Here is a 72089-nt window from a genome sequence, read left to right as displayed (position 1 = left end):
CTTTTTTCAGTTCGTTATTCTAAAATTTTCGTACATAACCGCTCGTTGCCGTATAAACTAACGGGAGATATTAAAATAATATCACATGTGCAGGAAACCAAATTAACGCTGTTGCGCATGTATTAATGTATCTTTATTTTTGTTTTGTGGATTTTTGACAGGTTAATCCCGATAGCTATACCTTTTAAAACAGCACAATGTGTGTGTCTGCTTTTACTTGGACGTTCTAGTTATTTGAACCTCCAGTGATATTTTATAAGAGATTTCCGCTTTCCCGCCTTCAGCTCTTGCTAGGAAACGTGCTGGGTGCTGCATATATTATTACCTCTCGTGAACAGATATCATACTCAACTTGCTATTAATTTTACTTGGTTGATTTCTATGCTTCAAAAGGAATCAAATATATTTTTAAGTCCATTTGGATAATGAGTGTAACTCGACACTTCTATATATTTTGGTTGCCAATCTAGTAAAATTTATATAATTATACTTACAGGAGCATTTTAAACAAGCGTTAAAAACAAAATAAATGTTAGAGAATGCGATTTATGTCTACGCTTCTCTCAGTATCTTTCAGAAATAAAATGACAAATTATAATTTCAAATTGTGCCATAGCATTTATTTGTAGAACAGACACAAAAATAATACATATTCACAAAAGAAGTCAATGAGTGTCTTATTTCAGCAGTACAATGTATGAGTGTTAGATATTTTTGTTGTCGTTGGGCACCATGGGACTTCGTTCAATGTTTCTAAGTAAATGAGTTACACTGAAGCCAGTGCTTGGAATGTACAGGTTGTTAAACACTTCATTTTCTCTCATGAATAACCTCAATCAAGCCAAATCTTCAATTGTTGTGCTCGGTTGTGTTTCCAAAGGGTCTTCCTACAGATTTCACTTACATGTACTATGTTTTTGTATATGTAGTTATGCAACTGTCAAATATTTGAAAACATTTGATACTAAGCAGGACATTATCCTATGACAAATAGGCTGGTTCCTTATTCCTTATTTAAAAAGGAATAAGCAATAAGGATCCTACCTTCTCGTCGACATTATCCTATAAATATCACAAGAAATTTTCATGTGTTATTAATGGAAACAACGAATAACTACTGTATAAATGGTTTTCAATTAAAGTGAATGCGTTGGTTAGATTGTTTTGTATACAATAAATCACTCTTTCATTGGACATATATCATTAAATGTGACTCATTTATACACTGAATGTTCTCAAGTTGGTCAATAAAAGAGTAATTATACGGTGTTTCCAAAAGGCCATTAATCTAAGATAGACACGACAAGATCCAACTTTAACTAGAGCACGCTGTATTAATCTGACTGACCAATATTACATTTAGTCGTCTTCTTAACAGATAAATGTAATGCGATGTTCTTGGGGTACAACAGAAACGCAGACAGTAGCATGTTAGTGCATGTTCCAAGACATTTTAGACTACATAAACCCGCCAGACTCACGGTCACAATACAATACATAAACGTCAGTAAGAAGTTGTTAACAAGGCGCCAATTTTGTTTAAGGGCTTCCTTCCAGCAGACAGCATTCACTGTTCTTTTTCTCAGTAGCCGTGGCGAGTCCCAACAATGAATACAGGTTTCCCAAATTCCAAAAGTTTAGCAGACATATTGTTATACAAAATCAAATAGATATTGTACTAAGTCTAAAAGTTTGTATAACGAAGAAAGTGAGCGGAAGGGAAATGTATTGATATAAACAACACGCAAAACCACCTAAACGAAAAAACTAGCGCGTCAATATCACGAAAACTATTTTTTGTCGTGCCGGCGCGCTAATTTGCCGTTTTGGTGTGTTGGTGTAAATGCGCCAAACAAGACAGAAGAATAAAAACGTTTTCTCGTTCCGGCGTGTTAGCCTGTTTAAAAGATGACAACACGACAGAACGACAATTAGATCGCCAATACGACAAATTACGGTATTTGTCATACTGGCGTGTTATTTGTTCTTCTGGCGTGTTGGCACCCTTCTAACGCGCCAACACCCCAACACGATAAATTTGCCCATCGATACAACAAATACCGTTTTTTGTTGTATATGCGCGCTAGTTTGTCGTTTAAGTGTGTTGTTGCTCTTCAAACGCGCCAATATGCCAGAAAGAAATAGCTGAAATAGCTGCCATACTTATGTGCTGTTATCGCGTTCTTTGACTTAATGTGACTATTTGGATCGGAAGGGACTCTATGACCGAGTGGTTAAGGTCGCTTAATTCGTATCACTTGCCTTCACCGCTGCGGGATCGAAACCCCGCTTTGGGTGTTTGAATTTTTCACGAGAAAAAGACATCCAGCTGGCTAACGTAAGGTCGGAGGACCTGTTTACTGCAAGAGGAGGCGCAATGTGGTCTTCCTCCACCTTCAAAATCTAGAAATCCGACATATGACCTAAAATCTAAAGTGTGTCGGTGTGACGTAAGAACAAACAACATACGTTTTGACCATAGAGTTCATTTAATTTCATTTAATTTTAGTCTGTCTGAGTTCCGCCAAAGGTTGCGTGAGTGGTGTTGCTCACGTCATTTCATGTCATGGATTGACGTAATCGAAATCTTTTTCTTAATGACGTTCTGTGCTTACAAATGAAGTTCTTGTAGATTTTATTATACAAACTTATATATCACTACAGATTCATATAACATATAAACCAACACAATATGAAAATTATTTGTAATTGACAATTACCCCGGTACATTATAGGGTATTATACGCAGTTCGCTGCATCAGCTGTAGATCTGTATTCATTCTCATGTCCATAGTATTCTATCCGGTTTAAGCAGGCTTATATATATTTTTAAACAAGTATCAGAGGGAGACATCAGTTAGACGTAAACTATCCATACAAAGGGAAAAAACTGTTATTTATTGTACCTTAATGATTCTATTATAGTGACTTGTATTTGTCTAACTTGCACTGCATGATGATCATACCCTCCAAACAATGCTTTATTCTCTTAAAGTGATCTCTGCAGATTGTCAAAATTGCTCTTTTATAATTTAGCAATACAATAGCAACCATCTTCTATATCGTTATTATATATACATATAGATATTGGAAGCTACAGGCATGCAGTTTAGCATATAGCTATTGTATTCCTTGATGTTTGTTTAAATAAGGTTCTTTGAAAAATTCTTGTGGAAGGGACGTTTCCTGCTGTGATTTAAAACATTTGATACATGCTGAAGATCTGTCTTTTTCCGTCGAAGCATACTCATCCTGTAAAAATTAGAAAATACTTTTTGGTATCATTTCTTCAGTAGTTTATTCAAATAAAACGGTGGATTATATGTCAATAGTTCACTCTCAAAAACGGTACGATTACCATAATATAATTTCAAACTTTAAAAAGTAGTTCTGTGGTCTTTCTTTTGTGTTTGTATACATCAACATAAGGTGAGACCCTTTGATTGATTAAGAAAGCTTTCTATTCTTACCCATAAATCGTGTACTTCAGTAGCGCATGTGGCATCGTTATCATTGGTCTTTTCGTACAGGAACTTCTTGGTGCATGGTTTCCAGTAAAAGGCATAGTGGATTCCGCAACCGACGGCAGCCGACGACACGCATCCCAGAAACAAAACAACACTCAACATCCGAATGTGTTTCTTGTCTAAACATTATCAGAAACAAACAGCAGTTTAGTTTGTCTTCTTTGGGACATTCTGTACTTCAGATTATTGATTGTTTAATGTACAAGCCTAAAAGCAGCAAACTACTGAAAATCCATCTTCAACAAATAAGACTAAATAGTCCGCTAAAACAATTGTCTTAATATATTTACCGTTAAACGGGAAAGGCTCGGGTATACGACAATGGGTTCGATTTACCGGGTAATATAATTTTGATACTCGCAGTTATTTGAGGCTATGAACCCGTAATGACATTCGGCAATACTCGTTCGATTTCGTATTCTCCTAATGCTACTTCGGCATTTTTCGCCTGCTCAGACATACAAACAATCAGGCGGAGAATGCCAAAGTCGTATCTAATAGTGTATTTGCTTAAAGCCAAATCTTGGGTCCCGTGCGATTGGAAAAAAGATTAATGGCGACACATACCAATCTGTTCCGTAATGTATGAAGTTCATTCTAAGCTATGTCGCCAGTGTGAATTCTGCGACTGGACTGAGTTATGACGTCATCAAAATGGCGGCCATTTTTTAAAAACTAAATATATCATCAGCTTCAAATGATTGATAGAGTTGTTTGTTTTGTTGCTGAAAGTGAAGTTTGTTGTAGTGTACATCGTACATATGCATAATTATTTAGCATTATGTTATTCTAAATAAAAGGAACGACAATTATACAATATTAAAGATATATTATGCTCAAATTTCATATTTGAATATATGAACAATTATCGCAGACCATTTATGGAATTATAAAATAACCATGTTTGTGAGTATGAAAGGTTATGTGTGAGGTTTAAATACTACATACTAATTAATGTAATGAAATGAACATATAACGCTACTAAAACTCTGGAAGTTTGTTTGAAACAAATGGTTGTTACTTTACAGACATTTAATTGTGATTGCAGTATACACAGTTAGTTTATATCTTTAGCCAAGGTAAAAATGTTTAATGAGGATTTTCTTGATTTAGATCAATATGCAATGATGAAATATTTATGTAAAAGGTGGGCATAGTACATCTTTAAAGGGACGTGAAATAAAGGAAAAGCTTTGATGAAGTAATTTCTATGCTGCATTGTTATAAAATGTAAATAAAAAATAGAAAACTGTTAATAATTATCTAATAGTAATAGTCTTACATTACTGAAATAGTAGATTAGACAAGCATATAACCAAAAGCAAAATTGCCTCGCAGGGATTTGTACTCACGACCCTTCAAAATTGAATATTAATTTACTGTAATATAATTCTAGATTTATCTTTCTGAATGAGTGAACTCTTGTTCTTTTTATTGTCTTGCTATTTAACACAGCTGGACATTACTATAGAATGAAAAAAAAAACTATAATTATATCTTATTTATTTTTCATATTTATAAGTTACTGTCTACTTTTTGTTGCTGTTGTTGTGACATTCATATATCGCTACTGACCCTTTCAAATTGATGTGTCGTCAATAAATCCTTTATCCATGAAATATCACTCTTCCGTAAAATATACACAGCATTCAGTGAAAACTGACATGATGTCTGTGGAGCATTTCACAGTCGTTTCAAAAATGTTTAAGCTGCTGTATGAAACACGTCAATAAATTTGCTTCTAACAAACTTTTTTACAATGTTTTATCATCTGTTTGTTTATATCTTCCCCGTATTGATTTTAATTATTACTGTTTTATACCTGTAAATATGTATCAAAATGTCTGATCACAACACCACTAAGCTCAAGCAGCACAAGTTTGCACGGTATGGAAACTATCTACAGGTATGATATATTAAATATACGGTGGTAACATCTGCGCTAGCGCTTATGCAACAGTCTTTTCTACCATTCGAGAATGCATCTTATATGATGATGGTGATTTCTCTGACATAGACTGACTTTGCATTTTGGTAAAGAGATCGTGATACAGCCGCGTCAGTAGGGACACAATGGACCGCGCTAAGACCAGATACGAAACGATTATTATTGCTTAAGCAATTGAGTCAAATGTGACTGAAAATAAACAAACACCCCTAGTACTAACTAGAAGTGTTATAATGATTCTTTTAAGAAACAAGATCACCGAAATGCGGATAAATATACGCATTAAGTATGACATGTGACCCCTAAGTGTGACCTTGACCATGAAGCAAGCCATCCGAAACATGCGCTCTGCATTTCGTCTTGATATGGTGAAAATCTGTGTCAAGTGTCTTTAAAATCCTTCAAGCAGTTCAAGAGTTACTGAGCGGACACGAAACAAGAGTCATTTGACATCTGATCCCTCAAAGTGACCGTGACCTTGAAGTGTATCATTCAAAATATGCGCTATGCCCGTCTTCTCGATGTGGTGAACATGTGTGTAAGTTTCTTTGAAATCCTTCAAGGGGTTCATGAGTTACAGAGCGGACACGAAATTGCTTACGGACGGACAGAGGGACAGACGGACACCGGCGTCATAATATAATACATCCCTCCGGGCGTATAAAAGGCTTGTTTGTTTTCTGTTAAGACAGGCAATCGCAAATATTAGTTGTTGAAAGAGGTCATTGCTCTGTGGGTGAAAACGTTCAAACGGCAATCAAAAGGTCTTACAATATTTCAAATACATGTACGTCTAAATTCGGCAACAGACACGAAATATTCCAAACTATTGTCGGTGAAACGAATACATAGCAATTCAGTTTTTGGACGGAAAGGTTAACATACAAGAGCTTTTTTTACAGCCAAATTCTTAATTAAGGGAATAATGATACTCATCCCTCAGACTGGTACTTACAGGACCAGTTACAGTTACTGCTTATTACCAAGATCTTACTGGGAAGTCAAAACCTAATACATTGCATGTTATCTGTGTGCGTTGATTCTGGGTCTTCCTCGGAAAGCAAGAATGACAATTTAAACATGTCAAGGACAGTCACGTTCCCAACTCGTCAAAGAATCTTAAGTGCTCGACCCTTACATGTGCGCATACATCCACAAACCTACTGCAATTATTCGTGGTTATAACTAATAACATTTACATGTTGCATCCTGTGTATTATACATTAAACAACTACAATACTTCTTACACGGGTTATATATTCATGTAGACTACTCTTACATGTAGCCAATTAGAATATGATAGCTAATAATAATAGTATACGGCAACTGTTTTCTAATTAGGTTGCCTATACAAAATGTATTCCAAGAAACTTTGTGAATAGTCGCCATATGTTCTTTGCCGTTGACAACTGTAATTTCAAGAAAGACACTATTGATAGCAAGAATTTTGTCGTAGAACGGTTACGAAAATTCTCCAAAATTGTCAAATGTTGTGCCAGACCTTGACAATTGATAAAATTATCAAAGAACTTTCAAGAGTCCTCAGAATGCCAGACGATGGCAAATGTTTCATCACACAGTCAAGATACCCATAATGAAAAGTTTCCTTCTCACAAACTGGGCTAAAATGATTGACATATGAAGGTAACAATCCAAACTATGGACTGTGGAAAGGTTATTGTTTAAAACTCCATTATTGTTCAAGAAAGTTTTGAGATCCTATGGAAACTATTAATCCTAGCGTTTGAAAGGTTCAGTCAAACTAAAGCATATCTATCGGGAAGGAAACGTAGGAATTCTAAATATAACACTTGATTAAGGAAGGAATTCTAATCATTGCACTTAATTAAGTGCGAATGTTTAAAGTCAATGTGGAGTTCAACGCAATACGAATGGTGGACCAGCAAATTGGTACAGTGTTCATGTGTGGCAGAGTCATAAAGCACAAATAAACAGCTACAACACTATTGGAATATGATGAAATTCGTATATTTTGATGGTATAGCATATAGTATACCAGACAAATATATTCAACAAGAAAATAATCGGTTTAAACAAAGTGGGTGGAGTAATATATATATATTTTATTATTTCTCATTATTTAATTGTTTATATACTTCAATATTGTTATTACATTGACAACAAATATTCTAGGATGGAAAACCAACGATAATGATATGAAGTTTTGCTGTGTAACATAAATAAATAATGAATTACGCAAAGTTATATTTTCAAATTTGGCCGCCATTTTGATGACGTCATAGATCGGTCCAGTCGCGGAACTCTGACTGGCGACATGTCTTTTTGTGACATTCAGACATGGTCTAACAGTTTGGTATATGTCGCTATTAATCTTTATTCCGATCGCACGGGATCCCCGTTCTGAATACACTATAAGGGATTACGTAATCGTACAGAAATTGCCAAAGGAGCCCCGCCATGAGAAAACCAACATAGTGCTTTTGCGACCAACATGGATCCAGACCAGCCTGCGCATCCACGCAGTCTGGTCAGGATCCATGCTGTTCGCGTTCAAAGCCTATTGCAATTCGAGGAACCGTTAGCGAACAGCATGGGATGCGCAGCTGGTCTGGATCCATGCTGGTCGCGAGTGCGCTATGTTGGTTTTCTCATGGCGCGGCTCAAATGTGATTTCGGGTCCCATTACCTTACATATGATTACATTTATATTAACGCTACTCCTGTACACTGGAGTGAAACAAATGATACTGGAGGAAAGTTAGCTTTTGCTTTTACTTTATATTTCAATAGAAAATCGAACTGTTAAGCATTCTCGATCTATTAAGAATTTAAACATGTCGACAAAGTAAGACACTGAAGTATACTCACTGAAGGTTTCGCCATAGTTTACAGTCATGTACTGGCTTTTGGGACTTGCTGTCCGGCCAAGGGCTTGCTGGACTCTAAGAATTATAGTGTCCGCTTTCTTTTGCAGATACCAGACGCTGTTATACACAGACAGATCACTCGATAGACGCTTTACTTTATCCATTTCTAACACAATACACTTAGCATAGCACTTTTGTTCCTTCCTTCCCTATCAATGCAATAGAATTATTTATTTATTTTCATTTAGTTGTGTAGTAGTCTATGTCCTAGCCATATGGAGTAACGTGTCAGTCGAGTATTTTAATATAAATGTGTTTATTACGTTGTTACAACGAATGCAATTATAAATAAAAATCACTTCAGTCGTTTGAGAATATAAGACTGTGATTTTATTGATTATATTAAAACAATTATGTTCGTCAGACATATTTGTGTAATTATTGTCAAAGTTTACCTAGACACAATTATAAATCCATTTTAGAGTTTTGGTGTTTATTCTAACCGCTTGTACTTATAGCTGTTTATGTTGTCATGGTAATTCCTTGCCATGGTACCATAGGACTTTTAAACATAATGTTAATGCTACTTCTGACGTCACAAATACTTTAATTTCATGTCTTTCATTTTGCCGCTGTTAGATTAGATTCTGGAAGTTAGAATAGCCTCTGCCAAATATGTTATTCTCGTTAGATAAAGTTGTTATTATTATTCATTTTATCTATTATGATGGTGCATTCGACAGTTGTGCATACCTAGTATTAACTATTAACTATTCCAGGTTTATATTACTTTTCCATTCGAAGGGCAAAGATAAAAAAATAAACGACATTAAAATATGGTAGAAAGTGCCTGATTCGTAGCCGATAAGAAAGCATGTATCAAGTTTATATAATAATGTGTTTTAAAAGAATAATGAAACGCATTTACCCTTGACTGTAGGTCTATATTCCATCCAAACAGTAACTCTTGTATAAATAACTATGTTCCTTTTCTGTTTTTCTACAAAATTTATGTAGCAAGTTTGCCAATTAATTATTTGTTATACATAAACTTTAGATGTAATAATCGTCAATAAGTTGAGGGTTTACTCATAGTCATTTAAAGGTATGACGACAGAAGTATCTTGCCAAAAAAGTAACATTACTTTCGTAAGAAACACTAAGTCTATGCTATCCATACAGAATATCGTCGAAAGTCGTTAGTGGGGTAATGAATGAAACCTTCAGCGCGTGTTGTCAATACTAAGGTTCAGTTAACGTATTGAACCCCTAATAGTAATGTTTAAAAATGGCATTTGTTTGGTATATTCTTAAAGTTGACCATGTTTCGCACTATGTTGCAAATTTTAAACAAATTTTACCGTGCCATATTTTTTTGTAAATTTTGTATAATTTATGGTATTTCCTCAAGCTCAAGTAGAGACAAACTTCAATGTGACGGCCACTATCTAAAACGTTTGCAAGGAATTCATTACAGCATTAATTTTGATAAAAGAAACATAAAACTAATGTTAAACAATTATAAAATACAAAATAAAACTGTAAATATCATTTTTTTTCTTGGGTGCCTCAAGTAAACAGATTTAATAAAACAGAATTCTAACTCCAGCATTGAAAAATTAAGGTCGAATCCTGTCAGGGTCTGTTTTGAATTTTGCTCACTTCATTCAAATAAAAATAGAAATGGCTTATAAAATGAAAATTTTCCACTTTTGTACAATACATCCGGAATAAGTCTTGAAAGAAGTAAAAACTTACTAGAAAAAAGGAAAATATGGAGAAAACAAATGTTGGTCCCAGTGGGGTATGAACCTACGCCCCCTGAAAATTGCAGCCAAAGTAAGCTTATGGTATGAATACTCTTCAAAAAGGAGGTACTCTAATAAGGGTCCAATACCTTAAGTGGGTTCTAACGATCCTGCCATTACTTAAATTTATCCTACCACTACCTCTTTATTTCGCTAAAACTGTTTGCCGAGTAAAATAAGCTTTACATCTCGTTTTTTGTAAAGGAATGCATAACTGAATTCGTAATTGAATTCTTTATTATGAAATAAAATCTAATACGGAATTCCAATAATAAAGCCCTTAAAAATCATTGCCGCACAAAGTCTGGATCTGGCAGTCATTTTGTTTGCACTCGCACCTTTCTAATAGCTTATTGTATAGCGCAGCATGCTTTCAAGCAAAATTTGATATATTGTCTTTCTGAAATAAGGCTTACTGGAAAGTTTATCCTGGAGTGGATACACTTTTCTGCGACTTACCAGATAAACTTAAGTTTTAGAAAGACAGTAACCTAACATTCTTTATATTCTATGAAATGATAATTTTTCCGGCATTAGTTAGTTTTGTACTCTACCGTACTGTTAAGTGTTAGTTAAGTGTTAGAAATGTATCCCGCAAACTGACTTATGAACCATCCCTCATTCAAATATTTCAGAACTGCCAGATGATATTTGGTCTTGGATCATTATTCTCGACATTTACGGAGAATAATTACATGTTATTATGGTACACATAACATGAGTCACAGTTGCAGATATATATCCATGAAAATAGCATACATGTTGGAAGTTTTACGTAAAACAAAATTAATTTTACAACCGTTATGCACTAAAAGTATATCATTTCTTTGTCAAAGTAGAAAAATTACTAATTCAAACCCTTAACCTACGACAACTTCAGATCTGATATACCTATTATTAGAGAACACAGCTTTTTCTTACTGCTATTATTTATAATATCGCAATTTGAAAAGAAGAGTTTCGAAAAGCGGGGCAATAAACGCCCCCAGTTCAAGATCAGAATAGTGCGTGCGTGCGGGGGAGGGCGATGAAATACTAAGAAAGTGATGTTTGGGAGGGTGATGGGGCGAGTTAATGTGTGTGTGTTTGGATGATGAGTTATGTGGAGTGGTTTTGGCATGCATATTATTCACATGTTTAAAATCCTACTCCGTCCTTTTGATTTTTTTGCTTGCTTGCTGTTGAGATATGTATGCTTTGCATGTATAGATATTTTAGAAAGAAAAGGGAGAGAAATACAGGTAGGTGATTTTGTAACCTGCACGATTTAACCTCAAATAGTAAAGGGAAGGCGCATTTTACTCTTACACATGTTTCTCCGACATCTAAATGTCTGCTTGAACGTTTCGGTTTGCAAGGAAGATTATGAAAAAGAAAAAAAATATGAAGAAAAATGCGAAAAAGTATAAGTATAAAATATGTACAGCTTGACAGTTTAATTTGCGCCCAGTGTTACTTTAGACAATGGCGCGCGAACTTGGTGGGGAATAGTGTATGGCTATGGCAAAATGCAGCCACTGAATTTTTGATGAAGGAAATAAGCTGTCATTCCATATATACTGTCACTGTATGAGGCAGACTTGTTTTCTTTATCAATATTTCTCTCTTATTTGTGTGGTGATTGTGCTGAAAATGGAGATGAATATACTTTGCATCTTTCTTTGTTCTATATTATTTTATCTTCACTGACACTGGAAGGCAGATATTAATTAAGAAATAATTTAAAGAAAACAAACGTGTTTAAATACTACTTATACACGGCGTAATAATTTCACGAGGGCGGATTCTTGTCAGATTGGATCTCACGAGGTGCGCAAGCGCCGAATGTGATCCTACCTTGCAAAACCCACGAGAGCCGAATACAAAATCCCAGATCTAGCTACTGTTATAATGACCCTTATTATTTACCTCCGCCTTTTTGTTTGTTGTTTTGTTATTGAACGAAATCTTCAATGTTTACCGATGTAAAAATGGAACTAAGTGAAGTTTGTATGTGCCGTGTCAGGTCATGCATATTAATGAAAGTTAATTAATAAACTCTAAACTCGTCAGACTTACAGCCGTTCACCTGTAAAGTACATCTACTCTAGAAATCTATTATTGTATATCGAACAATAGGAGATACTGCGGGATTTTGGATTATAAGCCTGTACAACGAAAAGGCAAAGAAGTAAACGAGATGGTAAAAATAAGGTAATTCCTAAACAAAATGGTATGAAAATAAAAAAATGATCTCATATACCCTAAGAAATGTAATCAGTACAAAAATACAAGCGAAACTGTATAATGCATTACTCTGAACTGTAGATCTCTTGTAATCATGCAAGATGATTTTGTTTGCCAATACCTCAGGGATGAGAAAATAGATCACGGTCTTTTGACTAAAACTTTGTACTTGGACGAGAAATTACATCAGTTTGAAACTTCTGATTTGAAACAGAATGGTTAAGTTATAGCATTACTAATAGAAAAAATAAAACAGTGGTGGTGTTGCAATCACTTGGAGAAACACGATCAATATGTGAAGAGTAACTCACGCTTTGAATGTGGTATTCAAGAATTTCATTGTATACTTAATGGGCGTATATAGGCCCACGGCACTTTCGACTGGCAACCAGTTCGTTGTTGATTTTGTATTCATCGAAAACATCTTCTCCCATTATGAAAATGTACTTGTAATGGGCAATTTAAATTTGCATATTCAGTGCCGACAGTGCTATTACTGACTTCAAAAACTCCCTAGCAACAGTGGACCTAGAACAACATGTTAATTTTAGTACTCATACAGGAAGACATAGCTTGGATCTAGTCATAACTAGGTCACTTAATGGTGTTCTTGTAGGGAAATAATAGCCTGGACCATTTTTCTGATCACTGTGTTGTTAAGGTTTTCCTAGATGTTAAATGAGACTTTTTCTAGTAGGATCGTATCATAAAGAAACTTAAAAAATCGGAATGAATCAGAATTTTCCAGTGACCTTTGCGCAATAAAAGTTGATTCAGATAATATACACAAGTTTGGGAATGAGTTTCAATTGGAAATAGGTGATGCTCTGAATAAACACGCTTCTCTAAAAGAAAACTTATTCAGAGAGAATCCAAACCGTGGTTCAATGAAAATTGCAACATCTAAAACAAGTACAAGTTCGAAAGTCTGAGCGTACATGGAAGCGCTGCGGTAAAACGGATCAGTTTGAGTCTTTTTAAGGTAGTTCTGCGCGTTTGAAAAACCGGAAATGATGGCGTAACGTCATTTATGCGGAAAATGTAGAATAAAGCCTTGATTCAGCGTACGGAAATGAAAACAATTTTATGAATTAATCGAAACTTGTGAGTAAATTTATTACAGTGACACTGTTGCTATATTTGTAATGTCAAAATGTGATATTGAACATATGGCACGTCGAAAAAATCAAAATAATGTCTTAAAATTAACGTGAAATGTCCGGTTCCCTTTAATCATGGACAAATATTTCAAAAATAAGCACACGGACTTATACATTTTATTTCACTAAATTATAGGCCATGTGTTTATTTACAACTGTGAGAAGTTTTATCAAAATCTACATTGTAGAAAAAATTATATTCGCGAAAATGTTATGAAAGTTATGATTTTCCCATAGACTCCCATTATGAAATATTGCGTGAGGTCCAAATTGTTCAAATCAGTCTAGCAAAAAATCAAGCACACGACCCTATCCTTTTTATTTGCTGAATTTTCTAGGTATATTCTGAAGTTTTGAAACGTCAAAAGAGAAACACAGTTAAGACTTTGCATGGATTAGTGTCTGAACAAACTGGTACCAGATCTGAAAACTGATTCCCTCAAGATAATACACTGTGAAAAACTGAAAAACTTTCTGACTTTTTCATGGCAAAAATCTCAAAAATATGTCCGTCCCTGAGTGAATACCAAAATTTCAACTCTCAAGTAAGGAATGTACAAAATTTGGACAACTTTGCTGACCTGACACAAGATACAGTGAAAAAAAAACATTAGTGAATTAAACACTACGTCTTTAGAGTTGAATATTTTGCCAACACGTATTCTCAAATCACATCGATGAATAGATGATCTTCTCTCTAGTATCACTAAATTGGTGAAATTCTCATTGCAACAAGCTTTTTTCCGTGAAATACAAAAAAGAAATTGTTGTTAAACGTCTGCTTAAAAAACGCAGGTCTTGAACTAGAGCCATCCTATTATCGTCCTGTGAGTAACTTATCATTTCTGTCAAATCTTAGAAAGCCGTTCTTTACATAGTAAAAGAGCATGTACATCAAAACTGTCTTGTCTGCATGTAGGAAATATCGCTCCTGTGAAACTGCGCAAATTCGGTTGATACGTGATCTTATAAGTGTTATGGACAGAGAGAAAGCCACAACCCTTATTGCAATTTGCTTAAGTGCCTTATATGACACTGTCGGCCACGACATTCGGTTAGATGTCCTACAAGCACAGTACGGTGTCTGTGAAACAGCTCTGCAATGGATAGATTTCTGCTTAAGGCCTCGTACTTGTAACGTTGATGTCAACAAAGCATATTCAACAGACAGCCGGCTTGAAAGCAGTGTGCCCCAAGGCAGTTGCACTGGTCCTTGGCTCTATCTCACCTAAGCTGGAACTCTTTCTGATGACATTCCCAAGTCCATATCAGTCTACGGTTTTGCTGATGATCATATAGCAATAAAAGCTTTCATCCAACATCTGCTTCCGTAGAAATATAAGCGACCGGAGACCTCGAACGATTCGCAGTTACAATTAATTGTTGGTTGAATAGAAACAAACTGAAAATCAACACTTCAAATACTGAATTTATTATGTTTGGCAGTGACTCAATTGAACAAATGTATTACAAATTCGATTAACATTGCTGGTGATGACATCAAACATTTTTATGAAACTTTGAACTTGAAAGATCATGTAAACCACAAATGTCTAACGGCCATGTTGAATCACCTATAAATTAAGAACATCCAAAATATTTAACCAAAGCAGCCACTGAAATTTTAGTTTTAGTCTTGTCTCCTGGATTAGGATTACTGCAAAGTCATACCGTATGGTATAGCTGACAGTGAAATGCAAAAGACTCAACGTATTCAACTTGTCCTTAACAGAATGAACATTGATAGTTCTAAACAAGCATTGTACGACTTAACATTGGTTGCCGATGAAAGCAACGATTGTTTTCAAGATTCTTTCCTTCAGGTATAGCTGTCACACTGGCTGATAATTTTTATTTTTGTATTTAACAGAACTATTTACAGAAGATAATAGATAAGGGTAGATTTCTCGGATATACAGAGCACTAAAAACACAGCCTTGGAGCCACGCATTTGCAAAGTAGGCCCACAACAAAAAGAAGTATAAGAGTATATTCCTGGTAGGCAAGGTTTGAAATCGTCAGAAAATCCTGAATGTCGTTATGTTGTTCCAAACAACAAGTGCAAAACACTTAATGACATGTACTATCGGTCCAAAACTGTCGAATGAACTGCCGTTAGCGTTACGCAAAAGTGAATCACTTGAAACATTAAAAAATATCTTAAAACACAGTAGAGAAACTTCCGGTCATTGCTTCAAACGTATTGATAATTGTTTTCTGTGTGATAAGTAATAGTTATAGTATGTGCGAGAGTGTGTTACCAGGATATATCAGAGCTAGGGGTACATCAAGGGTATTTTTCTCTGCACATATCGTCGAGGCCGGTAGGCCGAGACAGATATGTGCAGAGAAAAATACCGAGATGTATCCCTAGCTCTGATATATCCTCGTAACACACGAGCATTACATATTATAACTGTTTTATCGCATAGTTTTAAGTTTAAAATTTATATATTATTTTCATTTAAATTTGTTAATTATTATTTTTACTCTTTTGATTCCCTTTCTGCGCCTCGCTGACTGAAACACTAAAACTTCTGTTTTAGAAAATGTGTTCCCCAGATTAAAGTATCCAACAGATTACTGCATTGGTTTTTAATCTTTGCATTTCATTGGCCAAACATATTGTAAAACTTGTTGTTCTGTTTGTAAAAAAAATCAAATTGAGAAATCTCAGAATTTCATATATTTCATGTATTTCTGAATTTGGCGATAACTATCGAGTTTTTGAAATATTCTAGTTTATTTATTCTTTTACTTTATAAATGTATATAGGTGTTTATGATAATTCTTTCTCTGTGAACTGTAAATTGGAGCTAAAATCATCTTTTCTTTGAAAGGAAAAAAAATATACTCCCTCGATAGGACCTCAATAGAGAAAAAGTGTTGCGATATATATCGGAACAGTTTTACTGTGCTGATATATATCGCAACAGTTTTTTTCTAATGAAACTCTTCAGAGATTTCTGTGTTGATATATATCGTAACAGTTTTGTAAAATATCAGCACAGATTTTGTAGTATAATGTGTGTTACCATGTTTAACATACTGCAAAGATCAAAGGAAAACTGCCGCACTATGCGATATCAGTAGGTGTTATGTGTTTATACAGACGGTAATATGACACAAATCATAACAACAACGATACATAAATCACATTTACTAGAGAACAGACTGTATCTCATAAAAACACAAGCAATTGATACAAACACAGAAACAATGTAAACATTTTGTGACGACTAGTTTCTTACGCATTGAATATACATGTATGCAAGGATTGGTATGATTTCATTTATATTATATACACCGGAAATACAGGCAACATGACAATTGGTATGGCAAATGTTCATTTGTATCACGTGACAGAAAAAGCACGACACGACCTTAGGGTGTATAAGAGTAAATTCATTAAACATTTAACGAAGAGCCAAAGTTACGATAATGTCTCTGGCTGTCTCGACGACTCCCTCGTGCAGTTAGTGAGAACGCTACTTAGATGACGTAATCCGTCTGGTGAAACGAATGACAGGAAATAAGATTCAAATGTCAATTACATCGAAGTATTTATAAACATTGATAAAACGAATTTGTTAACAAATCGAATAAAAACATGAACTAATATAAATAAAAGAAATGAAATTATTTGTTCATACGAAATGAACGACATAATATGATCGGCAAGTTAAGCGTCAATCGCTAGTTTGCCAGTCATATTCTGTCGTTCATTCCGCATGTACTCTGAAAAGAAAATTTCATTTCTTAAACGAGATTCATTCTTTAAGGACTTTTATGCAAAAAGGAAATAAGTTATTCTTTATGTAGAAGAAACGTAACACGATACAAATATATAATGCCTAAAATAAATCCAGAAAACGACACATTAACTGTTACTTTACTGTTTCCTGTTTATAACCAGCAATATGTACCACGACCAGATTTGTTTTCGTATTAAACAATGAAGACATGCGTCACATAGCGTCAAATGTCATAGCTTCGACTTGGAAAATAAAACCATACAAACAGACAAACATTTAGCGGGTGTCGTAAAAGATGTACATGGTGACCCTTGATATCGTGTTAGAATCGAATTAATATATTTCAAACAGTGATCTTTTCTTTGATAAACTCATTTTGTGTAGATCAGATGCGTATTGGTTTAAACTGTATTTATGTAGGGATAATACACGTTTTTTGTGTATTAAAATACACAAAACAAACGTGTATTGTCTCTATTCTTGCATAAAAATATATTTTACGACGATTTACGTATTGTTTTCATATGTGATGGCTTGACGATTCCGGTACATTTTTTATTTACCATTCCAGTTGTTCTTGGAAACGGTAAAAATGTTTTAAATATCCGTATCCAGGGCCCGGAAATAAACAACACTATCAAATGTACACCCTGAAGGTTTTTAAGCGATTTTTTTTATCTCACATAATTACAAACATAAAATTATTAATAATTGTTCATATCATTTCACAATTTGGTACTCTATCACAATTTCAAGAATAGTAACTTTACATTCGAGTTATATTGAGTACGGTCACGCAGTTGGAGTACGGATGAGTACGAACGTAGTGTCAAGTTTCCAAGCTGTTTATATAAATTCTTCGAGAAATTAGATAAAAACATACTAACTGATACTTACCAAAATCATAAATATGATACCTAAAAACAAAGAATCGTGCAGGTAAACACGCGATTCTTTAACATTCACGGTTGTCTACAAAATCTGAATTGACGCAGAGTTCTAAAAGGGGAGTAAACAAGGGAAGAAACGAGTACGAACAATGTTGGGGGAAGCGCATTTGGCGTTAGTTACTGATACAGTAAAACATTCTATGGTTTAGATTGCATATTTAATGCTTCAAGAAGTAGTTTTTATGAAAGAAAAAAGACGCAGATACCAGATGTCAATCTGCGCAGAATTACATATACGTCTCTGGGAAAGCATTTCAAAAATAAAAATCGGGTATTAACAGCACGTGAATTGCCTTGTTTGCACACGATTTTTCTCCCGTTAAAACATGGGCGGATCCAGTGAAAAAAGTAGTTTTTATGCAAGAATTTCTACAATTATACAAACAAAGAAAATAGTAATCGAATGGACTGGAAAACAAGCTACTTAAAACGTATATGAATTCCTCTCCATGATGCGTATTAATATATCACTCGGGCTGCGCTCTCGTGATGCAATTCCTTCAACAATGTTTTTATTCAATGACAAGTCACTGTTTTTTGGATATATTTAAGAAATATAAAAATCTCATTTAGTGATTTGTCGCTAAATAAATCATTGTTTGGAGTTCAGATGCGAAGGAATATTATATCACGAGGGCGCATCTGAACAACAAGCAATGATTTTATTCAAGAGCAAATCACTAAATGAGATATATCATTTCGATTCTAACACATTACCAAGTTGCCCGTTTTCAGTTGGTTTCTTTTCCAGCGTGCCGCTATGCCGTTTGACGCTATGAGTTTATAATTGTGATGTCAGAACAATGAATTGTTCTACATGTATAATAATTCGCTGGTTTTATAGGAAAATGAATCGGATCGTGTTAGAATAGATCTTAATTTAACTGCATGTGCGTGATTTAAGTATGTCACACATTCAATATTACATAATTCTACAGACTTTAACGATGTCTCAGCCCAGCTGAAAGCTGGATAAGCTATTTTATACACTGCAATGTGCATTAAACAAAATAAAAAAGAACGATATGATAGAAAGAACAAACACTGGTCATTTAACATTTTCAACTATAAAATTAAAGGCAATGATATTTTGATTTCACTGCAGACGTCACCTCCTCCTATAGTCCATACATTAACTCTTGTAGGTGGCGTTCTGTTGTACCTGCTAAGTCTATCATCATTTTTGCGCCAGCATCTGAGTAAATTCTGAAATGAAGTCAAATTGTAAATAGTTTCACCACTGTTACAAAATTAATGCAACTTTAATATGACAGTTTAGTTATTCTGTTTATGTTATTTAAGAAATAATGTATAAAATTCGTGTTAACGTTATTAATAATACACGGAAAGAGGTTATACCTCCACGGAATAATTTCACGAGGGTCGAGGCCGAGTGAATTATTCTGTCGCCGTATAACCTATTTTGAGTGTATTACTTTAGGTAAAACACGATGTTACTATACATTATTTCAATTCTAATATCTAAAACTGTGGACAAAATATTGTAGAGCTCTTTCTTTGTCGCAACAGAAACAAGCATGTCAGAATGTTCAATAAACTGATCTCTTATTCTTGGTGACAAAGTGGGATGAGGTTGACCTCGTTGATAAAAGTCTGGATAGATCATCTAGGCTTGTGACTTTATACCCGATAAGTTTTACAACATTTGATATATATGTATCTTACCAACCGCTTTGGGGCAATAGATACCAGCACAATTATTAATTGCAGAGGGTCTGTTAAAACGCATTTTTATATTTTTCAAAATGATCTTAGAAAATCTGTGAAATCGGACTAAGAGCGTGGGAAAAGAGTTTGAACACACTGAAATTTTGAAATTTCACACGGAATATTGGGTATTTTAATCGCCTGAAATTAAGCCGGAGATGTTTAAATAATTTGCTATCATTAAATTGAGGTTATTTATTTGTTTTATTGTAAGATCGGAATATATTTCCCTGAGTGAATACCTATAGGTAACCGGATATGTTCGGCGCAGGATACTATGTTAGGCGCAGGATCGATACATTGATTTGAAAACTTTAGTGGTGTTAGTATTCTCCTTTTTTCGAAATTATTATTATTATTATGTATGTATATTTGTTTATATATGAACACGTCTCCAAATAAAAACCAGTACATCGTATACATGTACAAAACCGTTATATACAGCAATCTCTATTAGATATCAAAAATGTGCTTGACTGCGTCAAAAACGGCCATTGCGATATTTGTGATGGTTTACAATAACCTGCTCCCGAGCATCGTCACAAAAGTTTTATCCTGCGCCAAACATCGCCTTTTTTCGTGCATATGGTGTATTTCAAAATTAATAATCTTCACTAAAACACCGATTTAGACATTATGTTTTGGAAGGATGACAGCGAAAAGGTTGATAAATATAGGCCATAAAGATATTGTCTTTGTTTTGCAATATTTTCAAATAACTGTGGCTATAAACTTTATAATTGGTGAAACTGGCGTAAAGTTTCATATCTAACTTCGCCGTTTTTGCTTAAAATGGCATCTTTTCAGGATTTTAAATCGGCTTTGAAAACTCCATTTATTACGTGATAAGACCATAAGGTGATTTTACTGGTTATTTGTTTTATAGGCCGAAAAAAAGGAGAATACTAACACCACTAAAGTTTTCAAATCAATGTATCGATCCTGCGCCGAACATAGTATCCTGTGCCGAACATTATGTATTTTAATGGTTTTAGCAAAATTATATCCAATGTGTCCGCGCAACGTTACGTGCATCGCATCATGACGTCATATTGTCGTGACGTCAGGATATCTTTGTAAGGGATTTTCTATTATTTATAATTCATATTCTTGTCAATTTTATTTCACTGATAAATTTCATTAATTCACTGAAGAGCATGAAATAAATCTCCATATCCCGTCGGAAAATTCTATCAAAACCCGTGTACTTAAAATATAGGCCTAATCACTTTAGATGATGTTTTCCTAATGAAACAGAGAGCAAAAATACTTTCATTGAGAAGTGATCGAATATGCTGTGACTGCTACCTTCATAATCAATCTGATTATTTCCGTCGGCATCTACTATTGATATCATTTCATCTACTTCCTCATCCTCAAGTCTCTCTCCTAGATTCGTCATGATGTGTCTTAGTTCATCAACTGTCAGGTAACCTTTGTTTTCCTTATCAAATACCTACAACAGAAATGTAATATTCCATAAATGGTAGGCCCTAACTGAACCGAGGTTTGTAAGGTTCTAAAATATGGGTATTAGTTACACTGCTTGTTGCTGATAGGATACGGGATATACGCTGTCGATGAAATCCATATCAAGTGAGAGCGAAGCTAGAGCCTGGCACTGATTTTCGAGACAGCATATATCCCTTATCCTGTCACCAACAAGCTGTTTAACGATTTCATCTTGCCGACTACCCTTTACTTCCCTGTTATAATCGGCACATTTTGTAAATTTTCAAAGCTACTAATAGTGCAGTTTGGAATCCTGTAATCAATTGTTTATTAACACAAGCCATAAAATGCACAATGAACTGTCCTTTGACTGAACCACAAAACACAAAAGCTCATTTATACAGATTATGAACTGGTTTTGATCAGAAACACAAAAAATAATCTGTTCCATACTTTCAAAAATATCAGTTTTCACGATGTCAGAAATGCACTAAAACTTCGGCTTTCATTCCGTTTCCTGTTAAATCCTTTATCTTGCACCCAGATTAAATGATCCTACAACAAACTGCTGAGTAACAAATATGTTATGTTGTTTTACGCTGATTTAAGTTTCAACAAGATTTCAACGGCCGTGTCTCCCATACAGAGTTATTGTTCTTCTACTTCCGCTTCTTACGGCTAGCTTCACGAGCCTAAACGATGTACGAGAATGAAAACGGCAAGAAAACACTTAATTTACTCTCGGAAACGATATCTGTACCTAGAGCTGATTGAATACACCAGCGATGCGGCAGCCATTTTGTTTTAATCAAAATTCGTATCGAAATATGACTACCAGGATATGGACTATATCCTGTCTGTATGTGACGTCTTTTGACCAATAGAAATATAAGAAATTTGTAGAAGGCGATATAAAATACAGTACAGTTATTGATGGACATAGTGTGTAAAAAAATGTTTCAAAATTAACCCTTACCTGACCAAATGATTATGTCAAAATATATGTTCAATCTCAGTTTCGACAACTTATAAGAAACATTGTATAGGAATTGTATTAAATAATCTAGCATGTTTCTAGTGTGTTATGGACGAGTGAAACAACTTGTACATAATAATCCAAAAATTGTTTTTGTAGAAGCTTTTTTTTCTCTCAAACATTCGAGATCGGGAAAAAGATTTCATTGTGCATATGTTCTTTCAATAGGCAAGAACTAAACCAGATAACTTTAAACTAAATTCAACTGTTTGCGTCAAAGAGTACTCACCTTAAATGCTTCACGGATCTGGTCGGCAGAGCCAGTGTATGACATTCTGCTAGCCATCATCTCTAAATACTCATCAAAGTCTATTTCACCGTTACCTTGAAAGTAAACTTGATTGTGACAATTTACAGAACATGACTTCTGACATGTCAAAATGAGACTTATTTCTTAAAAATCGTTCTTACGGGGCTTGTACCAGGTCGCAAATATGTATGAAAATTTGAAAAGTTTTATTAAATTCCATTCACAAGTTATTAGTAAATAATTTGTTTTATTCATTATATAAGTTTTGATTTCTTTTTGTCACTATCAAACCGATAGCACAAATAAAAGTCCATTCGGAATAGCACATAGTTTATTATATATCAGTCTGCGATAAATGTCAGATATATAAATATATATATATAACCTTAATTCGTGTTTATCATAACGTACCATCAACATCAACTTGTGCAATAATTTTCTCCAACTCGGCGTCAGATTTAGTTTCTCCAAGAGATCGCATCACTATTCCCAGTTCCTTCGTTGATATCGTTCCGCTACCATCTTTGTCAAACAGATGAAAGGCTTCTTTAAACTCTGGTTTAAAAAAATAAAAGACAGGTTTATTTACAAATAAGATTGTTGGAAAGAAGATGCGTTAACGCTATTCTAGCATAAAACGCAAGAAAACTAATAAATAAAAGCATTATCCCTCAACGTCTTTTAATTTCCATTAAATGCACGGTGCACGGGAACATCTGAGTTTGTTTTTGTTTTGTTTTTGTTTTGTTTTTTCACGTTGACGTCATATGAAAATGAATTTATTTCGATGTTCATGCGAAATGAACGACAGAATAGGATCGGCAAATTAATGTTTAATTTGCCGATCCTATTCAGGCGTTCATTTCGTATGAACTCAAAAAAAAATTCAGTTCTTATATTTAAATTTTATATCCTTTCAATTTGTAAACAAGATTATATTATAACTTGCACACATTTTGTTTTATTTATCATAAAAGTTAGCTTCCCGGCCTTTCTGTTTACCAGACGGAACAACTGTTACGTCATCTAAAGAACGTTCTCCCTGACTAATACAAAATTAAAGGTGGGTCCGTTAATAAATAGAAATGACAGGTTATTTCCGTATAAAATATCGTTTAGAAAATAAAATTGGTTTGTTTATGAATAGAAATAGGTTTGTTAACAAATAAAAGATAGGTTTGTACAAAAGCACAAATCGACCTAGCAAAACTTTTTCACCGTACACATGTAACGTATATTTTAGCATAAAACTGCCGTTCTTTACACTTTCCGGTGGGGTGGGGGGGGGGGGGGGGGGGGGGGGGGGGGGGGGGGGTTAACAAGAGAGAAAGCGTGTGTTAACAGAGAGATTCTCGCGCTCGCGTGCTGTTACAACACCTTTTTTTTATATGCGCGTTCCGTGGCAAAGTGTAAACGTATTACGGCCCCAAAACGGATAATTCAAATGGAAATGACGTCAACGTAAAAAACAAACTCATATATATTTCAAATATTTTCACGAGCGCTTAGCGCGAGTGAAAATGTGAAAATTTTCTCACTTCGAGATGAGATATATTCCATATTCACGAAATTGCTGCATAACGTTATGAAATTCTCATTAAGTAAATTAATTTGAATCGAGAAATATACTATAATGAACTAAATGCGCCTTTTCATCCTGTTTTAAGCAAATAATTTAAAAATTCATACACAATGTGCAAGTAAATCGGAGCTATATCTCTCACAGTGTGAAAATATAGATTTCATATTTTCACAGTGTAAGGGATGAGATATAGAGGATATTACATGAGTGTCTTTTCATATTGAATTTATTAAACGAGTTGAATAAAATAATAAAATGCGAGGCTCTGCCGAGCGTTTTATCAATTTTATTCAACAAGTTTAATAAATTCAATGAGGAAAGTCACAAATGTAATATTCTTTTTATCACATGTTCGATTTTCCTGTCGCAACATCAAACATTCTATTTTCTTTTACTATATAAACAAGTCATTTTGACCAACGTCTCTTATACTATAAACGACGTCGACGTCAAAGCTTTATTACACTAGTGTATTATCATTTTTATGTAATGGCTTTATTACACTCCCGCGACGTCAAATATGTGATAAATAAAAATATTTAACTGATAGAATACAGTATTTCATTAGTTAGCATAAAATAAACAAAAATATTTAACTGATAAAATACATAGAGGATATTTGTTTGTTTTAGTGTAAGATCGAAATATATTTCACTAAGTGAACACTATATAGAGGATAATTGTTGGTTTCGGTGTAATATCACGTTATAATTTCACCGAGTGGGCACCAAAAGTGATATTTTCACGAGTGGCGCAGCCACGAGTGAAAATAACAACTTTTGGTGTTCACGAGTGAAATTACCGTGATATTACATCGATACCAACAATTTTTCTGTTTATTTTATGTCTAAAACTCTACTTTTGTTGTGTTTATTTCAATAAAATGTCGAAATTTGCGGGAATTTTTATCAGGAAGCATCGCAAAGATGACGTCATTTTAACGACGTCATCGTCATATTGTTTCCGGCTTTCAGTACGCTCGGTAAACTTTTTGACGTTAATCCGGGTATCAGATTTGATAATTTTCATTGAGTGGCCAGTGAGTTTATCAGGATATAATTCACCGTTATATTTCGATAAACCACCGAAAAACATAAAATAAAATGCAATATTTTAATGTTAATTAATGGTTTTAACCAAATGTTATCCAGTTTGTCCGCGCAACGTCACGTGCATCGCATCATGACGTCAAAATGTCGTGACGTCAGGATATTTTTGTAGAAAAACTGTAAATGGTTCTATGATTTCTGTTACACTTTGTTATGATGGAATGTATAGAGGATATTACACGAGTGTCTTTTCATATTGAATTTATCAAACGAGTTGAATAAAATAATAAAATGCGAGGCTCTGCCGAGCATTTAATCAATTTTATTCAACGAGTTTGATAAATTCAATATGGAGAGTCACAAATGTAATATTCTTTTATCACATGTTAGCCTTTCTTGTCGAAAAATCAAATAATCGACTTTCTTTTACTATATAAACAAGACAATTTGACCGACGTCGCCTATAGTATAAATGACGTCGATGTCAAAGCTTTATTACACTAGTGTGTTATCATTTTTATTCAATGGTTTTATTACACTCCCGCGACGTCAAACATGTGATAAATATATTTATGATCCTGTTAGTATTCCTATACATGTATATCTTCACTGAAGTATATTTTGCATGGATTTTTTTATTATTTATAATTTATATTCTTTCGCATTCAAGTGAAGTTCCGTACCAGTGAAAAGTAAAACAGTGTTTGAAACAGTGAAAATATCAATTTTATTTCACTGATAAATTTCGGTATTACACTGAAGAGCATAAAATAAAGTATTTTATTAGTTAGCATAAAATAAATTCATTTATTATTTATTAGTTTTTTTTTCTTTTTTTATGCTAGAATAGTGTTAGTGCATGTTCATTTCTTGTTATAACATCTTCAGAATCCCTCGGCATTCTGCAGACGTTATAACACGAAACAGCATGACTTTTATGTTATCCCTACATTGTTGTCTGCGTATCTTTGGGCCACGACCTTTAGAAAAATAACATTGATTGTTCCTTTTCCACTATTTACTGTATTTTTTTGCGCGAAAAAGATAACGACATCTATAACAATTTAGATGATTTAGTGTATTTTAGATTAATTGGTCGATATTTTGTTTGTTCTTAATTGATGGAAAATGACTTTTCTTAGAAGAGATATTTTTATGTTATACGACACAGTTTTAGCGGGAAGGGTTCAGTACAAGCATATATTTCTGTAGAATGTTAATGTTCAATCAGAATCAATTTAGGAATATCTGTGTACATCATTAACACAACTGTTCAGTTCATCGCTTTTGCAGTTCTATATTTTGAAACAAACAAGAATTTTAATTTACATTTGTTCGTATGCCATTATGTGTGCAAGTGTATAAGTGAAGAGTTGCACGAACGATTCAATCCGCCACTTCCTAACCCCCGACAAATCAATACAAAAGCATTTGAAATTTTGCATCGAAGTGTCCTTAAGATTCAGTAGGAACTGGAAAGGTCTAAATTATAGCATTTGTAATTTTTTAATTAAAATTTGTAATACTTAAAAGCATTACTGCTATGTTGAAAATAAACCTCAAATGTGCCGCTTTCATTTGCTTTCATAGAAAACTACAAATAGTTTGCTTGTTTTTTTTTTCTGCACTGCAAATAATTAAATATTAATGTAGAGAAATAGAGCTTTCAATGCATAGCTAAAAGCCTATTTGTACAAGCACTTAAATGTCTAAACATTAAGTTTGAAAATTGAATTTCACTGATAAAATCCTGAACCGCAGGTAACATGATAATAACAAACACTTAAAATAGCGTATTCATATAAAGAAATAATATTTACCTGCAATTTCCTCGGCAGTTAATTTGTCGGCCTGAAAGGAAAAAATACTTTATTGTTAATACAACTAATAAATTTGTTTTACGCCAAACGAAGACATAAAAATGATTCAGTGGGCCGGTAGTCTAGTAGTAGCACGCTTGACTGCCAATCCAGAGGTCCGGGGTTCGAATCCCGGTCAAGACACTAGAAATTTCTGAGATGCTCTTGAGTGTCTCCCACCTTACTTAGAGGTTTGTACTGGTTCTTCCCAGGAAAGACGGCTTCGCTACACTGGACACGTTAAAGAATCATACTGTCTATTCGCAAAGAGCTAGGCTAAGTTAACACGTTAAAGAACCAGACTGTCTATTCGCAAAAAGCCAGGCTAAGTTAGCCGGAAAGGCCTGTATCTAAAAGGGATTTCTCTCTCTCTCTGTTCTGGGGGCTTTATCTCACTCTGTCCCTCTGGTCAGATCGCTCTGTGTCTGTACTAGTAGAGGATGAATTTCGCGTCCTGTGTGGCTGCATTTGCTATATGTAAAGCGCCTTTGAACGTGTTTATCATGAAAAGGGCGCTATATAAATCTGGTATAATAATAATAATTCGCAAGAAGGACGACTTCTTTAATCAACTTGACTAAAATATGCTTAAAACACCACATTTTAACAGTATCTTTGCCGAGGTGAAAACCAAAGCTAAGACAGTTGATGTAGATTATATACAGATTTGTTATATCTATCGTTTAAAAAGCTTTACTGCGTTTTAAACAGTATTACCTATTTGGGCGAACAGTGTCAAGGAATTTTAATACACGAATTCATGACAATGTTTAAAGCCTACACAAATATATGTACAGTGTAAACATAGTTCTCCGAAAATCTGGTACTAGATTGCACAGAAATATTATATCATGTCTTCCGATTAATTCTTTGCTCTTATTGATGCGATGACATATGGTTATAAACAAAACAAATTTGTTTTAGAAAGCTTGACACGGTTCCCTCAAGTAGGGAAAGATGTAAACCCCCCCCCCCCCCCCCCCCCCCCCCCCAGGCTGTAAGCTTTGTTCAAGAATGGATGATGGGTTATTTCCCTTTTAAAGACCTGTGTCTTTGTTGGTGGTGGTGGTACTAGTTCTAGAATCAGCACTGTTTGATCTGTTTATAGATTTAAAAGAATTTTCCAAAACTATATAAGTTTAAAACTGCACTTTCAAAATATGACATAAAAAATACTTAAATATTTGAAAAAAAAAAAACAACATAAAGTGTAATATACTACCTTAAAATGTTAACATGTATATCTACAAAGTCGCATATTTTGGTATACATTTTGTTCAGTGTATACTTCATTATTTGTGAAACTATTAAAATTATGCTTAACCAAATATGAAGTACGTAAATTCTTACCATTTTAATGTAAGATTTATTTCCAGCACATTGCGTATATAATTTAAAAACACGAATACTTTATCAACTAAAAGTTACCAAAATCAACAAAAAATTGTTTTAAAATACGTTTATACTTTACAATAAGTTTGTATTTCACAACTTATTTCTTAACCTCAATAATAAGCTTTCAAATAAATCCCAACTGAATAATAACTTTACATGTAAGTAAATAGACCGATTTAAATTCGTTTGTCCTTTTACTTTAATATATCTTTCTTTTCAAACAGGGGTGTCACATTACGTATCAAAGGCTATTATTGAAAATGTATGTAAAATGTAGTGATTTTATATTTGATAAATATTGATCTTCGATACGGGCGTACTTGAATATTTGGTTTCTTTTTTATATCGGGAGTGGTTTTACAAACCTACGTTAGTTTATCGCTTTAGTATTAAAATGAATGTTTACAAAATTTGTTCAGTTAAATCAAGATTGTCATACTACTGAAGTGAAATATATGTAAATGTGGGCTCTTAAGGACGCTCGCTACAGTTTCGTAATTGTTTTCTCAATAATAGATTGTGATGAAATGTTTTGTATTAAAAGATCATGTTATGATGTATTGAAAAATGAAATAAAAATACTAGGTCACCAGCTTTGTTTCAATTTAATTTGCCCCTAGATATGATGCTATTTTTAACATTTTTCAAAATTTCTATAATCCTAAAATATATTTCAGTAAAGTACAATAATCAGCATAAATTTGATAGCTATGCATTTTTTTAACGGAGACAATATATCTATTTGAAACATGGTCAGAAAAATCAAAAGAAAATGATTTTATAAAGAAAGGAATACTTGTTCAGCAGACCCAAGGGCTATTTCTACATATTTTTGTCAATTTTAAGTTGGTACTTCTGCTATTTTATCGAGTTTCACATAATAGAATTTAATCAAACTCTGCACATACCTTTAGTTATGTCTACCTAATCTAAAACAAAAAGAAAATTGATAGGTCACCATATTAGATTTCGCTTAAATCAAATTACAATGAGATGGGGTGTGGCGGGCATTTATACAACGCAGGCTGGCACGAATTACTCTTTCAGTGTTTGAGCAAATGACTTAGAGATATATCAAATTATCAAACGGCAGATTTCTTAATAAGCGGATCTTAAGGTGTTTCTGAAGCATTTTGATGTCATAGAACGATGAAAGTTTCCGCCTTTCTCCGAACAAAACCTATAGTTTACGAATATGGATGTACGGTATGGGTACGGTACGGGATTAGAATCAGCTGTGACTCAATGCAGAGCTGGAGCGCCGGTATAAATTATAGACTCCAGTATATGTCGGATTGAAGCAATTTGAACTAGAAGTACTTTAAATGTATATATTTTGTAATCATAGAGATACTTACCCTAACCTCTAGTCAGTATATTATACATATCATACATTAAATGCATGCGAACATACAATAATTTGCGAATTTTTGCCGTATGCGACATAAGATAATCACTTCCGGGCATGCGCAGAAGACCGCTCCAACTCTGCAATGAGCTACATCGATTAGAAGGTTATAACACACTAAATAGCCAGCACTATATATTCTATATAAAATAACAAGTTTTCACAATGCTGCAATACACACTTTACCCATTTTAAATTTCTTTAACTTACATTTTCTTGTAGAGCAACATTTATACTGTAAAAATATCCAAAAGAAAAGTAGGGGTCATTTTGATGCAAGAAAAATTTTTCTGGTCAGACACTGATATTAATTTTTCCATAGGCTTACAGTGTAAGAAATGACTCTGTAGGATCCCCTCAAAACTTTTGTTGACACATGAGGTGCCATTTACCCTGTCAAATAGCCTTCCAGACACCAAAAAATAACATTTTTACATGGGCATACGGGATCCATTTTTTTTCTATTTCCATTCAAAGACAACCACCCTCACCTGTGCATGAGATTTAGTGGTGAAATCCAACAAGTACTTACTTCACTAAATTGCTAATTTCAGAGATAAATATATAGCCAGGCCGCTATAAAATACTTCAAAATGCACAGACAACATTACATTTCCAGATTTTAAGGATATTTTCATGATTCAAAGCAACACATTTTTAACCAATCAGCTGAAGTCTCATTGAATGCTACACATTTTTCAACCAATCCGAAGCCGGCAAAAATAACAACATTTGACCTTCTGGTCAAACGGACACACCGTAATTTTTACACTGAAATGACAATCACAATTTAGGGTAGGTGTGTATGAATAAATTTCACATGTTAAATCAGTTTGGAGTCTTTTTTCAACATGCAAATGCTACTAGTATGTCAAGAATAGGCATGCAATATGATTTCAACCAATATATAGCAATGATTTCAAGGAAAAATCCTTCTTACAGCAAAAAAAAAAACTGAGAACTATTTGAATCCGCCATTATGCAACTACCATTTTTTCATAGGTGCTCAGGCTATTTAGTGTCTGTATGCCAGAAACACAACCAAATTGGCACGGTGCTGGGGTAAATATCGACCCGTCCGGAAAAACTGTAGCGAGCGCCTTTAAGACATTGAAACTGTTTTAATCTATTTTAAGCAACGGTTCATCAACCATATACCGGATTAATTAACCCGACAGTAACATCTAAAAAAGAAAAAAAGCTCGTACTGATAGTTTAAACATATCTTATTTATTTCAGTAATACATGAAACATTTACAAAACATGATTAAGGAATGGACAGAAAGCTATATCAGCTTACGGTTGTCCTCTCGTACTGATAGGTTTGATATAATAAAGTAAAACATTGGATTCTACACAATTTATGGATTCCACGTTTATTTGGTTTTCTTCCCTATAGTACATTTGGTAGACAAACTCTTCTATACCGAATACCTCTGTAATCGAAAAGTTTCCCTTTGCCTAACCTAGCGGGGAAAGATAAGATTATCCGGGTAGAAGATAAGCTTTTCTTGCCTACCAAGCGGGAAAGAACAAGGTTATATGGATTGGTGATCACCTTGGGCAAAGAAAAGCTAAACATGCGCATATTGACTTCAAAATTGGTCGTAATATTATGGTGTGATAGTGTTTGAGCGACTTTTAGTTCACAATATCGTTGAATTTGTTGCAGTAATATTAACGGTAGGCAAGAAAAAATGACCTAATTAGTTATTATATATAATAATATATCTGCCTGAGTAATTCAGGCGTTTCCCAGCCCTTGGAACGGCATGAATAAAAAACCACCTCGCTAGCGCTCAGTTTTTCATTCCACGCGGTCCCTCAAGAAAATCCTGTCTTACATAGACAGGTATGTAAGATCCTTATGTTTATACATATCAGACGGGAAATTCCGGTACTTTCAGCGGTGTTGGAAAACTCCATAAAACAGAATAGAAATCCAATACCATGACAGTTCCTCTGATCAATAGCATAGTTCTCGATTAAAAAACACACGTAAGTTTAGTAAAAATACATAACGTTACGCTGCAAGCGATAATACAAAACCGGAACTAAACATTGTTATTTGTCTTTGAAACGTCATGACGCATTTCCTGTTTGCGATCGTTGATTTTGAATACATTTAGAAAATAGTTCTAAAAAGAAAGTCGTCTGATTTTATTTTTACTATTATTTTTAGAATTTGGTATGCAACAAAAAGATTCTAGCATTGGCTGTAAGTGCAACTCGCGTAACTGTTTACGCGGTAACTTGGCAGAGCCTCGTTACCGCCTTAAACAGTCACCCTCGAGGCCGGATATTTCTATCTGCACCTACAACCAGTGAAAAATCTTATATTCGTCCTTAGACTGTCCAATTTAGAGGTGTTTCCAATGTATTATCACAGCGTCAGTTTTACATATTTTTGGTGATTATCATTATTTGATTAATTGCAAAAACGATAATTTCAGTGTTTTAATTAAGAAATAATTTATGGCAAAAGAGTGTTTTAACACTATTTATGCACGATGGGCAGTTATACGTCGGGCGTAATATTTTCACGAGGACGTATTACCACGCGAGTGTATAAATAGTGTTAAAACACGGTTTTGCTACGAATTATTTCGATTCTAATATGTTGTTAATCTGAAACAGCTAGTAGATAAAATATAGAAGCGCTCTTTCTTGGTCGCAGCAAAACCTTTGACGTCACTGCACGTTAACGTGACGTCATTCTAGCGTAAGATTGTTTGAACAGAGACAAGCATATTTGAATGTTTATTCGTCAAGAGACGCCAAATTGATTTATTCCAAACAGCAACAACCAGAAATCAAAGGCCTGAATGGCCTGAGTCGGCTAATGATTGATGTACTGACAGTATAGTCTACCAGTTTCAGTTTGTTTTTAGTTTTTTCTTAAAATTTCATAACACAGCTCGATATTTACCCAAAATATTATATCCGGATACGATTACACTTTTCTCCAGTTTGAACAATATATTTTACAAATTGTGATGATACAAAGACATTTAGCAGCAATTGGCAGTATCTGACATTGAAGTTTACGGTTAAATTACCTCTTATTTAAATCTTTTCATAAAAAAGTTATTTCGTGAAAGCAGCCAAACATAGACGATCTACTTTCGATTTCAAAAACTACAAGAAAATACACACACACACAATTTAATGTTTCGCCGATTTGTTTATTTCTCGAAAAATAAGAATTAAAATCATTTTTAATATCAGTAGTAACTAAACAAACCAGTAAGAGCTTCTTCTTCCGATAATTTATCCGTTTACTGACTGCAAAATTCAACCCACGCAAAGTTTATAGAAATCATACGATGCGTGTTTACGTTCAATGTGGGAGAATTAAGGCTGATCGGCTATGTTACCTAACGCATCCAGACGATTCAGATTTTGTTTTTTAAAAAAGCATTGTGTGCGTTTCTGTAATTTTATATACGTTTTTATACGCTTAGAAATTATTAGACATGCGTATTTGCATTATTTCTATACGTAATTTACGCTAATACGCATCTTATCTGGAGCCCTGTGGAACTATTTTTTGTCTTTCGCTGGATGTTACCCAAGCTTTGTAAGCCTGCGCAATTCTTAAAATGCACATTTATGCTTAATGAGTTACATTCGAGAATTGCACAATTACAAGTCATGAATATGACAGATTACATCGTATATTGATCATAGCAAAGGGAATTGACACAACTTAACTTCATTCATGCAGTGAACTGTTTGAAGTTTGAGAAATCTAATGGAACTACATCCCTTCACTGTGTTATTTGGTCCATTTAGAGAATCGTTGGATAGCAAGGACTCGTCAAAAGGCTTTCAGCCTTTAGCCGACTCAAAAAAACATTGGAACATTAATTTACTTTCCTTACAGAAAGTGATTTTGTAACATGGTAGCGTTCTTTATACTTATAGTTTTTTACAGCTAAGAAAGTTATGTTCTTATATTCAGGCAGAAAATTTAACCAATTCCTTACGAAGGAGAACGTTTATAGTACTGGAAGAACAAATAAGTACACTGAAATATAGATATCGCGTATCAGTTTTCAGTAACGAATTTTCAGTAATCACATTTAAAATTCTTGTCGGAACTGTACTTACTGATCCGCCTAATTCGTAATAGGGGTTTTTGTAATTTGCGGCTTTACTCTGTAAGATCCAGATAATAATGTCAACTTTATTGCCAAAACTGTATTTTCCCTTTGTCAAAATCTAAATTTCTTAAAGCACTCGTTTTATATTTTACAACATTTTTGCATGGAATTACATAACATATCCCAAAATTTATATCAATCCATTCACAAATAATGTCGAAATTGGTTTTTAATTCTAATTTTTACAATGGGAATTGCACTACCAAAACCGTTCTTTTAAAAAAAAATTTATATAAATAAATGAAATTTATCCTATTTCGACCGGCTGATTTTATGTCCTCGGGCATAAAGCGATTGAACAGTCCGTCCGTCCGTCCGTCCGTACGAATCAGATTGTCCACATTAATGAATTGATTTAGTCCACTCTCACACTCAACAATCCTTTTAGCAAGACCTACAAACTGACCGATATATATATAAATGACATTGACCCTCATATGACCTGCACCTGCAAACTTAAAACCTTAACAAACAACAGTTTTGGTCCTCTAGCCCACATAAATGAAACAATTTAGTTTATATGTATTGACATACATCTGAGCTTCACCCTCAGACAACAACATGTTTGGTCATACATCCGGATGTATGATTTGTGTTTTTAAAACGCAGCTCCGTCTTTTTAATATGATATCTAATAGCAGTGGTATCGTTTTATATTTAAAAAAGAAATCTAAACTTTAAGAAAACCATTCTAGCGGAAAAGGATAATCAAACAGTCAATAGCTTTTTAAACACAATTTATTCGTAAAAATCTTACCATTCTTTCTCCTTTTTTATCTTCCTATCATTAGTATAATCTCCAAGTTCGTTTTGACGTAGATGCGCTACATCAGAATGGTATGACGTCACTCACGCCTGCTTCGTTAGAGCATTATCCCGCGAAATTTGGTTGTTTGAATTTTCTTCTGTTTGAAATTATTGCGACTTCATGGCATTCGTGTGCGACAAATTATACAAGAGTTTTAAACGACGTATGTGGCTACTCGGGATAAATATTTTTTTTTCTTTATTTTAATTTCATAATGAAAAAACGAATTTCAAGGAGTTCGGGCATGTGAAATATCTTTCTGTAATATATTGTCTACTTTAATCCAAACAATAGTAAACTGTATTACAGAAACTGTAATGTATCGCAATGTCCTGCGCGATGTGCAAGGCTGCTAGGCGGATGTTCCATCCGTAATGGACGAAAGGTGTAGTATTCACCTCCTAATCATCCAGTCTATAGTGGGACAATGTGATAGTTTCTACGATCAAATATTTGCTATATAAATCTGAAAGAAAAAAAATGCAAGTGGGTGCTTTTATTGTGCACTTGATCATCCGTATTATCCAATATGTCTGAATTAGCTGACCCAAAACCTATTACATGTATACTTGATATCGATTCAATTTTGAAACTAGCAATTCAAAACTAGTAGCAGCTTATATACGTTCATTATTTTGGTAGAAATATTACTAAAGGCTCGTCCATATATCAACATGCGTAACCCTTGGGTATATTGGGTATACAGCAAATCACATGAAATCCATTCATTTACAAGTACGTGAAACCCATTTGTCTTTTTTATGGCTAAACTGTGGCTAGAGCTGGGTTACAAAGTGGCAAACTGGCCATCCGTGGCGATGTACTTCAGATCAATGACTCAGAGTCACAGGCCAGTCGAAACCTTTCGTTTGGTGTTATATTCTTTCATGTGAGGAAGTCCTCAAGCTGACATACAGGTCGCTGGTTCTACTCAGGAGCCCGTTCGTGTCTGAAATAATGACCAGAAGGGCACCTGAGGTCTTCCCCCACTATGAAAAGCTGGAAAGTTGACATATGACATATAACTATATCTATATCCCCCTTCCCCCACCAAAAATGTTGGCAAATTAGAGTAATTAAAATCCATTTACCCAATTCTGATGATATAACACGATTTCGAAATTTCCTTACACAGGGTAATTTTAATTCTATCACCATAACACATGATACCTTTAGGAAATTTAGATTTTGTTTTGCGCGCATTGCATTAGAAACTGGTGGTTCGAATACAAGATTTTAGGATAGGAAGTGTCATTTTGTTGACCTGATAATAACTGAATTTCATGTACTCCTTAAAAGTTCAAGTTTAGACCCTTGTTTCGTTGTCATACCTAGTCAAATGTCCAATCTGTGGAACTGTTGCATATCCATGTCACTATCTGACAAATTGACAATAGTGGAATATCTTGCATGTATCTATATGATATTCATTTACCTACATCTTGTGTTCTTTTATTAGTCGATGATATCCATCTTGCTTTTTTCAATCATGCTGCAGTTTGATACACATGTACTACATTTGCTTAATTGACCGGCGGTATCCTTAACTTTTGCCTTCCCCATACATTTATTTTGTATATTTATGACTGGTACTAACAGGAGTGGTTATGCCAAGAATTACGATGTATATTAATGGATGATTTGTTTATATATTAAACGGTAAATTTTGTATTCTGACATTTGTTATTTATACAGCTGTATGAAATTTTGTTTAAAATATCTTTTTCAATTTTCTTCTAGGGAAACACCCGTCCAACTCTCTCAGTAAAATCATTGCTACTCATCCAGCAACCAGACACACTGTACGTTTACTGGTGACCAAGAACTATACGCCTTTAAGGGGTGTTTTCGTCGTTATTAATTTCATAATGTTAGTAGAAACTTACATTACAGAATGAGAAATTCTGCTGATTATGATTCGTGATGTCCGTTGCTATCACGCCGACTTTGATATTCAAATGGCGAGAGTGGATCTATGCAAGGAAATCTTGTACTATTGTCCGATTTATTTCATTTCCAAACGTAATAATTGATACTCATCAGTTTCAAAAGTGAACAGAACTAACCACCTTCATCAATGTTAGGTTTGTAACAACAGTTGGTGCTTTACTACTACATTTCTTGTCGAATTTTGGCGGATGGAAGACTATCGCTCTTGACTTAAATTGCAATGAATATATTTTAGTCTCTTTCGTAATTCTCTGTGAACAGACAGCTATATAAATGTATATATGTATATTTTGGTGACAAGTCCCTTTAAACAAGAGGGCCAAGATGGCCCTGGGTCGCTCACCTGAGAAACACATCATAACACACCATAACAGTGTAAACATGTTTGACCTAGTGACTTCATGGAAAAAAATATTCTGACCAATTATCATTAAAATTTGAGCAAAAATCTGAGTATAGATAAGTATTTTCTTTGATTTGACCTAGTGACCTAGTTTTTGATCCCAGATGGCCCATATTCAAACTTGACCTAGATTTCATCAAGGCAATCATTCTGGCCAAATTTCATGAAGATCAATTGAAAAATACAGCCTCTATTGCATACAGAAGGGTTTTCTTTGATTTGACCTAGTGACATACTTTTTGACCCAAGATGACCGTTATTCAAATTTGACCTAGATTTCATCAATGCAATCATTCTGACCAAATGTCATGAAGATCAATTGAAAAATACAGCCTCTATCAAATACACAAGGTTTTTCTTTGATTTGACCTAGTGACCTAGTTTTTGACCCCAGATGGCCCATTTTCAAACTTGACCTAGATTTCATCAAGATAATCATTCTTACCAAAATTCATGAAGATTAATTGAAAAATACAGGCTCTATTGCATACACAAGGTTTTCCTTTGATTTGACCTAGTGACATACTTTTTGATCCTAGTTGACCCATTTTCAAACTCGGCCTAGATTTCATTAAGATTATCATTTTGACCTAATTTCAGGAAGATCAATTTTAAAAAATACAGCCTCTATGGCATATACAAGCTTTTCCTTTGATTTGACCTAGTGACCTAGTTTTTGACTCCAGATTACCTATATTCAAGCTTGACCTAGATTTTTTCAAGATAATCATTCTTACCAAAATTCATGAAGATTAATTGAAAAATACAGCCTGTATTGCACACACAAGGTTTTTCCTTGATTTGACCTAGTGACCTACTTTTGACCCCAGATGACCCATTTTCGAACTCGGCCTAGATTTTATCAAGATAATCATTCTGACCAAAATTCATGAAGATTAATTGAAAAATACAGCCTCTATCGCATACAGAAGGGTTTCCTTTGATTTGACCTAGTGACATACTTTTTGACCCCAGATGACCCATAATCAACTACTCAACGTAGAATTTATCAAGGCAATCATTCTGACCAAATTTCATAAAGATCAATTGAAAAATACAGCCTCTATCGCATACACAAGGTTTTTCTTTGATTTGACCTAGTGACCTACTTTTTGACCCAAGATGACCGTTATTCAAATATGACCTAGATTTCATCAAGGCAATCATTCTGACTTAATTGCAGGAAGATCAATTGAAAAAAATATATCCTCTATCGCATACACAAAGTTTTTCTTTGATTTGACCTAGTGACCAAATTTTCGACTCCAGATGACCCATATTCAAACTTGAACTTGACCTAGAATTCATCAATGCAATCATTCTGACCAAATGTCATGAAGATCAATTAAAACATACAGCCTCTATCGCATACACAAGGTTTTTCTTTGATTTGACCTAGTGACCTAGTTTTTGCCCCAGATGGCCCATTTTCAAACTTGACCTAGATTTCATCAAGATAATCATTCTTACCAAAATTCATGAAGATTAATTGAAAAATACAGCCTCTATTGCATACACAATGTTTTTCCTTGATTTGACCTAGTGACCTATTTTTGACTCCAGATGACCCATTTTCGAACTCGGCCTAGATTTTATCAAGATAATCATTCTGACCAAAATTCATGAAGATTAATTGAAAAATACAGCCTCTATCGCATACACAAGGTTTTTCTTTGATTTGACCTAGTGACCTACTTTTGGATCCCAGGTGACCCATTTTCAAACTCGCCCTAGATTTGATCAAGGTAATTATCCTGACCAAATTTCATGAAGATCAATTGAAAAATACAGCCTCTATTGCATACACAAGGTTTTCCTTTGATTTGACCTAGTGACATACCTTTTGATCCTAGTTGACCCATTTTCAAACTCGGCCTAGATTTCATTAAGATTATCATTTTGACTTAATTTCAGGAAGATCAATTTTTAAAAATACAGCCTCTATGGCATATACAAGCTTTTCCTTAGATTTGACCTATTGGCCTAGTTTTTGACTCCAGATTACCCGTATTCAAGCTTGACCTAGATTTTATCAAGATAATCATTCTTACCAAAATTCATGAAGATTAATTGAAAAATACAGCCTCTATTGCATACACAATGTTTTTCCTTGATTTGACCTAGTGACCTATTTTTGACTCCAGATGACCCATTTTCGAACTCGGCCTAGATTTTATCAAGATAATCATTCTGACCAAAATTCATGAAGATTAATTGAAAAATACAGCCTCTATCGCATACACAAGGTTTTTCTTTGATTTGACCTAGTGACCTACTTTTGGATCCCAGGTGACCAATTTTCAAACTCGCCCTAGATTTTATCAAGGTAATTATTATGACCAAATTTCATGAAGATTAGTTGAAAAATACAGCCTCTATCGCATACACAAGGTTTTTCTTTGATTTGACCTAGTGACCTACTTTTGGATCCCAGGTGACCCATTTTCAAACTCGGCCTAGATTTTATCAAGGTAATTATTCTGACCAAATTTCATGAAGATTAGTTGAAAAATACAGCCTCTATCGCATACACAAGCTAAATGTTGACAGACGACGGACGCCGGACATCGAACGATCAGAAAAACTCACCTGAGCAATGCTCAGGTGAGCTAAAAACGCATAAATAGACTGCAAAGAAAACTGATCTTGGGATTCGAATCCCATATTAACATAAAGGTTTAAGATTTACACCGCCTTCTCTTACTTTGATTACAGGATGTCTAGACTGCCTGGTTATTTAAACGGACATATAGCCGCATATGATTCGGCGGTAAGAGCCATATGGTGCAAAAATATGGTAAATAGTGCAAGCTTCTATATCAAAAATACATGGACTATCTTAGAACAATAAGCATTATTCAACAATGAAAGTCTATGTATTTCAACACTTTAAAGGCAAATTAATTATGAATGTAGGTTGTAAACTTGCAGTATATTTGTATATTTTTAATAAGAATACGAGGTGAAATCTTTATGCCAGTGTCATTCCATAAAAATTGTGCAGAACATTGTTAAATGAGGACAATAGCAACAACCTCATAACAGTCAGTGAAAGTAATATCAACAGGCGTATCTACAAAACATTTTATTCAACAGTCACACCTAATTGTTGTAATTAAAGCTAATAAAATAAAATAATACGAGTAATATATTGCCGCCAGTTTAACAAACAAAAATATATAACATATATTTGCGAAGAAACTGTAAAACAATGGCTTACATTAATAACAATTTTAAATTATAATGATATATATCATATATCATCACAGAGAATACAATGAAACGCAAGCATTATGACATATTTGACAGCTGATATTTAGGCCATACCAAATTGATTAATAGTTCTTCGGAAAATTTTCAAAAAAAAATAGGAGCGGGCGAGCGAAATTTTTATTTTATTTTTTTTTTTCTCAGTTTTGATTTTTTCAGAGGCGGGTAGATTTTACATGGGGCGAGCGGGCATTTTTTATTTTTTTGCCCAGCTTGAACCCTTGAGGAGGCGGTTATGATTATATATAAAGTTAACATTTCTTTAGAAATAACACAGACATCAAACATTTACAGTGTGGGTAACACAGTATATAGCTTTTCTATATGTTTTAAAGACTACATGAATGATTTTGCAAATAAATTCTTGCCAAAACTCACTGAATCACTTTATTTTTTTCATTTTGTAATTTTAATTACTAAGGAATGAGTGTCTTATTTTTAATTTTGATCTTTCTACATTAATCTGAAGACGTGCCTATTTAATGGCACAGGATGAGGAATATTTAAGACAAAACAGGCACATGATTGTGTGGAATAACATTTCTTCTGAAACACAGTTAGATGGCTTTGACACATTAACAAATTTGTGCCCCTAGTGGAACTCCAACCCATAGAGGTGAGGGGAAGTAATAAACCATTTGACCAGTGAGACCAAACAGAGTTGGGCATACAGATGCTTCGACATTGCTCGAATCCCTTTGGAATAATTTCTTAACAGATCATGATCAGGCTAGCTTAAGCTTTTGTGGTAGAGATTCATTTCAGGCAAAAATAATAACAGACGGACAAAGAATGATCCCAATATGGCCACCCTTAAAAGTGTTGTTTGTTGTGCTTTGACTGAACTATAAATTTAGAGTTGGGGAAGTCTGTTTTTTTTCAGTTTCTTTCGTTCAATCAATTTACAGCCAATTTTAAATATATCCTGGCGTCATGTGTACAAACAGGCAAAACTGGGGTTACAAAAGGACAGATTTTGTTAGAAATTATTTTCATATCAACACTACTTATTTGAAAAGCTAAACAATTTTTAAATTGACTAAATGTGTTTTGATAGAATATCTGACTGCTGTACTAAAGAAGTTACGTTCAAAAAGATTTGGGCCGAGACAGTGTGATAGGTCGGTCAGGATCTGTGAACAAATATTTTTTAAGATAGTAGTTGGCCTCAGCTTTGGGCTCTAGATCTAACATGCTGAATTAAACAGCTGATAACAAATGGTTTGAAAACTTTATATCTGAACAACATTTCCAAATATTTTTAACTGCATCCCCGTGCACGTCTTACAAGTCGGGCTTCGTTCTTTTCACTGTATTGAACAAAAGTAGAATGTGCCTATTTCATTACCTACCGGCACATCGAAGGACACTCCAGATTTAAAACAAATGATGAACAACACCATAATTCCTGACTTTTTGAGTTTGGATCATCAGCTACATGACGCATGAAATCCGATCAATATCACTTTGACGCATTAAAACAGCGATAAAACCTGTTTTGCCGTTATTATTCCGGACCGCATAATCGAAAAAAAAAAAATCGGAGATTTTTATGTACGTGCGGGCGGGTAATTTTTTTTTTCTCGGGAATGAAATTATTGATGCGGTAGTTCCGACGAACGACATATCAATTTGGTATGGCCTTAAAGCTGGAATGAACACGATCCGTTTCTTCCCTGAAAGTAAATTTGTGTAATTTATTTCGTCTTGCTACAACAACATTGTCAAGTCTTAAAAATGTAATGTAATTCACGCGTCGCTAAGTGCTCGCCCGTAAAACAAAATATGTATAGGATTCCGTACAGCAGCACACACACATACACGCATCCCTCTCTAATACGTATCAATAAAGTGAAATTTATTTGCAAAAATTGTCTTTACACGTACAAACACAAACTATTCTGCACAGTAAAAGTAATAATATATTTAAACAAAGACATTGCTGTAATTGCGAATTTTGAACTGAACACAACCATACCCCCATCTCGTGGGGTTCTTCTAAAGTCAGAGCTGTGCTAACATCTGTGCAAATTCTGAAACCAAATTGAAAGCAATATGGTGTATAAAGTTAAAACAATAAAAGCAGATTAACTTTGTCAAGTGAACTTCAAACTTCCACTGCTTGTTTTGCCAAGATGTAGATTAATCTGCATAGGGCATTTAAAGAGAAGTGTTGTATCTTCAGTGCAGTGAAACACGTGCAAAACATTACTGTGAAAAGATGCAGTCACTAAGTTCATTCATTACAGTTGACCTGTGTTGTTGCCCACCTGCTTATAAATACCACAAACTGATTCTTCCAGTCGTGGTCTTCATATTACACAGATTATTAGTGCCAGGGTATGTTATTTATTAACTTGAAATTTCGAGTTACAAACTTACTACTATAGTATACTTAAATGTATAAGTCCTTGCCAAGATTATAATCTTTGTATAGTCCCTCGGGTAGTCCTAGATGGCCATGTAAAATGACAAAGTAGTATTCGCTCTTGAAAATATCAAAATGCTAACGACGTTTATGCCTGGAAGGTTTTCGACCATGGCAAGGAAATATGCGTATACTGTGGTAGTTAGCAACGCAGTTACTATGTCGAAATTGCGCGATGTCATTCGAAATGTCGAGCTAGTAACTCGAATTTTCAAGTCAATATCTTGAAATCTCGCAACTGCGAGATGCATAACCCGAAATATCGGGTTATTATCTCAAAATTTGAAGTTCATAATCAGCATACACCTGTCACTAATGTTCTGTCGTATCATACACATTGCTTCTGTATAAAGAGTAAAACAGCCGATTACTATTGTCTGATAGCATAATGCTTTTGTATCTGTCGTTAGCCGGTGTGTTTTGTTAAGTAAACATCGAAAGAATTTCAAAACTTCCTACACGAGAGAATGTAGTTTCCACCCGAGACGCTGTCGCTTATAGATTGTGGTTAAAAAGAATGCAACTTACGAGAGATAGCCATTGTGTTCTGTTTTTAAAAGGATGTTAATCACTAATTATGCAGTACAAAGCATTTGCAGACAGCGTCCAGTAAGTTTCATTAGATTCTTTTTAGTAGTTGTAAAGGTAAATTTTGAGATACTAAGTGCAAAAGATTTTGTAGGTGTTCACAGCGTTTGATTGGCATTTATCATTATGTCAAGTGAAGGTTTCGGTATTAGTGACAGAAGTATACCAGAGGGAAATAAATTGTCAAAATTTCCAGACAGTTAAGGATCTTATTCTGTATTTACTCTTCTTATCTGTCATTATGTAAAGTTACATACAAAAGCGGAGGTTATTTGATATTAGAGAGTGTTGTAAAGGCTGCACTTTGCACTTCCTCTTCCTGATAGCTATCTATTATTACCCAAGCTTTCTCTGATTCCTTTCTGTGGTAACGTTAGTTAAGAACACGGGGAATGAATCAATAACTATTCGAGACAGAATTCTGGTATTTCACGATTTCTGTAATTGATATTTGTCCTTTAGTAAAGTTTCATTAAATACCCTTCAGTCGTTTCAAAGTAATTGTACTGGCAAAAAAGAATGCCTATATAAAAAAGGGGAGTAATTGCAACCAGACTGTGCAATAATTATGGAACCTACGTCATTCTCTCGGAGACAGATTGGCCGATTAATTAAGTTTGTTATGTGATACACCGTCTTGCTGTCTTGCAAACGAACGAGTAGCAAAAATGACTATATTAAGGAGATAAAATGTGTGAAGTTCAAATCCATGGGCGTAGGAGCGAGTTTAACTTTGGGGGGGGGGGGGCCAAACCTTTTCGACCGGCAGCAAGGCGTGACGGGGGGAGGGGGGTGCGGCAAGGTATCCCCGGTGCATTATTCATGACAAAGCCTTGTACAGGGGCCAGATGGGCCATAGGCCCCCTCAAGCCTCTATGTTTTAGCAATCATTGAGTTATTCTGATGATATACATACGACTAGGCACTGAACTGTCTTAATCAGTCATATTAAATGTATTGTTCTAATTAAGTGTGCTATTTTTTACATTCTTCTGTTGAAGCCCTGGACATACAATCAATTAGCGCTGCATTTGTCTAATTGTGATATAAAGTTGTGGAAATATCATTTCCGTAGAATGGAAAATGAAAAACAAAAAAAATACGTAACGTTTACATGCGTAAACAGGCTTAATAGTTACATAGATTTTGCAGATGCTCAAACCGGAACTGTAGTGATTGCGCTGAATGATATAATATTTTATAAAATGTAATCAAACAATCCTTGGCATGGCGCGTATACAGATTTCAGTACTCACACTACGGAAAGAGACAAGTCAGAATACAAGGGAAGGCCAAATGCAAATCAGAAATCAGGTAGAAAAGAATTATATGATGCTAATTAAGTAAGTAAATGTTATATTAGACTGCAAGTTATATCTCTTTTCCAAAATATTGCGGGGGGGGGGGGGCAAACTATAGTTGGGTCCCCCCCTCTCCTAGCTTTGGGGGGGGGGGGGCCTGGCCCCCCCCCCCCCCCCCCCCCCCCCCCCCCCTGCTCCTACGCCTATGAAATCAGATCTTAACCGACGAGGGTAGTAGATCCCTGGACGTTTGCAACGGCGAGGTAAAACGTAGATTATATTTCAAATTATATATTCAAGAGTTTATCAATATTTATTCTCTAAAAGATGTATTAAGATATTTACAGTTCTCGTTCATAATATAACAGCAATATGTTATTACCTTCATAATCTATACAACCATTTCCATCAGCGTCAACAATAGACAACATTTCATCTACTTCTTCATCTGCCAGTCTCTCACCTAGATTTGTCATGATGTGACGTAACTCTTCCACAGTCAGATAACCTTTTTCCTCCCTATCAAATACCTGAACACAATACATTATAGTTATCAGAAATAAATATAATGAATACCGTAAAAGCAATCAAGTTCCGGCTTTTTGATAAATTTCGAACACTCATATTTTAAAAATGTCTAATTCTGCCCCATTCCGATTCAGAGGTAAATTCACTTTGAACAGCAAGAAATCGCTTATCAAATGAAAAATTTCCACTTGTGTACAATTAATCAATAATAAGTCTTGGAAAAAAAGTAAAAACTAACTAGAAATAAGGAAAATAAGGGAAAACAATTTTGGTGCCACGGGGGCTTGAACCTACGCCACGTAAGAAAACATTTTTTTTTTTTTTGCTGAAATGTTTTCAGAAAAATACACACATTTCTTGAAAAGTTTACAATATTATCATGATAGCTACCTAGCTATTTCGTGGCAGAAATATTGATATTGTGCAGGTGGAAGAAAAATAACCACAACTTCAATTTCCATTGTTCTACGTGCAGGATAAGATCCCTTTGTACTGCAAATACAATTTTCGTTATAAAAATTACCTTAAATGCCTCTCTTATTTGATCAGCTGAGCCATTGTAAGACATTCTATTTGCCATCATTTCTAAATATTCGTTAAAATCAATCTCTCCGTTCCCTGCAAAAGAAAGCGCATGCAGTATGTTACATCCTGACGTACAGCAGTTTTTCTTGCGTCATACGAATTGGTGCGGCCATTCGGAAAACGTTTTAACCGATTAGTTTTACTGTCTTGAAAATTTGATTTGATTAACAAATACACTATAGAATCAGAACCACCATATTCAAAGGTGTTGGCAAAATCTATCGTGATATGTTTTATGTATTAATTCATGATGAAAATGTTGCTGGAACATATATTTTTAGCTTAAATTTGTCATGTGATTTCGGCATAAAAGAAAAAAAAACTCTTTTCAGTCGATTAATTTGTAGTCTTGAAGCCAGTTTGGACAATCTTAATAAATTGACTGGCAAAGGTATGAAATACATGTACAGAAAATTCGACACATGAATAACTGTTTGGTTTCAGGTCAGAACAAGTAATGCCTGAAAATATTTGCCTTACCGTCGGCGTCAACTTCAGCAATTATTTTGGCAAGTTCCGCATCTGACTTTGTTTCACCAAGAGTTTTCATGACAATACCTAACTCCTTCGTAGAGATAGTTCCGCTACCATCCTTGTCAAACAATCGAAATGCCTCTCGGAATTCTGTAAATGTAATAATAAATTTCAAATAATTACATACTGTAACATCTGATGGCCAGAGGGCCAAATAGTTCGAAGGCCTAGTACAGTAATTCAATGGTTAGCTAGACCGATATATGTCACGTTTCGTTTTGAATGCTGACTTCCGGATTTGCGGTCCTTTGGACTGACAAGTTTTCGGACCACAAGTCGGATATGTTTGGTATGTTGCCTTTCGACGGACGTCATTAATGCTGAATTTTAGACAAACGGGATTTCGGACCAGTGTGCGCGTTACCCACACCGGTAACGTATATTTTGTAAGTAACATTTTACTTACACTCACTTAAGGACCTTCCTACTGAATGAGAAACTTTTAAGCAAACTCAGAATACTCTGTTACACAATAAGTACTTAGTAGAAGTGTCCGGCAATGTATCGTCTTTACACCACAACTTGTGAAAGATTTTAAGGTAAAGCATAGGTTTACAGGGGAATAGACTCCTAACAATAAATTGATTTCATGTGTAAGCTATCGTCCAACCATTCGTTGCACTAAAGGGGTTTTTCGAATCGGACAATTATTTAAAAAAAGATAGGTATTATTATTTTCAAGGAAACTGTAAACAACGACTGTTGTGTGTATTTCATCATTTACACACTGTCGAATATATATTTAGCAAATACCATAAAAAAAGAAAACTTGCTATGATGCAAAGAAGGAACTAACATTGAATCCAAATTGCCTAATCTGATAGGTTTAACCACGACGGGAAATCGCAGATTACTTTTTGACGTATACGTATCAGAGGACTCCTACATAGATATTTTTTTCAGTTATAGCATTTAGCTACGCTTGATTGATATAAAAAGTCCATTACGTCCTCAATAAGGTTATCCAAATTCTTTTGAAGCATAGAAATGCTAAAACGCGGGATATTATCGCTAGACTGTTGTTGCATACAGTCGTTTCTGTACTTTTATATATAGCACAATTTGAGAAAAGATCACTGGGAATTAAGCAACACAGCAACAGGGTCTATTCACGAGATGTAATGAGATGTGCAACACGCCACGCAACCACGCATCGGTTTAAGTGGAATTCTGTTTAGCGGAATTCTTTTATAGTAAAACTGAATCTTCCATGTTCCTGAAGGACCAGAAAATATAACAACAATGTGTCCAGGTACTAGGAGACTATCTACAGCCGCCTAGCGGCACTTAAAGACCGCTATTGCGACAGTTAGTAAAGTATGTGAAAAGATCATTTGAAAGTTTAGAAGCAATCAAGCAACATAATACCAGACTCGGTTTGATTGAGTCTGTTAAGCTTATGATTTCAGGTATCTTTACAAAAATATATAATTAAAATCTGAACTATGTGCTCGTTTTACATCTAATATATGATTGTTTTCTGTCAAAAGAAATATGCTGTGCGACTAACCGTTTGTGTGATTGAGCGTCACAGACGCATGTTATATATGATTTATTTAATATGTAGTAGATAAATAAAAATCTTTGTTAAAACGATCAGGACAATTTTCTCGCCCTCGTGCCAAGCAATTCTAATTTTGGCAATTAAAATCGACGCCAATTTTTCCGTTTTATTTGTTTGCCTTATTAGCACATGGTCGATAGAGAGTACTTCTTAAACACAAGTAAACAGACATTCAGTCAAGGTTATTGCTTTTACCAAGAATTTGCTCTGGAGATAACTTGCTCGCCTTGCCGCCTCCGGTGATAACTTGCTCGCCTCCGGTGATAACTTGCTCGCCTGGAATAAAGGAGATCACGTCTTCAACTATATTCCAAAATTATACAAAATTTTTTCATTATCCTAAGTTTTAAGGAAAGTAAATTTTATAAATATAAAAAATAGTATGAATCTGAAATATCACTAAACTTCAGTTTGTTAATACATCACCTTCTTATGAATTATATTTTATACTGCCGAAAAGAAAGACACGACTGTTATAGTAAAAACATATTTCTTTACCTAATTCAGGTATACTTACAAAAATCATAATCTTTTTATTTCGTATTCCACACAAACTTGAATAAAGCGAAATTCCTTTAGTTTATAAAAGAGAGGTATACATATGTATTGTGATACTTTTATTTTATAAATAAATAAAAATGATCAAACTTACCATTTCTACCAGTTAACTATTCCAGATGAAATATAAACTCGCGAATTAACGAAATATATAATATATTTTTGTGATATCTTTTTTTATCACATCTTAAACGTATGGTATATTACATAGAATTTATTAATCAATCCAAACTTGTATACGTATTGATGTTCTTTCCTACCATAGGAAGTCATTGAAGTATGTCCAGTGTTTGGATTAGAGATGTAATTTTAATAACATTTTCATAAAGAGGATTAAGATGATCTTTATCTTTCAATGAAAATTATATTATCATAATATGTTTTCTATTACAAATAGTTTGACAGCGGTAGTAAAAAAAGAAATTAATTTATCCAATTCGAATATCTAATGCATAGATATTTGTTTCCTTCGCAATAATACTTTACAGGGTCCTGAAGGCTTATTTCGGACCAGCGACATAACTCGAATTAAAAGAAAAACTGTTTCAAAGTTTAATGCATTCCTTTATTTTGATTATATTTGATAGTTTAAAGAATAATTGTCTTAAACTAAACATAACACTGAAACAAATGTATTAAACAAAAACTGCCAACTGCAGACACTATAGAAGATCTATATCAGATTGTGTCAGATTTTGACTGTAATACCGAGCCCACACGCGTATTTCTACTTTTAGTTGCAATAAAGCGACGATGTATGAAATTCGTAAATATTGATAAAAACATTGAATTTTCCAAATAACTAATTTGGAACTACAATAACTACTGACTGATTACATCTGACACGTAACGTGGGTGCTGTCATAGAAAATTCATGAACTAGTGTTCACTTTAGTTACACGTATTCTACTGTATGATTTACGTTTTCCGTTACACGGATTTGCCTTTATTTTTCTTTAAATAGTTGACAAAATTATTAAAAGTAGACATATGTCCGTCCAAGTAAACACAAAGCTGGTATAAAGAACAAATCGTTAAGTTTTCAATCTATCATCCAAGCGATTTTGATCTTCTTTTTTTTCGATTTGGCTATTTTCCGTCATTTACAAAGTTCATTCAATTTGGACAATATGAAGTTTCGACTAATTGCAATTTTAACTCCATTGGTCACTAGATTCAAATGAAATTTCAGATTATCTAAGTATTAGGAAGATATAATAATGGTATCCTAATACAACACTTATTTTGGAAATTTTCATTTCGGCTGAAAACTTGCACACTTCTTATGAAAATAACACTTTTGCCTTTAAATTACGGTTACTCAACATATGAGCCGCGCCATGAGAAAACCAACATAGTGGCTTTGCCACCAGCATAGATCCAGACCAGCCTGCGCATCCGCACAGTCTGGTCAGGATCCATGCTGTTCGCTAACAGTTTCTCCAATTCCAGTAGGCTTTGAAAGCGGACAGCATGGATCCTGACCAGTCTGCGCAAAGCCACTATGTTGGTTTTCTCATGGCACGGCTCATATATGCAAATGTAAAAAAAAGTCATATTACCAATGTATATCTTAGATAAAAGATATGGCTTTTATTACATATATAAGAACTTTTCGGAAAGAAAATCCGCTACAGATTTTATGAAACAAACAATAGAAATAAATTTGACACAGCATGCTTGGAATTGGTCTTTCTAAAATATCTGGGGAAAATATGTAGTTGGCGTTAAGTCATTACATCCTTAGGTATTATCTTTGGCTGCAGCTTTAAATAAATATTTAATAAGAAATACGGAAGTACCGATAAATATAGTAAATTTGTGTTCACTTTTTGACACAGAATTTCCATTTGTCGTCTGTGGGCATATTTACAGACAGCATATATTCATATGAAAAAAATAAAACTTGGTTTAAAGCGAACAGTGCGGTAAATTGGTATAAAAGATAAGAGTTATAATGTAAAATCAACAATAACAAAGTTGTAAATAGCAATGTTTGCAGATTATGATAGATAGGTCTGTCTGGAGTGTAGGCGTGTTCGGCCAGGCGTGTTCGGCCATTAGGTACAAAAACCTATTACAGATGTGCGGTATGACTGCTTAAAATACTTTGCCTTAGTATAACTTTAATTTAGACAAAACGTCTAGATAATCTGATCAAATCAATTATGCTTACGTCAAAATAAAACAGAGTGACATGCAGGCAAAACAGCTGTACAAATAATCTTAAAATCTGTTCCATTGTTTGTCAGTATTAGATATATCTAGATATTATATCTGCTATAAGATTTACAATACTTTCTCCGCGCACGGTACGTAACTCTAGCAGCATTATAGCATTTCTTGTATAGCGGTTTCATCTCTTCTGTTGACCTGAAATATAAGCCCTGAAATGAAATTGAAAGGAATCTTTAAAATGGTCTTAATAATTAGCAAGAATAACCACTTGTGATATAAAAATAAGGCAAAGTCTCAAAACGAGCTCGAGTGATTTAAAACGTTTCATTACAATACAACCATTCACTTCACAAAAGAAAGTCGCGAGAAACTACTTACTGCTCATGATCGAGTTTCCACGAAAGACAGCACTAACATTTCTGTTTTGCAAATATTTAAAGGCCTCAACAGTAATATTATCATGTGTACGAAAGCTATTCCATGATTTCGTAAATCTTAAGTCTTGACTTACAGATTAGCACATGTTCTATTTCGTTAGTTTAGCCTTATGTACCACCCACGTTGACAAGCAACAAATTGGTACATTATTAGTTGATAATGAGGCTAGAGAATTAAATTCCAGAAATTATTGCCCAAAAAATAAATACAAATCTGAAAATAAATTGGCTTCCAATGCATAATGGATAAAAGATGACACTGAAAAGTTAAAATGATTTGAGCCGCGCCATGAGAAAACCAACATAGTGCGTTTGCGACCAGCATCCACGCAATCTGGTCCATGCTGTTCGCTAACGGTTTCTTTAATTGCAGTAGGCTTTGAAAGCCACCATGTTGGTTTTCTCATGGCGTGGCTCATTTGTGTCATGCCTAATAAAATTCATGGGACATAGAAAATTCGAATTATTCTAAATTAGACTATAGACTCGGGAGTTTAGAAGTTATCTTATATTATTAATGGTTACATTCTTTTCAGTACCTGATGCTCTATGTATACTAGGTAAATCTCTGTGATTTATATGGGAGTGGAATACTGTCTGAATGTGAAAATTGTACAATTTTAGAATTGTACATCTTTGAGAGAATTGGTGTTGTACAACTAGAACCTACCGTCTGTTTAGGCCTTAAGAAGAGTCGCTTCGAGTTAATGAAAAACGCCAAGAACATAACGGGAGTGCAGCAAAATTAGGACTAAATCCTACTTTCAATTTTTCGGGGAATGGACAAGAGTATGATGTCATAACATTTGTTTTGCTTGTTATGCTTGTTTTGGGTTTAACGCCATTTTTTAACAGTATTTTAGTTATGTAACGGCGGTCAGTTAACCTAACCAGTGTTCCTGGAGTCTGTACCAGTGCAAACCTGTTCTCCGCAAGTAACTGCCAATTTCCCGCATGAATCAGAGGTTGAGAACGAATGATGTCAGATACAATGACTTTTTTCATATCGTCACGGAGAACATACGCCCCGCCCGGAGATCGAACTCGCAACCCCGCGACACGTAAACATGCGCTCTCCCTATTGAGGTAAGCGGGCGGATATGATAACGAATTTGTAGAATAAATGAGAAAAAACGCCTTGGCTTGAAACTAAATCATCATGACTGTGTTAAAAACATTATTACAAAAGCTACTGGAATGATTTGTCGAAGTCCAAATGCAAAAGTAGACTATTTTGATTTGATTCATTATCCAAAAACAGAAACTAACGTATCATAGGGACTGAAAATTTATCGTATATACATCTGATAAAAGTTTGGGATATAAGAAAACGGCGAACGTTGCTCTAAGTTTCGAACAAGTTAGCGCGACATTAATACGTATGTGTAAAACGTATCGCGCATTTTTAAGCTCACCACGACTGCAACTGAAACAGATGCAGCCTCAAAAGACTGATAACTACCAAATCAAATGTCTGCCTAAGCTGGTCTAGTCACAAGTAAATCTTCCCTACTTTCCTCGTCCTCTTTCTCAACAGCATCGTGTTTCAGTATATATGTGTAGAATTCTATAGAAACGGGCATTTTCCTGTCGCATGCTAGGTAAAAATGGTGAAAGATATTTTGATCTTACATGTAAAACAAACACATTTTTTTTAATTCCAGTTTTGACTAAATCTGCCCATTTTAAAGTTTCTTACTCCGCAGTGAAGAAAGAGCGTCATTTGATTGCTCAGATTTATTTATCACTCAAAACTCCTACAGAACAGATTTCCGGCTACTTGCCATTGTCTATAAATGTCGCGAATGGCAAACGACGTCAACGTGACATTCGCACCTCGGGAAATTTGGTAAGTATGATCTGTTCCCTAACCTACGGAAGAGCATTAGTGCAAGGTGTATGTTATTTATTGACTGGAAATTTCGAGTTACTAAGTCAAAATTTCGAGTTAGTATCTTGAAATTCCATCGGGTAGCCTTACAAGGTCATATGATTAAAACGACCGGGCAGGGTTTGCTCATAAAATATCACTAGATTGGGTACCTGAATAGATCTAGATTTTGAGGAGAGGTCATAGAATGTGACCGGGAAGTATTCAAACTTAGAATATTTCACTATTTTGACCATAACTGGAAGGTTTTTGGCTTAGCCCCTAACACCTGATCATACTATACATGTAAATGAAGGTATATATCCTGGACACAGTTTGAAATCTGGAGTAGCTCTAGAGGTTATGGGTTAGGTCATACATTGATGTATGGTAGTATATGTTTAAGTCGCTACATGTTGGGTACAATATATGGATATGTAGATAGATGATTCCACTTCGAAGAGTCAAAAGTCGTCCTTTACATTTTTGGCTTTTGACAGACGGACAGATAGTTTCAAATTTTGCGGATAAAAGGGCAATATACGAGGTCGAGTTAGTAACCCGAAATTTCGAGTTAATAAATAAAACGCACATGGCACAAATGCTCTTCCGTACTAACCGGCACGATAACATTAACTTTTAATTGAATAGTTGATAGTGAATAGAACTTTGACTTTCTTTCGAGTAGTGAATAGTTTCGTTGTAACATTTTTCAAAATGCGTATTTGATTTTCTCGTGTTCATATTGAGGCTTTGTTTTAATTCATATTAGTAAATTGCTCGATTTAAAGCTACATTTTATGGAAAATTATGGTGGCATTTTTCTGCATATGATAACCCGACCAGTTTCGCGAAAAAGTATCGAGTTTTCACGAAAAACAGAAGAGTTTTCGCGAAAACATAAAAAAGCTTTTCGCGAAAACAAAAAAGCTTTTCACGAAAAGAACTGCAGATATTAAGTGGAAACTTTTGTGTTAGTGCCCACTTCTGCATGAGATAACCAGATGAGTTTCGTGAAAATGGACCAAACTTTCATGAAAAAAGGTAAAGTTTTCGTGAAAATAAAATAATAATTTCGCGAAAATTTAAACATTTTATTTTCACGAAAACTTTACCGTTTTTCATGAAAGGTTTTCTTATGCAGAAGTGGGCACTTACGCATTTTTTTCCACTTAATATTTGCAGTTCTTTTCATGAAAAGCTTTTATGTTTTCGCGAAAACTTTTCTGTTTTTCGTGAAAGCTCGATACATTTTCGCGAAACTTATCTGGTTATCGTATGCAGAAATATGCCACCATAGAAAATCATAACGATATGTTACAATAATAAAAACTAAATGGGAATATTGTTGTTGTTTGTCAATGAAACGTCGTGGCACCTTTCTTGTTTCCAGATGTTACTTTCCCGCGCTTTGTTTAAATAAGCTACTATCAGAAAGAGAAATTTTTCGTTTTGCTTTATTTATTCTGTTATTTGCAAAAATATGGTAAGCAAGAAAAATGAACTACAACTCGGCTTGAGAAGCAGTTTTGGAGACGACTCATAAAACCCTTGTTGCCTCCAAATACAGTTACCTTCGCCAACCTACCTATCAACTTTCATTGTCATTTACTTGTTTAGCCGTTACAATATAGAATGTAGTGAGAAACGGAAAGAGCACACCATCTTGTATCAAACACGTGATGACATAGACGTTTTATTAATTAATATAAAATTAATGGTTCCCTGACAGAGAACTTACCTTAAAAACCATGTAGGTTACTGAATAATCCTGAAGGTAAGGGAAGGTTTGCTTTGAATGCAACAGGCGGGTGGAGCTTATTAAATGATTAAATGCGCTACAGCGGGGTTCTGTCATACTTAAGAAATAATATATCTCATTTAGTGATTTGTCGCTGAATAAATCACTGTTTGGAGTTTAGATACGAAGGAATTATAACATGAGGGCGCAGCACGAGTGATATAATACTACGCATCTGAACGACAAACAATGATTTTATTCAAGAGCAATATATTATTTAGATTCTAACACGTTACCAGCGAATTTAAAGTACATTCTTGACGGCGTCTATTACATATTTGCTTTTCAATCGGTTTCTTTACCAGCGCGCCGCTATGCCGTTTGACGCCATGATATAATGATTGTGACGTCAGAACAGTGAATTGTTGTATAATAATTCACTGTTTTCAGCCTTCTTTGTTTAAGAGGAAAATGAATCGGATCGTGTTAGAATAGACAATGTTACTTTACTAATGAAAAACTGTATCTAAATTTAAATGAAAGATGTTCCACAGATCTAACATAAAATCAAATCTGCAAAGCTATTATTTTGTCACTGACGTTTCTTACAGATATGTCTGCCTTTCCGAGGCAAGATTCATTTTCTGGCCCCCGGTAGAAGAGCTTCTTTGTACATGGTTTCCAGGTGTACGTGTAGTATATCGCGGAATAAATTGCACCAGCAGTAACACAGGCCAGGAACAAGAACACGCTCAACAGTCGCACGTGCTTTCCGTCTGAAATAACGAAATGGAATATGACTGTTAGAATAGACTTAAGAAAGGTTTTATGATTAGTCTTTATTCATGATTAATTTTATGTTATATGAGGAATAATTTATCAAAATCCCTTTCTTAGTTAAAACAGGTACATTATTTTTCCAATTTCTTCATTTTTGAGTGATTAAAACGTCGTTTCTTGCACCTGGATAGGAACTATTTTGATCAGGCATTGTCAGTATCGATAAATATTCTTTATATTGCAAAGATATTCATCTCAATGGATGCGGTCACAAAACTGTAAGTTATCAGACTGTTTCTCACAGCATTAATATTATAGCTACTGACTTCCTTTTCATAATAAATGAAAAGCAGACTTTTTGGCCTGTGATGCTACCGATCAAATATTTACGCTATATTCTAACACGACCCGGTTTGTTTAAGAAATAATATATCTCATCAAGTGATTTGTCGTTGAATAAATCATTGTTTGAAGTTCAGATGCGAAGGAATTATATCACGAGGGCGCAGCCCGAGTGATATAATAATACGCATCTGAACGACAAACAATGATTTATTCAAGAGCAAATCACTAAATGAGATATATTATTTCGATTCTAACACGTTACCAAGGATTTTAAGTACATCCTTGATGACATTCATTAAAAATTTGCCCGTTTTCAATCGGTTTCTTTTCCAGCGCGCCGCTATGCCGTTTGACGCCATGACGTAATAATTGTGTCGTCAGAACAGTAATTTGTTGTATAATAATTCACTGTTTTCTCTGCCTTCTTTGTTTAATAGGATAATGAATCGGATCGTGTTAGAATTTTCTATTACACAAGGAAGGCTGAAAACTGTGTGTTATTTAAGAAATAATTTATCTCATCCAGTCGTTTGTCGTTGAATAAAATCATTGTTTGGAGTTCAGATGCGAAGGAATTATATCACGAGGGCGCAGCCCGAGTGATATAATAATACGCATCTGAACAACAAACAATAATTTTATTCAAGAGCAAATCACTAAATGAGATATATTATTTCGATTCTAACACGTTACCAAGGATTTTTAAGTACATCCTTGACGACGTCCATCAAATATTTGCCTGTTTTTTGTTGGTTTCTTTTTCAACGCGCCGCTATGCCGTTTGACGCTATGACGTAATTTATTTGTGACATCAGAACAGTGAATTGTTGTAAAATAACGCACAACTTTCAGCCTACTATGTTTAATAAGAAAATGAATCAAGTCGTGTTAGAATATTCAACAATTCCTTTTTCTGACGTTACAATTAGTACGTCATAGCGTAGACGGCATAACGGCGCGCTGGAAAAGAAATCAACAGAAATCAGGCACATATTTGATAGATATCATCAAGGACGTACATATAATACTCCTTATCGAAATGATATATCCCAAACAGTTATTTGTCATTGACTGCGCCCTCGTGATAAAATTCCTTACCTTCTAATCTCCAAACAATGATTTTATTCAATGACAAATCACTGTTTGGGATATATTATTTAAGAAATAATATATCTCATCCGGTGATTTGTCGTTGAGTAAGTCATTGTTTGGAGTTCAGATGCGAAGGAATTATATCACGAGGGCGCAGCCCGAGTGATATAATAATACGCATCTGAACGACAGACAATGATTTATTCAAGAGCAAATCACTAAATGAGATATATTATTTCGATTCTAACACGTTACCAAGGATTTTTAAGTACATCCTTGATGACATTCATTAAAAATTTGCCCGTTTTCAATCGGTTTCTTTTCCAGCGCGCCGCTATGCCGTTTGACGCCATGACGTAATAATTGTGTCGTCAGAACAGTGGTTTGTTGTATAATAATTCACTGTTTTCTGCTTTCTTTGTTTAATAGGAAAATGAATCGGATCGTGTTAGAATATATAATTAATAGTATCATCATAGTAATGTTCTCACTTACAATATAAAATTGTTTTCTGTTGGAAATTAAACATGTTGCTTCATAAATGCAGACGAAATAACTCTCGGTGATCTGTTATCTGATTGCATACTGCAGAGAAGAAACACTTGCAGGGATTGAAATAGTGCAGCAGGTGTGTACTTATCGACTATATCTCAAAAGAATTTGATACAACTGAAGGTTTCGTGAGTGATGTGGTATTAAGGCTTTCTCTTTGATTCTACAAACTTCTCCGTCTCCCCAACATTTAAGTCAGAATACCATCTTTATAAAAACGGTGTGTTAAAATTCAGTAATTTAAGATGACAGCTTATGATTGCGATGTCACTAACTGCTCAATTTCACATATTTTGCATGAAATATTAAGTGCTTTAGTAATGCCGATCAGAGGTTTTTTTTCTATAAGTACTTTTAAACCCTAAGTGTATGTTTTTATTAACTCAAAGAATAGAATTATTTAATTTTTCCTAACAATTCCCAACAAATTGTGGTAACTTCTAAATGTACAAAAGATCGGATCCGCGGGTCACAATAAACTACAATGAAACTGTTCTGGTCATACGGTGCTTTTCATGCTTTAGACAAAAGCAGAAGATATTAAACCTTCTCCGGATGTTATTTCAGGCCCGAACGGATGGGCAGGCAGCTGGGTAGAACCACTTTTCATTAGCCAGTTTGAAAGGTCCCTCAAATAGTTAAAGAAAAATATCCCGTTATATTTATTTTATCTTACAAAGAGGATGCAATTGTTAATCTTAAAACTGAAATAATATAATTAATATTAAACTGTTTCAATTAATTCCGTATGTTGCAAAATGCGTACTGGTCAGTAATATGCTAAAACATGCGAGTATAGGACTCTTCTCGTTTAACTAAATATTATAAATACAGAAAGCAACTTACGGGTTCGTCCGACAGGATCGATATATCTATACTCTTTCCGATTTATCGGTCTTTTACCGAGCAATTCTTGCGATCTTTCGAGTAACACTCGCGATTTCCTAAAAGCAACACTTGATTTTTCCCGAAAGTATTCCATTTAACACTTTAAACTCCACTTCAGTTTTGAAAACATCTATTGAGTCTGTTGTCTGTTTCTAACTGCAGTTGGTAGATACGTACATTTTAAACATTAGCTACTTACATATATCAGTAAAAAATTCAAATATTACGTAGCTAGAATTGAACATTTTACACAGAGAAAAAATGTATTTTCACGCATGTTTGCGAAATATTCTGCGAAATGTTCTGTTTTATGTAGATAGTAATAAGATATGTTATAACAAGAAAATGTTCTACTTTTTAGATAGATTTTTACTTATAATATTTTATTTTAGCCTTAAGAAAAAGAAAAATGTCGCCTTTTCAGAAAACAAAACTCTTGTACAAGGTTAAAAGCATTTAGCAATAACTTCCTGATTTTGGCCCAAAAATGATCTTTCTTTAAAATTGAAGATTGGCCATATTATGAACATAAGAATATCATTTTTTTTTCTAAACTATCTGAAAATGTCAAATCAAGAGTATTAAAAAATGCTCGAGTGTGGAATCGAATCCGGGCCGACGCGGCAATAATAGTTTCCCCGTGGTCTTGACCAGTGCACCAAAGGGGAGTATGTATTTCATGATTGTTGAATATAGATATTTATAACTGGCATTTTAACTCGAGTAAAATGTTACAATTTGAATATAAAAAAAATAGTAAAAACAATTCATTCTCGTGTGTTTCAATAACATATAGTTTGTCAGTAATTAAATTGCAAAGCTATATCTTACAAAATATCGCATTAATTTTCTGATACCTAATTTTTAGCTCACCTGAGCATAAATTGCTCATGGTGAGCTGTTGTGATAACGCTGTGTCCGTCGTCCGTTTTTAATGAAAAAAGAAAACAAACCTTCGAATAGCCGAGCATTGCTGTCCCCTTACAGCTCTTGTAAATATGTAAACGATGGTACATTTTCTGGTGATTTCTTTTATTGTGTATTTGTTTTAAAAAATATATCAGGATAAAAATTATTGATTATGGATTAACCAAGCCACATCCAATCTCAAAATGTAAACTACAATCCATTTCCATTAGTGGATACTGAGATACATGCTTACAAACAAAACTTCTCCAAACAAACCGCAAAGTCGGAAAAGAGAGATACATTTGTACTAATGCAAGGTAAAGAACATGAAGTTTAATCCATTCCCTTTAATGGATATACAATAAATAACCAAACAAATGTTCGGTCGAAAAAGGGACATAAAAAAGATCAAAGCAGAGTTACAGAACCTGTGCAGTGCATGCCAGATCATTACAGTGAACAATAGTATGAAATTTGAATCAATTCATTAGTGGATAGTGAAATACCACCACAGTGAAAAAGTGTTTTAAGTTTCAATCAATTCCCATCAAACTTGAGTGTGTTAAAATGTTATGGAACTTGTTCGGTGCGTGTCAAACCTTGGTGTTTTAATCTATTTCCTTTAAAGGATACATAGATAGGATACTGTCATACATATAAAACTTAACCAAAATTTTGCCAAGACGAAAAAGGGTCATATGTAACTTTGTAAAAATGTAAAACAAAGTTATAGAACATTATAAAGTTATAGGACATTTCATGTCCGTTGATCACCGTTGATCACAGTAAACAACCGTGTGAAGTTTTGATCCATCCCCTTCACTAAATACTTAAATACCAGCTTACATTCAAAACCAAATTGAGACGTGAACGACGACGCGGACACATATGCCGATGCAGGAGCCGATGCCAACGAACGGGTTTGAGCAATTTCGAATGTTGAATGGCTGGGTTACTGTATAAGCTGAGCCGACGAACAGGTTTGTGCAGTAGCTCATTTATTATCTAATTATCAGAGCATTAGAAAAGAGAAAGTTCCTCCTATTATGAAAGCTACATATTCATACACAGGTCTCATTCTTACAGGTTACTCAATTTTATTCAGGTATTGTAATATTTGCTGAAGGAACAACAATACATTATTTTGACTTTGCTCAATTTATACTGTAACCCAGCCATTCAAGATACGAAAAAAAAGTTACTGATAAATGGTGTGATTGTTTGCATTTCTGAAAAACTTTATAGCAAGAACATGCTCATGTGCATTTTCAAAATGTTCAAATTTCGCTCTAATGAGGGTTATTCCAAAAAAAAAAAAAACAAGAAGGGTCTCCCCTTAAAAAGCTTCCCAAGCAAGTTCTCTGTCCGTTCTATTTAAGGATGGAACTCCAAGTGTGTATCCTGTTTACCAATCACAAACTGATTCTCTCTCACACGGAACGCTAAGTAATGATTTCATACCCTCATGGCGATGAATTTCATCAGGAATGAAGCGTCGAGAGTGATTAATATAAGTTGTAGAACTTCCTTCACAATCAACCTAAAATAAATCATGTATATACTAAGTAATGATAACTGATCATGGCCAGATGTCGTTACATTGTCAGTTCACTATAATAAAACAGGATCCAATATTTCCTCCAACATGAACAAGTACAATATAATGACATGGAATCAGACAGCAAGGCCTTTGAGAAGGCTACTCAGTGACGTTCATGAGTATGGTACCAGAAGATACGCGTCTTCACAATAAGTAGAACTCAAGTAGTTGTTCTTGTTGGCGAAAAGTCAGTTAAATGTCTATGACATCTGGAGTGCTGAAAGGGTCTGTCCTTTGGCTGAACAATCTGCTTGAATATGTAAATAAGTCCAACTCCTTGTTGATGACACTGTTGTCAATCTTACCGCCAAGAACACAGTTACAATACGATATTAACATTTTAGAGCAACTGGATAATAAATGGTAAATGCACTTCAATATTATTAAATGTTAGGTTCTGGACATTGCACGTGATAAGCGTACAGCATGGGTCAGATCCTTAACACTAATCCTGCTAAATTTCAATAATGAACTTGTCAATTTCTCAATTTAGACAGTACCATTAACTGTTACAAGGGGTGCTTATCAAAAAGGCACTGACAGAATGGCAGATGTGCAGCCTGATCATGATCTACACTGGTCGCAAAAGCAGAACCAATCGTGTCCAGCATGATGAGGGTTTAAACTGTAAAAGACGTGTTAACATTGCAACAAGTATGACTGAAGAAATCAAGAATTTCTATATTAAAGTGTGTAACTGATGATACTTTTAAAAGTATTTTATGGCAATAAAACAAGGTGTCTTACGCATTATCAGCGCTTGGCAATGGTATTTGATTCTATTTTATACATTCAAGCATGCCCCTACCCCTTAATCTCCCGTTACAAAAACTTGAATGTCCGTTGTTGATATTTTTTATAACTGGATAAATATTTAAGTTTAGCAATGGGAAGAAAGTTGCGATAAATGCTGTGACGAACTTTTATAAACAATTTAATTTTTTATCATTAGTTAACACACATCTGTCTCACTGTTTAAGAAAACTACAGCCAGACAAACGATGTTGAGAACAGAGACAATTCGAGAAGTATTTATGAAACAAAAGCTCGCGCTGACAGAAAAAAGTATATTTATCTCGAATAGAAATATTTCTTCAATTGTAAAGTAAATGCGGACCTTTCGAATGTGTCTCATCAATTTGTCTGCTGAGATGGCGATCTTTCACTCAAGATTTAAGTTAATACACTTTATTTCCGACACACTGATTTCTAATTGAACGTATTGCGAAGGCCAAGCGTAGCATATTTTGTTAACATCTTTATGAAACATAGTTATTCTCGACACGTAAATTATAAAAAAAATAACATCCTCTAATATCTCCCGGAGAGTAATCAGATTTTATGTCATTCACATTTCCGTCAATTCAATAGCAGTTGATTTGAGCCGCACCATGAAAAAAAAAACATAGTGCCTTTGCAACCAGCATTCGCGCAGTCTAGTCAGGATCCATGCTGTTCTCTAACGGTTTCTCTAATTGCAATAGGCTTTGAAAGCGAACAGCATGGATCCTGGCCAGGATAAGCGGATGCGGTGGCTGGTCTGGATCCATGCTGGTCGCAAATGCACAATGTTGGTTTTCTCATGGTGAGGCTCATGTTTAAGCCCGGACAAAGACAGGAAAGACTGGCGTCATTCACGAGTTGTTTTTAGGAATAGTAAGTCTCTAGATTATAGGATGAAGGTTTATATTCAGGATTGTAATTACATTTACGCTCTACTACCCTGTAGTTAGAACTTTATGTAAATAGGGTCATTGCCAATATAAGTATCTGGAAAATATCATGAACATAAGTTGGCGGAAGTTTTTAAATGATGTACATACCATAAATAGGAGAAAACAGCATTCGAACCCTGAATATCAGGCAAATCATTGTACTAGAGGGTAATGGATATCCTAAACAAGCGTGAAAATGCCCAAGAAGGAGAAACTAAAGAAACAAATATAGATCTAATCATTATTTATACGTCCGTACTTTCACTAATACGGAAAACTCCGACTCAAGATTCGTAGCATTATAATATGAATTAAGGCACCGCCTAGCATTGGGGATTTATCTTTTATATATCCGCTTAGAAAGAAATATTCAACGCTCAAGAAAGTGAAACTTTGCTCTAAACTGTAGTTTACATTTAGTGTCATCATACCTCTTACAGCGAATATCATACTTTGCAAAATTTACGGAAGCCATGCCGGTGACGTCATTCAGCGTTCTCGCACTAGCTTTTAGAATTTTGTCTTGTTTGTTTGCACTCCACGCAGAAACTTGACGGTCTTTACACTTCCTTACTGTTTTAAAAGTGTTTTTCAGTTGCATGTACAGTTTTCATTACGAAAAAGAAGTAAAATAATCATGTTAGCGCGGTTTACGAGTTTTTATGACTGATTCGGGGTGCTCGGATGTTCATAAAAACAACCAGTCAGCGGATTTTACATAAACCGGAACCGGAAAACATTGAAAAAAATGCCTCAGTATATGCAAACAGCAAAGACGAATATCTATATACGGACGTTACCGTCTCGGGGATTTTCATCCCCGGCGCTTTGCGCCGGTGATAAATCCCCTATTATTATATTGCAAACTATTACGAGCCCATGTATGATATGACGGACTGTACAGTACAATCAAACCAATAACAGTTCTTTACATGAATAAAACAACTACTGAGCTCAAGAATGTGTTATTTGAGTGCACATATCCTTAGATAATGATTTTCCTTATTGAAACATACTCTTTAAATAAAAGGTTTTCAGCATTCTGTTTTAATATGTATTTATTATCAGATAATTAATACGTTTCTTATGTGTTCGCAGAAATTTTCTTCCCATCAGGATACGTTATTCCAGATGGGAAATCTCTTTTTGCAAGACTTTCTTAAGGGCACCGTTTACGTTAAGGTAGATGAAACTTGCAGTCGCGCGGATGTCTCCTCGTACAAGTCATGTAAGTACATGTGACGGCAGTTGTGAAAAGAAGAGAATTTGAAATGTATTATCTCTGCGTCGGCTGTTGACGTTTAACCTTGTAGCCTGACATAATTACGTTGCTAAAACATTGCCCGATAAGAGACTGTTGACTGTTTTGTCAGGTAAGAAATATAGATAAGAACATAAAAGATAAAGAACCATTTAGCCTGACATCTGCTAGCTGGTGGAACGCAAAAATGAAGATTTTCTTCTGTTTGGCCCTGGTTGTCGCCTGCTCTGCGCAGGTGCCAACACCTTGTGGTAAGTTAATTTTATAACAATTGAATCGTAAATACGTTTTTTTTTTGCATAGAAGGATAAAATGTTATATACATATGAGTTACAATACCAGTCTAAAAACGTACGCGTCTTAAAGCGGCATGCCTCCAGATCGTTCGACAACAACAATTTTTAACAATTTTTTATTTTTTTAGATATCTTGAAATAAATGCTATATTTCTTAAGAAGGCTTTAAAACTTAATTACTGACAAACTTTATGTTACGGAAACACATTCGAATTTGCTGTTTTTACTACTTTTTACGATGAAATCGAAAAGCGTTTGTCACGCTTTTACTCCAGTCTCGATTATAAATATCTATATTTTGAAGTCATTATTCACTACTTCAGCTATAGCGCTACTGGTTACGACGACGGGAAAATGTTTTTATTGTCGCGGCGGTCCGGGGTTTGATTCCCGACGCGATCATCTTTTTTTCTTGATATGGAATTTTCGAAATATTTTAGAAACAAAAAATCATATTCTAATGTTCATAATATGACCAAAACTTCAATTTGAAAGGAAGATTATTTTTGGCCAAATCTGGAGGCATGCAATGCTTATTATCTCTTAGCTACGTTTTAAGATTGACCAATGACAAACTACACATTGAGACTGGTCTTAACCTGACTCTTAAGCACTGAAGATTGTAAAGGATCTCTGATATACACAATACTAAAACATAGTTGTCATATGGTACCTTTCCAACTCTAAATTTGGTAATAGACTGTGCTATCATTTCAAGAAAGAGCGGGTTCTGTAGATCTCCCATACAACATTCTTAGCTTAAAGCTTTCAGGGGCAAGTTATTCGAAGTAATTCTGTGTAAATGTTGAGTTTTGCTCAATCCGGGGCTAGAGGGCATAGCCGGTAGTTTGCATATTCACTACCGTCCATGAACAGGTTCAATCAAACCGAGCTTGCAACATTTTCGTTTATGCCGTGTTGGGCGACCTGTGGTTTTCCATTTTTTCTATTTTAGCTATGGAAGCTGCAGTTACTTTTTCTGTCAGTGTGTATTTACAGTTTTATCTTTTTCTTCTTTTTTTTTTTTTTTTGGTTATTCATCACCTCACAATTTAAGACTTTAAGGCCAAAAGAGAGGTTCGGATAATGTTCTATACCCAGCTTTTCCCCTCCCTTCCACACAGCCCCACAAACCGATTGGCAGGTAGAACCAATTAAAATTGTTCTAATAACCTCAACAATGATATCATTAATGTATTGTTGTTTTTTTTTCTATTGCCTTTTTATTGATACATGTATCTGTCCAGTCAATTTGCTTTTTATGTAGTCGGGCAAAATATAATAATATGTATAATTATTTGTGAAAAAATATGATTGGTCGGGTTACCGTAAACATATTTTGCGCCACTAAATACAACGCAAAAACGATGATATACTCGTAAATGCATGTATTTCTTCTTTGCAGAGTCGCCTAAGCAATGGGTTGGGAGACGTTTGCGGGTAAGTAAGCTATCTCCTTCATTTACTGGCATTAGATGTATGAGCTTTCAAGCTTTTAAGTGACAAGAAAGCAATGATGGCCCTGTATCGCACATCTAACTGCGATTGAGCTCATTTATACATCTTGAGCTAATCAACCATGATCGATGTCATATAACTAGAAACATTGTGCCAAAAATTTCAGAAAGGTTGATGCTAGACAATCAGATCCAACTATCTTAATGGCTTTTGCTTTCAAATTGGTGAGCTGAAGACAGATGTAGTAGGATGTAGTAGGAAGTCAGTGTTAAAGAAGACATTGGCGAAATAGTTGATTTAGCTTATTTAGCAACCATGACCCATGATTCTGCCTTTCACTGGGTGGGGAGAGGAAAGCGTACATTGTCACATTTTTGTTATCAATTTCATATTTATTAGAATACAAACGTACGTTGCCCAACAAAAACTTTGATTATCATGCATGTGCAGCAAGAATAGAGAATGGTATGCATATTTTGTTACGTTGTATGCTTACCATTTAAGACTGACAGATACAAGCAGTATTTTGAGCTGGCAGTGCACAGTTATGACGAAGTAAACATGCGGACGGCAAGTAGAGAAGAACGCGAAGTGGGAAAGGAGCGTGATTACTTCGCTAAAATTCATCTTTATAACGAGGTAAGGTTAGAAAGTCCATTTTTCAATTAAATTTATATCTTAAAAAATAGAACATACTAATAATTTAGCATATACGTATATGAACGAATATAGATTAGTGGACAAATTTTCTTACCGACAGCTAAATTGTGTTTCCTGAGAAATTACGAAATCTTCAAGTAAAAAAAATGTGTTGTGAGCATTATTTGAAAAGCAATTATATGTACTAATCTGGGACCAGCAGTTGTGCCCTTAATTTTATTGTTTTGCGTTTTCGCAGGATGATTCCTCTTTGACCAAATTATTGTAAGTTTGGAAAGGACTGATATATTTTTGTTTAACATATGACTAGGAAAAGTTAGCAAAAGTGTTAAATGACACAGACACCAAATGTTTTACCTCGTGACACAAGCACCAGAAGTTTTACCCCGTGACACAGGCACCAGATGTTTGACTTCGTGACACAAGCATGAGGTGTGTTAACTTGTAACACAGGCATCAGGTGCTTTATTTCGAGACCGTGACAATAGATATTTTGCCTCGTGACGCAGACACATAGGTTTAACCTTATGACACAGGAACGAGATGTTTTATTTCGTAACGCAAGATGTGTTACCTCTTGACACAGGCACTAGATGTTTTATCTCGTGACACAGGCACATTATGTGTTGTCTTGTGACACAGAAACCAGGTGTGTTACTTGATCTTCATGACACAGACACAAAATGTGATATCTCGTAACACAAGCACCAGGTGTTTTTCCTCGTGAAACAGGAACCAGATGTGTTACCTCGTGATACAACTAGCGGAGTTTTACCTCGTGAAACAGGAACCAGATGTGTTACCTCGTGATACAACTAGCGGAGTTTTACCTCGTGACACAACCAAGAGATGTTTTATCTCGTGACGGAACTAGAAGATTTTTTACCTCCTGACACAACTGACAGATTTTTACCTCGTGACAAAAACTAGCAGATGTTTTACCTCGTGACACAACAAACAGATGTTTTTACCTCGTGACAAAAACTAGCAGATGTTTTACCTCGTGACACAATAAACAGATGTTTTACATTGCGACTCGTGTCAACATCTTGGTTTAATATATTCTACCACTACAATGTAAACCACTTTTGCCAAGCAATTGCCTATAACTCTTTAAAGAACGAAACTTATTCATGCTAATTCTGTAATATGTAAGTTCTATTTTTTCAGGGCTTGGAGTATGCACTAAATCTGAGAACTATGCAATGTAATGTGACTAAATTAAGCCATCCTTTCCGCCGTGTCGGGGTACCGCCAGATGCTCGTTTCCTCTTTGAAGGAGATTATGGAGCCGCCGGAATTCCGTCAGAACATTTAACCGCAGCGACATTTGGTGGAAAATTTGAAGATGGAGGTAAACATTTTTCCAAAGTTATTTATCCGAAGTTTTTATTTTGCAAACAACTCATGGCGCTGTTTTACCAGCTTATAAATCAGATGTGAAGTGATATATGGATCAAAGCGAAGCTTATATACGTATATTAATTGCATTTCTGGTCTGATTGCCAGTATTGACATATGTGTAATAAAGTATTTGTTATATTAAACACAGTGAATACAGATAAACTTATAATGAGTTTCAGTTGTATTTATTAGAGGAAAATACATGTAATTGAAACTACTTTCCATACAATATATTCTTGTCAAACTGTTTCATAGACCGGGCGAATTCAAATCGAATAAAGACGAAAATATACTGGTTATTATTATGACAAGTAACAGAAAAGTAACCACTTGCATTGCTTAAGCTCTTGCATAAAAATGTCATATTGCACATAAAATTAGGAACATGTTAGCTCTCTTAGGAAACGAAAGAAGTTGCTTTATGATAACATCAAATTCATTTTGGATGAAAAGGCGGGAAATTCTTAATGCACGTAATAACGGGCCTGCTAGAATATGCATATGACGTTTAAGGGGCTCACAGATTTTTATACTGCATAATACACATGATACTTGTGATCGATCGGAAAGCGCTTCAACGAGTGAACACCAGATGCAATTTTTTCAGAAGTGGTACAGCCACGAATAGAAATTTAAAAACTGGTGTTCACGAGTTGAATGTAGTATGACCGTACACTAACACACTTTTACTTTTCAATCATTAAAATGTTGCCAGTTTTCTTACTAAAGATAATGAAAAAGTATATTTGATATTTTTTCTTTGAAAATAAGATATATTTCACTCTAATGTCCCAAACTTATCTAATACATTATTTTTAAGCTGAGTATCTGGTAACAGTTGCGGAACCGGACTGTATACCACTGGACTTTGACGTTCGAAGCAATACTACAACTGAGCACTACCAGGAAAGGTTTAGTAAAGTTCATTATTTTTACATAGTAGTTTGTCTCCATTATTAATATGTAAAATTGGAACCTGTACCAGCTTGGTCTAGCTTGGTGATAATCTTTAGACTCGTGTACCAGTGCCAACTTGCTTTCCGCATGTACACAACAAACTTCTCGTCCTGATTTGGATATAGAGCACGAATGAATCGAACGTTGAACTGGCAACCTCTACATTAGCAGTTTGTGCTATCTTAGTTCAACAAACTTAAGAGTCAGCTCGTATAATAAGATGAGCCGTGCCATGAGAAAACCAACATAGTCTGGTCAGGATCCATGCAGTTCGCTTTCAAAGACTATTGTAATTAGAGAAGCCATTAGCGCAGGCTGGTCTGGATCCATGCTGGTCGCAAAGGCACTATGTTGGTTTTCCCATGGCACGGCTCAGATGTTGTTAGGATAAATCTTTATGCCATTAAGTGTGCCTCTTTAAAACAAATACAGAAATTCATCGTCTATTAAGATATCTGATTTTCCTTATCAAATGTCGCATAAAAGTTACATTGCTTAAAAGTATTATTTCTCAACTGATTAAAAAACTTCAGGGAGCATAAACTGGATTAAAGGGCCTAACCAGTTTAGAACATAGATGTTTGTACAGATTATGTTTTACCTTTTCAGGTATTATGACTTGACATTGGGAATTAGTGACCCGACAGTATTTATTCCTCCGAAGCAATGTATGGTGATACCTGTTCCTCCATAAACGTTTAAATTTGTCGTAAATAAAGCATAGAGTTTACCATGTATTCTTATTTGACAGAAATAAAATACTATGGGGGCGTGGGCAGTATTGCTTTTCCATTACTGTTCATGAACAGACTCAATCAAACCGAGTCTGCAATTTTCACTGTTTGCCTTGTTCTCGGTGCTTCCGAGGGATCTACTTTTCAGATTTTATTTAAGTTCGGGGTATTTCATCTGTTAACTTCAATGCAGAAACTATGTGTATATGACAATGTGGAAACTTGTACAATCTCAATTTCACGCTTTTAAAGTAGTATATGTAACTTGTATTATCAAAAGTAAGTTCAGAAAACACAAAGCTACCTCGTTTGTCAGTGTAAAATATGAGTGAACATACTTTTACTAGTTAAATCAATTTATTTTATGTTTTCCAGTGAATTATAGAGTTTTCTCAGTGAAATAAAAGTGATAATCCACAGTTTTGAAACAGTAGATTATCATTTCTATTTTCACTGTTTTTGCCGAACTAGTTCCGGTCCTCCGTCGCGATTGAAGTCAAATTGTATATCGAGCGTTATGAATACCGGGGACCATAATGATGATGACGTCGTTAAAATGACGTCATTTGCGTTAGGTTTTCTGTTGATCTTTCGCGCGATTTTCGACATTTTATAAATTACGCGACAAAAGTATAGTTTTACACATGAAATAAAAAGAAAATTTGTTTGTGTCAGTGAAATATTAATTTTATTTCACTCGTGAGCACCAAAAAAAGTCATTTTCACTCGTGGCTACGCCACTCGTGTAAATATCAGTTTTTGATGCTCACTTGTAAAATAAAATTGATATTTCACTGAAACAAACAAATATCTTCTATATTGTTTGAAACAAGACATGGTTCCATTGAAAACATTTATGAACGCGAATGTGTCAGACACAATGGTTGAATTCTTTTATGGCAATTTACTAGTACATTTTCGACTAGCTGCATGTTTCTACCATGTTGTGCGGTGTATTGTTTTTAGTACTGTTTTCTTGATATTTATTTGTATTGTTGATAAAAGCAGCCCTGTCTAGGCGCTCAAAATGCATAAGACCATAAGATCCTTTCACTGGTTGTAGATGCAGATAGGAATATCCGGCCTCGAGGGTAACTGTTTAAGGCGGTAAAGAGGCTCTGCACTTTATTCACAAAAATCAAATGGCCAGCATATTCATTTATTCAATGTAGACTAAAAATAGGAAATCCAAAGTGTAAGCTATGTTGAGCAGCACGGGAAGCAATTGTATCCAAATAATCGTGTTTAATGGTTAGTTTGAATACGAAAATATGAGAGGATATATTTCTCCACTGTCAAGAAAAAAATATTTGCATATCTTACATTTCCAGTTCAAAGAGAGCACTGATCGTATGGAAATGGACATGTATGTAAATGTGAAGTTTCATGCAGTGCCGAAAAGGCCGTTTCAGTTTATATAACTTAAATGGGCATTCTTTCCCGTCGAATAAGCAGAGCTAATTTCATCAACTCGAGTATAAGAAAATGAAGTGTCAGTTTAATCTGGACAATCCTTCGAAGCAAATAAAGTCAGAAAGTTTGGCATAAGCAAAGAGTTTGATTCTAGATAGTAGAACATGCAAAACATATATTTCAATATGATCAAAGGGACCCCATTATATAAACGCCCCTCAAAATGTAGATAGTAAATATGACGCGTCTCTGAATTATAACATAGGAAAATGAGAATTCACCTGAAGGGAGATAAGCAACACATTACACGAACACGATAACGAGCTAGCATTAAACACTATGAGTGATATATAAACATGACACGCAGATTTAATTTTGCATACAAAACAGAGAACAAAAAACACACACACTAGCTTCTTTAGAATTTAAGCGAAAGATCGACAGATTCCCATGTACACGTGGCAATATATCATTCAGTTTCAATTAGAGCGGATCTGTTGAATACCTTATCAATTTGTCTGTCTCTGATGTCAATTACTGTCCTGCAGTCTTATTTAGTGATTTCCATTTGTCAAGCAGATAGTTGTTTAACACTTTGTTATAAGGCATAATCATGCAGCATAATAGTGCATAATATTTATAATTTTCAGGTTGATTTTACAGTTCATTATATGATTTTCATACCTGTGATAATAAAGTCTGCAGTAGTCTTAAAAAGTAAACAATATACTGTTCATTCCTTGTCAGATAGAAGTAATTTTAGCATGTTATTCGTATTTGACTATATATCGCATTAAATGTAGACAAAAGTAAAGTATACTGGTTGGGAACCCGTTTCCGGACAGGACCATTTTCCGGACACATGTAATATCCGCTTTATATCGTTGTTATACATATAATTGTTTCATCTTGATCATTTAGATGTTTGTTCTTCATGTCTACAACAAATCACTATATTACAAAGCTGTATAATGTTAGGGTTTATGATGATAACGCACCTGTGTTTAGAAAACAACTTTTTGTCTTAACGGGGCATGAAGATAGCATTGCGCATGCGCAGTAGTTCACACTTGCCGAAGTATCAAGTGGGGAAGAAATTATTTAACTACATATTGATTGTCTGCTGATAACATT

The 72089-nt window shown here is 34.6% G+C and overlaps 3 protein-coding genes and 1 long non-coding RNA gene across 4 annotated transcripts; 1 reads left to right on the top strand and 3 right to left on the bottom strand.

Annotated features, from left to right (window-relative positions):
* Positions 1 to 2618: 2618 nt before the first annotated feature.
* Positions 2619 to 9419, bottom strand: LOC123545384 (uncharacterized). The gene is made up of 4 exons (XM_045331709.2): positions 9253 to 9419; positions 8326 to 8533; positions 3471 to 3646; positions 2619 to 3252 (listed from the first exon to the last, which is right to left on the bottom strand). Exons 2-4 carry the CDS (start codon positions 8486 to 8488, stop codon positions 3121 to 3123), a joined length of 471 nt encoding a protein of 156 aa, XP_045187644.1. The 5' UTR covers positions 8489 to 8533; positions 9253 to 9419; the 3' UTR covers positions 2619 to 3120.
* Positions 9420 to 16665: 7246 nt separating this feature from the next.
* Positions 16666 to 48336, bottom strand: LOC123564203 (uncharacterized; the record flags this gene model as incomplete). Its single annotated transcript, XM_053524424.1, has 10 exons — positions 16666 to 19429; positions 21260 to 21407; positions 22669 to 22763; positions 23101 to 23244; positions 27141 to 27171; positions 28225 to 28277; positions 45279 to 45426; positions 45948 to 46042; positions 46490 to 46633; positions 48303 to 48336. Coding segments are annotated over 10 exons (921 nt in total), but the record flags the coding sequence as incomplete, so codon positions are not given.
* Positions 48337 to 48338: 2 nt separating this feature from the next.
* LOC128546673 (uncharacterized) lies at positions 48339 to 58816 on the bottom strand. Its single transcript, XR_008366146.1, has 4 exons — positions 58507 to 58816; positions 55501 to 55667; positions 48760 to 51052; positions 48339 to 48383 (listed from the first exon to the last, which is right to left on the bottom strand). It is a non-coding gene; the product is annotated as an uncharacterized LOC128546673 (long non-coding RNA).
* A 5340-nt stretch (positions 58817 to 64156) lies between these two features.
* LOC123545385 (mammalian ependymin-related protein 1-like) lies at positions 64157 to 69582 on the top strand. Its single transcript, XM_045331710.2, has 6 exons — positions 64157 to 64284; positions 65735 to 65769; positions 66292 to 66426; positions 67618 to 67801; positions 68672 to 68762; positions 69418 to 69582. Exons 1-6 carry the CDS (start codon positions 64221 to 64223, stop codon positions 69500 to 69502), a joined length of 594 nt encoding a protein of 197 aa, XP_045187645.2. The 5' UTR covers positions 64157 to 64220; the 3' UTR covers positions 69503 to 69582.
* The last annotated feature ends 2507 nt before the right edge of the window (positions 69583 to 72089 follow it).

This window comes from Mercenaria mercenaria, chromosome 1 (genome assembly GCF_021730395.1).
Source record: "Mercenaria mercenaria strain notata chromosome 1, MADL_Memer_1, whole genome shotgun sequence".
In the NCBI taxonomy this organism is placed as follows: Eukaryota; Metazoa; Mollusca; class Bivalvia; order Venerida; family Veneridae; genus Mercenaria; species Mercenaria mercenaria.
Note: the sequence above shows the minus strand (reverse complement) of the source record. Positions and strands in the feature narration are given on the sequence as shown.

Excerpts from the sequence above, each read along its gene's own strand:
- LOC123545385 (XM_045331710.2), top strand. The coding sequence starts at position 64,221 with ATGAAGATTTTCTTCTGTTTGGCCCTGGTTGTCGCCTGCTCTGCGCAG. Across the intron at positions 64,285-65,734 it reads GCAGGTGCCAACACCTTGTG|AGTCGCCTAAGCAATGGGTT; the intron begins GTAAGTTAATTT and ends TCTTCTTTGCAG. Across the intron at positions 67,802-68,671 it reads TGGAAAATTTGAAGATGGAG|CTGAGTATCTGGTAACAGTT; the intron begins GTAAACATTTTT and ends ATTATTTTTAAG.
- LOC123545384 (XM_045331709.2), bottom strand. The coding sequence starts at position 8,488 with ATGGATAAAGTAAAGCGTCTATCGAGTGATCTGTCTGTGTATAACAGC. Across the intron at positions 3,647-8,325 it reads AAACTATGGCGAAACCTTCA|ACAAGAAACACATTCGGATG; the intron begins GTGAGTATACTT and ends GATAATGTTTAG. Across the intron at positions 3,253-3,470 it reads CTGAAGTACACGATTTATGG|GATGAGTATGCTTCGACGGA; the intron begins GTAAGAATAGAA and ends TAATTTTTACAG.